At 41.7% G+C, this 72,089-nt stretch overlaps 2 protein-coding genes across 12 annotated transcripts; both read left to right on the plus strand.

Annotated features, from left to right (window-relative positions):
- The first annotated feature begins 6,263 nt into the window (after positions 1-6,263).
- LOC109922749 (polypyrimidine tract-binding protein 1) lies at positions 6,264-34,056 on the plus strand. Of its 11 annotated transcripts, none has more exons than XM_020522783.2 (16): positions 6,264-6,339; positions 8,272-8,302; positions 16,268-16,349; positions 16,597-16,772; positions 17,141-17,287; positions 19,715-19,882; positions 21,126-21,236; positions 21,767-21,962; positions 23,472-23,546; positions 23,971-23,997; positions 24,585-24,736; positions 28,018-28,051; positions 28,458-28,550; positions 29,646-29,862; positions 30,410-30,487; positions 30,609-34,056. In XM_020522783.2, exons 1-16 carry the CDS (start codon positions 6,332-6,334, stop codon positions 30,739-30,741), a joined length of 1,728 nt encoding a protein of 575 aa, XP_020378372.2. In that variant the 5' UTR covers positions 6,264-6,331; the 3' UTR covers positions 30,742-34,056. The 11 variants fall into 11 exon arrangements, with proteins under 11 accessions (XP_020378372.2, XP_020378374.2, XP_020378373.2 ...); XM_020522785.2 differs by having other exon boundaries at positions 21,767-21,941; XM_020522784.2 differs by having other exon boundaries at positions 16,268-16,340.
- Positions 34,057-48,794: 14,738 nt separating this feature from the next.
- Positions 48,795-52,936, plus strand: LOC125486515 (ubiquitin domain-containing protein TINCR-like). Its single transcript, XM_048614323.1, has 2 exons — positions 48,795-50,508; positions 51,741-52,936. Exons 1-2 carry the CDS (start codon positions 50,253-50,255, stop codon positions 51,743-51,745), a joined length of 261 nt encoding a protein of 86 aa, XP_048470280.1. The 5' UTR covers positions 48,795-50,252; the 3' UTR covers positions 51,746-52,936.
- The last annotated feature ends 19,153 nt before the right edge of the window (positions 52,937-72,089 follow it).

Raw genomic sequence — 72,089 nt, forward strand, 5'->3', positions numbered from 1 at the left:
CCAGTGTTGTAACCATACTGGAATAGCTTGGATAGGTCACGGCTAGTTCTAGAGTACAAGACTTTACTTGTATTACCAGAATGCAGGAAAGAGTCACCTGATGCTGCCAACTTGTATGGTGTGGAGTGATTCATCAGCATCATCAGCAGTCATCTTTATAGATTTGCTTTATTTCTTTCTTGCTGAACACTTAGGTGCAAAGTGATTCAAGTTCTTCCTGATAAAACACTGCTTTTGCTAAGCTAGACCTGCTTTCCTTTCTTTCTGTGATGTCCTCTGCAGTATTTACATCCTACTCTCTGGCCTTGATCTTACTGCTGGATCTTCTGCAAACATTTTTCCAAAATGTTTTTGTTCAACCTTTACTATCAACATAATGTTTTGCCTGTTCTCCTATTAACATGTTGTAGCTGATATCTGACATTTCAAGACCTTCTGCGCATGTCAATAGCATTCTAGAAAATGTTTCTCCTTTCTTAGCAGATGTGCTCCCATATTAGGACAATCCAGCTGATGCAAATTAATTCAGTTGTCCAAACTCTCAGGATTCAGCTAGATTATCACATACTAGTCAAAAGTCTCCCTCTCCCCTGAAATCTGATGTTGAATAAATACCATTCATAAATAATATTAAAACGGGATCCACAGTATGCCTTTAAAGCCTTCAAAATTCTATCAGTCTGGCTTCTCTGCTCCTCAGTGAGATCTAGGGTCCAATACACCCTGTACTGCTCTTTCTCCAGTGCTAAAACCAGTGCAGACACACTTCTTTTTTTTAAAAATTCAATTCTGCAGCTATCTCATAGCTTTGCCACTGAGTGGAAAAATTCCAAAAAAAAAAAGTTGCTGGAGAAACTCAGCAGGTCTGGCAGCATCTGTAGAGAGAAAACAAATTCTGAAGAAGTGTCACGGTTTTCAAGCTGGGCAATATATCCTGCTTCAATGAAGAATGCAGAAGGTACGTCAGGCGAAACACCATGCACACCTAAAATTGAGATGGTAACCTGAAGACAGGCGATACTGCAAAGACTAAGGGCCTGATGCATTCTGGTAATACAAAGAAAATCTTGTACTCTAGTACTAGCTGTGACCTACCCAAGCTATTCCAGTATAGTTACAACACTAGCATGTGGAAAATTGCTCAGATACATCCTGTGCACAAGAAGTAGATTAAAACCAACTCAGCTGATTACTGCCCTATCAGTTTGCTCTTGGTCGTCAGTAAAGTGATGGAAGAGTTTGTCAACAGTGCTACCATAAGCCCTTGTTCAGCAATAACCTGCTCACTGAGGCCTCGTTTGTGTTCTGCCCGAGCCCATCTTGCTCCTGCCTCAGTTAGCTCAAAAATGGATAATTCCAGAGGGTAGGTGAGTGACTGCCTTTGACATCAAGGCCATATTTAACTGCGCATGGAAGCAAGGAACTCTGGCAATATTGTTATTCTCATTATTCAAGAAGGGCACAGGGATAAACTAGCCAATCAAGTTAACCTCTGTGGTGGGGAAACTATTGGAAGCAATTCTGAGGGGCAGAACTAATTGCACTTGGCAAGACTTGGATTAATCAAGAACACTCCATTGTTTTGATAAGGCGAGGTCATGTCTGACCAACTTGATTGCATCTTTCAAAGAGGTAATCAGGTGTGTAGACAAGGACCATGCATTCAACATAGTCTACTTGGATTTCAGCAAGGATTTTGATAAGGTCCAGTATGGGAGACTGATAGTGAAGGCAAGAGGCTTTTAGAATCAAGGAGATTTGGCTAATTGGATCCAGAATTAGCTGAGTGGCAGGAAACCGAGGGTGATGGTCAAGGAGTGTTTCTGAGACTAGAAGCCTGTGTCCAGTAGAGTTCCTCAGGGATCTGTGTTGGGGCCCTTGCTGTTAATTGTAGACATAAATGAATTAGACCTAAATTTCGGAGGGTTGATTAGTAAGTTCACGGATGATATGAACATTGTTGTTGAGGTAAACAGTGAGGAGGATAGCCTTAGATTACAGGAGAATATGGATGGGTAGTGAGATGAACTTATCAGTGACAAATAGAATTCAATCTAGATGATGCACTTCGGCAGGACAAATAAGGCATGGTAATACATGATAAATGACAGAACCCTGGAAGCACTGAAGATCAGAGGGACCTTGGTGTGTGTATATACACTGGTCCCTTAAAGTAGTTTGTTTTTTATTTACTGTCACATATATTCAATATAAAATTATAGTGAAAAGTGTGTTCCATCACCATGCATTGACGCCATTCTCGTTAACTTAAAATAAAATAAAAAGAGAATCCGACTTTTCATTCTCCACTGCTACAGTCCCGCACGGACTACATCAGCCTATGCCATGCTGCTGCCAGAAATTTAAGGTAAAGGGCAGAAGGTTTAGAGGAGATGTGAGAAAAAACGCTTTTTACCAAGATGGTGATGGGAATCTGGAACTCACTGCCTGTAAGGATGATAGCAGAAACCGTCAAACATTTAAGAAGTATTTAGATGTACACCTGCGATACCAAGGCATACAAGGCTATGGGCCAAGCACTGGATTAGAATAGTTACGTGGTTGTTTTTGACCAGCACAGACTCAATAGGCTGAAAGGCCTTGTTCTGTGCTGTAGATCACCATGACTCTAGAGTCAATGGGAATTGGAGAAAGAGCTCTCCATCGGTTGGAGTCATACCTGGCACAAAAGAAGATGGCGTGGTTGTTGGAGGTCAATCATCTCAGTCTCTGACCAGCACTGCATCAGCTTCTCAATGTGATGTTCTAGGCCTTAATATTTTAAGCTGCCTCTTCAATGACCTTCCATCATAAATTCAGAAGTTTTCTGTTGATTGCCCAGTGTTCCAAATCATTCATATTCCTCATATACTGAAGAAACCTGTATCCATATGCAACAATAAATGGACAACATTAAGGCTTGGACTGACAAGTGGCAAGTAATATATCATACAAGTGACAGACAATGACTATCTCTAACAAGGGAGAATCTAGCCATCAACTTTTGACATTCAATGGCATTACCATTGCTGAACTCCCCCCACTAGCAACAACTTGGAGGTTACAATTAATCAGAAACTGAATTGGACCAGCCATATAAATACCATGGCTAAAAAAGGAGGCTAGACACTGGGAATTCTGTGGTGACTAACTTGCTGACTAACTTGCCTCCTAATTCCCCAAAGCATGTTCGCCATTTAACTGGCACAATTCAGGAATGTAATTGAATGAGTACAGTTCCAGCAACACTCAAGAAACCCAGCACCATAGCAGCCCGCTTGATCAGTATCACAGCTACAAACATTCACCCCATCCACCAATGATGCATATTGACAGCAGTGTGTACCATCTGCAAGAAGCACTGCAGCAACTCACAAAGGCTGCTTCCAAACCTGCAACATCTACCTCTTAGAAGGACAAGGACACCGGCTGCATGGGAACACAAGTACCTGTTAGCCTTGCATTAATAGTAGGATATATGTTAGAATCTATTATAAAGGATGTAATAAATAGAGATTTGGGTAATAATTATCTGATTGGGCATAGTCGGCATGAACCTATGAATGGGAAATCATGTTTGATGAAACTGTTTGAGTTTTTTGACGACATTACTAGCAATCCCATAACCGAGGGAGGAGCGCGAGGGGAGGGGGTGGTGAGGGGAGGGGGTGGCGAGGGGAGGAGGGATGAGGCGAGGGGGGAGGGGAGGGGATCAGATCTAAGCTCTGCAGCATTTCCACATCCAGTCCTGGATGGTGGTGGACAATTCAACAACTCAGCGGAGGAGGAGGTGGCTTCACAAATATCCTCATCCTCAATGATGGAAGAGCCTGGCACATCAGTGCAAAAGATAAGGCTGAAGTACTTGCAGCAATCTTCAGTCAGAAGTGCTGAGCAGATTATCTATCTCGACCTCCTCCAGTGGTCCCCAGTATTACAGATATGAATCTCCAGCCAATTCGACTCACTCCACATGATGTCAAGAAACAGTTGAATTCACTGGATACTGCAAAGGGCCCTGACAACATTCTGGAAATAGTATTGAAAACATGCGCTCCAGAACTGCCATTCCCCAGCCAAGCTATTCCAATAACAGTTACAATACTGGCATCTACCCGACAATGTAGAAAATTGTCCAGGTATGCCTTGTACGTAAAAAGCAGGATAAATCCAACCCATCCAATTACCACCAATCAGTCTACTCTCAATCATCAGTAAAGAGATGGAAAATGTCATCAAATACTGCTATCAAACAGCACCTGCTCAGCAATAACCTGCTCAGTGACGCCCAGTTTGGGTTCCGCCAGGGCCACTCACCTCCTGACCTCATTACAGCCTTGGTTGAAACATGGACAAAAGAGCTGAATTCCAGAGGTGAGGTGAGAGAGACAGCCCTTGATATCAAGGCCACATTTGACCGAGTGTGGCATCAAGGAGCCCGTGCAAAACTGGAATCAATAGATATTAGGGGGCAAACCATCTGCTAGTTGGAGTCATACTTGGCACTTAGGAAGATGGGGTCATGGTTTTTGGAGGTTAGTTCACTCAGATCCAGGACATCACTGCAGGAGTTCCTCAGGATAGTGTCATTGGCCCACCCAACTTCAGCTGCTTCACCAATGACCTTACATAGAATCATGGAATAGAATCCCTACAGTGTGGAAAAAGGCACTTCAGATGAACAAGTCCACACCGACTCTCCAAAGAGCAGCCCACCCAGACCTATCCCGCTACCCTTTACTGTAACCCTGCATTTCCCATGGTTAACATACCTAATCTATACATCCCTGAACACAATGGGCAGTTTAGCATAGCCAATCCACCAAGTCTGCATATCTTTGATCTGTGGGTGGAAACCGGAGCACCCGATGGAAACCCACGCAGACATGGGGAGAATATGCAAACTCCACACAGACAGTCACCTGAGGGTGAATTCAATCCCGGTTCCAGGCGCTGTGAAGCAGCAGTGCTAACCACTGAGCCGCCCCAACATGTTCACTGATGATTGCACAATATTCAGCACCATTCATGACTCCTCAGATACTGAAGAAGTCCATGTTCAAATGTAACAAGATCTGGACAATATCCAGGCTTGGGTTGACAAGTGGCAAGTAATATCTGTGCCACACAAATGCCAGGCTATGACCATCATCAATAAGATACAATTTAACCAAGGCCACTTGACATGCTGTTACCATCACTGACTCTCCCACGATCAACATCCTGGGGTTACCATTGACCAGAAACTCAACTGGTCTCACCACATTAACACTGTGGATACAAGAGCAGTTCAGAGGCTAGGAATACTGTGGCAACTCACCTCCTGATTGCCCAAAGCCATCAGCTACAAGGCACAAGTCAGGACTGTGATCGAATATTCCCCGCTTGCCTGGATGGCTGCAGCCCCAGCAACACTCAAGAAGCTTGACACCATCCTGGACAAAGCAGCCCACTTGATTGGCACTGCATTCACGAGCATCCAATCCCTCCACCACCTCGCCATCCTGACGTGGAAATATATCACCGTTCCTTCACTGTCGCTGGGTCAAAATCCTGGAATTTCCTCCCTAACGGTATTTTGGGTTAATCCACAGCAGGTGGACTGCAGGAATTTAAGAAGGCAGCTCACCACTACGTTCTTAAGGGCAACTAGGAATGGACAATAAATGTTGGCCCCGCTAGCACTGCCCACATCCACAAATGATCCTTTTTAAAAAAAAGCAAGTTGTGAGTCTTTGGAATTCACTCCTTGCCCTGTCCCGGCGTCCCGGCGCCCCGGCGTCCCGGCCTTCCCCCCGTACCCACACCCTCCCTCGTTTCCCCTTTCCCTCACCACGCCCCCTCCGCACGCCCCGCTGTCCCTCCTCCCCGCCCCCACACTCCCCTCACTGTCACGCCCCCTCTCCAACGGTTGATTATTGCCGTTAAAGTGGGTGGGTCCAATCGCATGCATTCGGTCCAATCACCGTCCGCATCCCGCTCATTGCTGAATGGCAGCTAGCGCGCGGACCCATCCGCAGCCGCTGTGACCTCCTGTCCATTCAATTGGGCAGACTGAGTTTGATTGATGGTTGTGGGGTTCTGTTTCCGGTTAGTAGTTTGATTGACAGACATTGGGGCCCTCTTCCGGCCGGTGGATTTGATTGACAGGATGCTCCACGTTTACGCTTTGGAGAGTCCAATCAGAAGGGCAATGAACACGCCTCTTGGTTACCGGCCCCCCAATGGGGAGCGGCGGCGGCCCGTGATTGACGTGGCGCCATTTTGTGTGGCTATATCTGAGACGGGACGCCACGGTCGCGGCTTTTCTTTTTGTGATCTCCGATCTGCAATGGACGGGTAAGGGGTCCTAAGTCCTTGACCATAGTGCGTCTTCGGGCTTCGTGACGCTTCGCAGAGGCTGTCGTGCCCCGAGCGGGAGTGAGAAATGGGGAATGTGGGAAGTCAAGATAAACCTAGACGTCGTGGGAAAAGTCTCGGAAAAGTTGGGCTCGAGCGGCGAACTCGGGCTGCTCGGGTGCGCAAGGCCCGGGGGGAGGGGGAGGGGTGGGGGTGAGAAGGAGTCTATTGAGCGGGGCCGGGGGGGTTGGTGGTGGTGTGAAGCGGTTAGAGGATCCTGGAGAGGGGTGTGTGAGAGCGCGAAGCTGGGAAAGAGACCCTGGAGTGGGCGGGGGGTGGTTATCTCTGCCCTGTGTCCGTCTTTACCCGATTCCCGGAATGGTTTGTTGGAGGTTTCGATTCGGAGCCCAGGCCTTGGTGGGTTTCCGAGACTGGGCAGCGCGAAATGGCGGCTGGCCCTGGGCTCAAGCCTGCTTTCCCCACCCCCGCTTCGGGGGCGAGGCTCCCTCCCGGGGTCTCCTGGTTTCCCACGCCCTCGGCCGATTTCCTTGTTGGGGCTGCGTCGCCTCATTGCGCCTGGGCCGGGCACGTGGCTGCTCATGCAGCCCGCGCACTTTCCACGCGGCGGGCCCCAGCTCTGGCCCCGCTTTTTGTGCCTCTTGGGTTGCCCGCGCAGGTTTCAGCCTTATCAAAACTTAGGTGTACGCTGCAAACTTTCTTAGATGTCACCGTCGTTGAATAGAAGATTACTGTCCCCCGGAGAGCCGGGTGCAATTTAAGCGCTGCATTGTTATTGGAGAATATGAAAGATAGTGGCGATTGGTGATTTGTTTTTAAAACTGCACTGCTGGAGTGCTTATATTCTTGGCTCCAGTTGCTTTTAATTTAGTTTAGTTTAATTCGGCCAGTTTCAGTGAGGTATAATAAGAGTTCCCTGTAGATGGAGCACGCTTCTAGAGTCTATCTGCGATCAGGGTTTCCCTTGAATCATCCATTGGTTGTATACTTCATGGTAGATTTCTTTTGCAGCTTTCCTACCTCTAGTCGTGCGACTGAGCAGTTTACGAATCAGGAAATTGGTCCATAAAAATGACTCCACCCTTCTGATATGGGTGCTTTTTTGAGACCAGTTGCACAACCCTTAAGCATTCCTATGTTGTGCACAGACATGGCGGTTAGTCTGTGTGGAGTGTAGGGAAAGAATGGAACTGTTTTCTGAATTCGTCGTGAGTTAAAGGGCATGATGCTAAAGCCCAGTAGGGGGAACGTAAGTGGGTGCTGCATTTTAAATTAGGCTGTTGCTCCTGTGTTTGCAGTCTTTGGTAATAGAGGGTGGGTGATTTAGTTCCTTTTTTGTAATATTCAGCTTGTTTCATAAAAAGCTGATTCCTTGTATCATGATGCCACACTTGTATCCAAAATCATTAATTTTGCTGAGTCTTAAGTACATCTAATCTGTATGACCTCAGCATAACCAACTTTTTTCACATTATCTAACCATTACTCAGCTTAGATCACCAGTGCTAAAGGACACACTGTTCTGAAATCTAGTCAAAGTTGCATTAAAGGAGGTGCAGTGAGTCCTGGGCAAATAAGACACTCAAGTGAAAGCTAGCACCTGTACAAGATGGGTTCTTAAATTTGGGTGCACTTTTTGAGTGTGATCTTTGTTTTACGTTGTAAATTGATTTTGTGTCTTAAAAATGTATTTTCAGGAGGTTTTGTAAGCCCTTTGATTAAACTCAGTTTTGTAAAAATAAAGCTTGTTGCAGTACTGGAGATGATGTAAATTTAAGTACTAGGCTCACTGGTTATGGCAATATCTGCTCCACCCCTTAACTTGAAGAAACTTTTATGGAATGCTTTGCTCTGTTCTTTTTGCTACTGTATGTAATGAGTTTGCTTTAAGAAATTTTCTGTTTTCTTCTACAGCATTGTCCAAGATATAACAGTTGGTACAAAGGTAGGCATTGTTGCTGTGGCTTTAATATCTGATGCTGTGAATGTTTTGTGCTTTCAGATATGATGACTCCTGTGTTTGGCTCCACTTCTGTGGATGTAATTATGTTTCCATTTCTTGTCAGCTTAGGTTTTAAATGGTTCAGTAGTCACAACTTTCAAAAGTGGGAGTATTGGATTTTCTAATGATTCAGCCCCAGCGAAAAATGATCACTTATGTGGAACTCTTGATTTACTCCCTCGTCTGAACTGAATTGATGTTGGCTGGATGTCAACTGAAGGTCTTCCAATTAGGTTTATGTCTGAAGTCAGAACTAGCTTTATATCCTTGGTATCACCTATCTTTCCTGCAGTGAGATGGGGATGCAATTCCACTTTTTGGTGAAACATCAAGAGCATGAGAAGACATAACTTAGGTTCTACTGGTATGATTGTTGACGTGTCTCCTTTTGACTTGAACTGAACAATTATTGATGTTGCAGACATTACATTGGAGAGAGGTGATCTTGATGGTTTATATTTTACTTGAGAAATCTCATTGGTTGATTCTCTTCTGGTTTGAGAAAGTGGGTTTGCACTGCTTTACAGACTAGAAATTCACAAGTGAACTGGTCTAAAATTCATTTTCAACCTGTCCAAGGTTTATTGATGCTTCTGTGATGTGCTGCAGCTGTGTCCTTGTATCTGGCTATATGGCACAAGGTCTTGGATATCTCTACTTGTGCATGTCTGTACAGGCTGGAAATGCAGCTGGAGAGTAAGTGGTGTTTTCTCTAAATGCCTCCAGAAGTGCCGGGGAGCTACTTTGTAGATTAACCTTGAGCTCTGCTATCATAGTGTAATTGTGTTGTAACATACTGCAAATGTTGGCTCTTTTCAGTCCTTGAATTTGTACCCAATTCTGTTCAAGTTTGAGTTTTTTGATTCAGAGCTTGGTGCTTGTTTGGAGGACTGATCCAATTTAGTGAGCATACCTTTTTGGAAAAACTGTATATACTCTGAAAATGTTTTTGATTTTCACACCCCCTCTGGTGTTGACTGCGTTGTCAACTCCATTGTTTTTAAAATGGTGCTGTAGAAACTCCGCAAGACTGGCAGCAGCATCTGCAATGAGGAAGTTGCTGCTTTCAGTCAGACATGACTCCTCTTTGCAACAATTCTGTTTTTCTCCTTTTATTTCAGATTTTTAACATCTGCACTATTTGCTTTTATTAGCCCATTAATCCATTCCATGTTGTATGAGTGATGTGGAGGTGTTGGGCTGGGGTGGACAAGGTCAGAAATCCCATGACACCATGTTATAGTCCAACAGGTTTATTCAAAAACAAACCTGTTAGACTATAACCTGGTGTTGTGATTTCTGATGTTGTATGGATGCAGCTCTTGAATTGTAGTTTACAGATCAGACCACATCTTGCTCTTCATTCTCCATTTTTACTTTCAAGTATTTGAGTTGTTTTGCTGTGTTGCACTGTTGCATTTATGGCTTTACTTTTAGTATATCAATTCTGGAGAGCTTGGGTGTAAAGTATTTTTAGAATTGTTTTAAGAATTGTTCTGTAGCCCTTTTGTGATGAAGTTTAGGTCCGATAAGGTAATGGAATAACAGTGATGTTATCATTTTCAAGCTGTCCTTAGTGTGGGATTTATAACGTAACAAGCCACTTAGAACGCAGTTTACCAGTGCTGATGCAGACCTTGATTAAGAACTTCAATTGTAGAGTGATGGGTTCAAAGTCATGTTAGCTGCTGTTTCATCTAATTAAATCTAGAGTTAGCAGCTTGATCTATTCATGATGTCTGATTTGATGTAAAGAGTTTAAAATGAAGTTGAAGTTGGGTGTTTCAATGGACTCTGGTTGTGTATGATCTCTCTTTGTAATTCATTTGTGCTTGTGGTGTCTGAAATTTGTGTAACTCTTTTGGTGTATGTTTGAAGAATAAAGCTATAAAAGTGAGACTGAGAAATGAAACTGAGCTGTTTTCTTGGGCTACCATTAATATTGAATATTACACTTGGTCGTCTGAGTAATTTGATTCCAATACTGAAGCAGGCATCAGCTCTAATTTCAGTGACATGTCTAAACTTCACAGGCAATACTTCTCCTATAATGCTGTTGATGGAGTTCAAATTGGCATCTGTGCTGGCTAATCCCCAAATAAGTGTTGTGTCCAAAATTTTAAACTTTAAGTGTGCATGGCATGGTGACTATTACTTCCACATTTCATTTTCCCTCTGGCCACAGGAAGTGGTCCCTGTTAAGATAGGGGTGGAGAGGGCCAGATATAGGCAAATTTCATAACAGTAAAAAGCAAAAAGTATGGAGAATTAATAAAAATGAGTATGATGCAGTTCATCTGCATGCTGGAAGGATTGGGTCAACTTTTTGAGAATAAAGTTGTGCAGATGGTGTGTAGTTCAGTGGCAGTATTAATTAGGTACAGTAAAGGGATTGTCAATGATGAAAATAATCAATTGGAAGAGAACCGAACTGATTATCTTATGACTGGAATTTTGATGCAGATGGACAGAACTGAAAAGATTGGCTAGAATAACCTTTCCTTTAGATTTGGCAGAAATTGTCTACAATACATGTGTTCTCCAGAGAGTAGTGAGGATGGTAATTGTGGAGGAAAAATGGTGTGGTTAATGCAAAATTATGAAGTCTATCTTTGAGCTTCCATTAAACGATCAATTAATGTGATTGATTCCCAACTTCCCTCTGGGCAATTAATGGTGGACAATAAATCTGACCTGGCCAATGATCTCCCCATCCTGTGAATTGGTATAAAGTTATAAATGGACATAATTCTGTTGAGACAAGAGAAGCATGTGGAATTGTGGATGATAACTGAGGATTGCAATTGGCTAAGGATTAACACAATCATCACTAAGTTTTTTTTTGTCTGGGAATGTGTGAATATGGATTATTGTGTATTTCTAAATTTACAGTTAATACATAATGTGGTACCAGATTGTACTATTTAGTTTGTCATCATGACAAATACTAAGATTGATGGCATGTAGTAGCTGTCATTCTGGGAAAGTGTGATGTGTTAGCGACAAATTGTATGGTGAGGCTAATTGATTGTGGTTTTTGGGGAGCAGCTAATTAGTGCTAGGGATGCAGCTTCACAGATTATTGAAGGTGGCAAGACCAGTTGGACATTATGACTCAAAGCATAGGGCACTTGGCTTTAAGTAGGGTGTTTTGAATATGTAATAAAAACCAAAAGAACTGCGGTTGCTGTAAATCAGAACAAAAACAAAGTTGCGGGAAAAGCTCAGCAGGTCTGGCAGCACTTGTGGAGGAGAAAACAGTTAAATGTTTTGAATACGTGACAGATGAATTTTGACTAATTCTGGGCTACTGATTTCCATTGCTGGTGAATGATACTATATTTCTGCTATTCAGAAGTCTGGTTTCAGTGACGAAACATTCACTGCTGCTGTTTGCTATGAAATTCCTTCATTCAACTTGCAATTACTGATTCTGTTTTATGGGCCTGAGGTTTTGACCATTCCAGGGAGCTATGTTTCATGTGCATCAGACTTAATGTAAAGAGGTCAATCCCTGGAGCTTGTAGTTTACAAGGTTCTGTCACAGCAACTTGCTGCGTAAAGTAAAAACAGCTTTGGTGCAGGAGAAGCTATTTATGACTATAGTATTGTTATTTGAAACACAGACACAAATACAATACAGAATTTGAGTCTCTAGTAACTAAAATGGTACAATTCCTGTTCCTTGGCACTATTACACTTAATTCTAAACCCTGTCCAGAGTTTTCTGGCAAAAATAAAACAAATGCCAATGCTAAAATCTGGAAAGATGAATTTAACATCCTTGCATGTAATCAGCCAAACATCTGTTTCCTCTTTCAGTGAGGAATTTTTGAAGTTTCAACTTTTCAGTAGTGTTTTGTATCCCTCTGTTTTCTGTAGAAGTTTTTTAGTACTAAGCATGTTTTGACAAGTTATGGATGCTCATTTTGTAGTGGAGCTTTGAAATTGGGAAGTTAACTTAATTCTGTCTTCTATTATTGTACGTGAACATAGTCACTCTCCTGTAGTTGTGCATGCTGTAGAAGTTATTTTAGACTGTTTGAAATGAATCTGGATTTAATTTGAAAGCCCCCTTCAGCATTGGTTTCCTAAGCTTTTTTAAATGGGGAAAAATTGGTCTCAGTGCCAGGCTGTGAATGCATTTGAGATTAAATGTTCAACTAGTGCTCTTGCTATGTCTTTGGTAAATATGTATATCTGCCTAATAGGGCAGAGTGTTTTGGTTAGAATTCAAAGAACTTGCGGAATTTTGAAGAGAAATATGCCAGCAGGGGTGTATTTAAGAGCTGTTCCATCTGATCTTGACTTGACGCATGCAAAAGTCTAATCTAGTGAGTTGCTGTGGAGATTATTGGGAAGACTGTAGGCTTTATAAATCCCCCAAAGCTACGTCTGATGTGCTTTGGGGTATTTGCATCCTGTTTTTGCTGCAAACTGGTTTGGTAGCCATTTCCTTTCATTATTCGGTCCTAGTACAGCTTTCCGCTGAGGAAGTGTATGGGCTGCCTGTTTAGCTTGAATTTTTGTAATGTTTCAAATAGGCATCAAATATCTGAAGTGAATCTTAGAAGCAACAATTCTATATTGGTGTAAATCAGATGCTGGGCAAACAAGGCAGTGACTTGTAGTCTTGTCTGTTTTCATTTGGCTCTTTTGTGGCGGAGTGTATTTAGCTGGGTTAATAGCTTCTATTCCTGACATGAATTACTTTTTTTAAAAGTATTAATTATGGTGATCCTTAAGCACAAACCATATGCATTTGGCACAATTCAATTCAATAGCAGGGTTCTAAGTTGGTCAGATTGTTTTTGTTTTTGTTTTATTGTGAGATTAAACTCAGTTTTTCCTGTAATTGGACTTTTACTGAAACTTTACAGCTTCAGTAAGCAATAGATTCAGTCTGTTGTCATAGCAACTCCCTTTTGTATGCTGCAGTTTGTCTGACTACGTACTGAAATAGTTTGAAGTGATAACAATTTTAAAAGCATACTAAGTTTAATATTTTGGATTGGTTTGCATTGGTTGTTCAAGCTTAAAATGATTCTAAATGTCCTGGCATGTAGAAGTGATGTCAGAAAGTTTCATATTAACATGTTTAAAGTGCTTCATTGGTTGTAAGGTGCTTTGAGACACCTGGATGTCATTAGTGTTATAAATTTTGGAAAAGCTCCTAACTTGGAGTAGAAGTTACCATGTGATTTCGCAGTAAACTCCATAAATCTCCCGTTTCAGCATTGTCAAGGTGCTTCAATTTTAAAATACAAATTTTAAAGTCCTGCATATGGGAGCATAACCAATGGCCCACAACAAACTAACTCAATTATTTGGGGATTTTTTTTAAGTGCAGAAATCTTCACAGTTCCTGTTTCATCTGGGTAGTTTCTTGTGCTGTGGGTTCACTTATGTTTATAGGACATTTCTGAAGCATCTCAATCAAGGCTGTCGTTGTCATGTAAAAAGGCCCATTAGTTTTCTCTTTAGATGTGAAGTTGGCATTGCACTCCATCTGGCCTTCAATTTTAGGTCACCAAACCAAAGAAAACCCAGCCTCACCATGCAGCAAATCCAGGATAGAGAGTTAATCTTGCTGCTCAATTCACCCAGATTATGTTATACTGTTTCTTCCTTTGTTCTTGGCTGGAATGTTTGGAGTACATATCACTGATTCTCCCTAAAATCCCAGGCATGTTTGTGTTGCAGCTAATTAACTTTGGCCAGCAGCTGACAAACATCTCTCTGATTAAGGAGATTTGAGCAGGAGTATTCATTCATCCATTTAAATTTTCAAACCCTGTTTTGAAATTACTGCATAATCAACTCAGCTTCAGTGAGTGGGAGCGAATAGGGAGAGTTTGGTAGGGTCATCTGAGATTCAGTGATTAGTACAATAGGTGTAGTGTGGTTGGTGTCTACAGTATCTTAGTGTAAATAATAGATGTTGACTATCACCGTGTTATGTGATCCTGCTATCAAATTTGAGACACTGCTAGTATGAAAGAGAACCCATTCAATGTTTATGATGCAGTTGCACTCTGCTGATATTTTCCATAGATTGCTTTATGCATCTTTGAAAGGAAAAATGTTCTGACCAGCTACATCGTAGCCACTCCCACATAACCATTTCAATTTAACTGTTCAATGTTCCTTCTGTAATATTTTGCATCAGAATGTTAGATATCCACCCAGTTGTGTGCACTATGACAATTTTCTGTGGAAATGTTGGCTTCTGTCCCGGACAAAGTATGAATTGTAGGGGCTCAAATTACCTGGAGTTGGAGGAGCCAGCCTGGCACTTATTCTTAACTGTTCTAGCTGACTGAATCATTACTATGTTGCTACTATCAATATAAGGAAATTGGCAGTGATGTTCTTTGTGGTCAAGTGGCTTGCTTCGTCATTTGCTTTACAGGTAGATGAAAAGTGTAGTGATGGGTAGAAATGTGATATGCTTTTACCTTGTACCACCTCCTTGCAACCCCTCAGATCTTCATTGTTAGATGGATTTCCCATTGTTGAAGTTATCAAATGTTTATATAATTTTTATTGCAATCTTCGTGGCTGAAGAAGGTTTGCTGTTAGCTTTGACGCCATGGTATAACTTCATATGAGGACTGACTGCATCTGCTGTGCTGAAGCCTGATGGTGTAATTTAAATGTTTGTTTTGAGCTGGGTGATTTCCTGAGGGCAGGCATGTTAGATGATCCCTTTGCAGCTCTGATTATGCAAAAAAAGCATTCCATTGCGATGAGTGCATTCTGTTTAGGCGAGTTTATAAACCCCATTTCTTTGAGCTGACACACAAATCTGTTACCACTTAACTTTTCTAGCTCTGAACAAAAGTTAAGATTAACGGCTGTTTCTTCCTGCTATAATCAAACATGGACCACTTTGTACCAAAAGAATTGATAGATCTGTGTGGACTGTAAACAGAAGTCTTGCAATGCTAAACTTGATATATTGCTTGTATCCCATTTGAGAGGTTGTGGGCTGACGGGCAGGTTACTGTTGGGGGATTCAGTTACAGGATGAGTCCAATCAGCCCAACAAGACTGGATGGGCCCTTCAGAACAGTCTAGTTACTGTCCTGCTGAACCCCTGTAGTCCTGTAGGGTTATTTTCTAATATGCTTTTGAAATTTGCTTCCGTTCGTCTCCAGGATCAGAGTGCATTATTTAACTGCATGTAAAATTGGCCCCTGATTGAAGAGAAGTCGAGAGATACCCCAACATAGGCAGGTTCTGTACTTATTTTCACCACCCCAAAGGTTCTAAGTTTTAATTAGAAGATCAATGCCTGCTAGCAGAAGTCTAATAGGGTGTCAATTTGAAATGCACTTTGTTCAAGTAGTATCTAATTGGATGCTGCAATAATTGAGACCAAGTCCTTGTTTCTGTTGTTGGCTGTTCTAACAGTTTGAGCTTCAAAACAGTTGTAGGCTAGTAAGTGGAAATAGCCCACACCTAATGCAGTACCTGGTTTACCACTTCATAACCTGTCAACTCCCTCCAGACATCTCTGCAGGGAGAATTTAACCACTGATCAATAACTGATGCTGGATATATCTTGGTGACTAAGGAATAGATAGGACAGTTCACTCTTAGCTATTGTATTGAGTAGTAAGCTGCTGTTCACACATGAACTGAAATAGGCTTGATGACAATGGTGAAATGGAGGGCATGCTGTGGTGTGGAACAATTAAAATCGAACTTACTGCAGATGCTGCTCAACTTGTAGAGGGGGGAAAAAAACAAGGGTTCTGGAGAAAAGTCATTAAGTGAGAAATTTCCACTTACCTTTCCACAGGTGCTACCTAATCGGAGCTTACAGCATTTTGGTTGTTTGTTTTTATGAAACACTGCTTGGGCAGATGGGAAAATTGGATTTATTTCTTTTTTTCTATGCAGCGGGGATCTGACGAGCTTCTATCTGCTTGTGCTACTAACGGTCCCTTTATCATGAGCAACTCTGCTCCCTCTGGTGAGTACAGTAAGTATCTTTTTATAGACTATACTTTTTTGAGCTATAGATTGAGGAAAAAATTGACGTGGGGTGGACCATGGAATCTGAATTTTGAGTTGAAATGCTCCTTTGCAGAATTTTGACTGGAACCCATTGCTGTAGTTTTAGCAGTAAACCTGTTTAGGCTGGTCTTTAATGAAAAAAAAAGTTACGTGCTTTAATATACCATGCCTGGAGAATGCTAGTGCCTTCACATTGTGTTAAACTTTTCCAGCCAATGGCAATGACAGCAAAAAGTTCAAAGCCGAGAATAGAACTTCAGGAATATTACCTTCCAGAGTCATTCATATCCGCAAACTTCCTAATGATGTCACGGAGGCAGAAGTCATCTCCTTGGGCCTGCCTTTTGGCAAAGTGACCAATCTTCTCATGTTAAAAGGCAAAAACCAGGTGTGTAACTCTTGACGACTCCACCTTAAGTTCTTCGAAGTGAAGAGAAACAAATGTTTCTTAGAAATGCCTAAAAGTTAACCTTTATCTGGCTTATTGTTTTGACGGGAGAGCCTTTCTTTGTGCAGTGATTGAACTATTTGTGAATCTCTGAAATATTAATGACCACTAAGCTAAATAAATAGCTTTTAAGTGTCTCCAAGCAGAAATCTTAAAATTTTAGACCCCTTTACACAATTGCTCCATTATGCTGTGCAATTTGGTGGCACTTGTGTGACCATTTATAGGATTGTTGTATCTCTAAATGAGCATTTGCTGTACTTTTCTGGCACTTCGACATTTGCATGGTGTGTGTTTCTAATTTTCAGGCTTTTATAGAAATGAATACTGAAGAAGCTGCTAACACAATGGTGAGCTATTATAGCACTGTGACTCCATACCTGAGAAGCCATCCTATCTACATTCAGTATTCTAACCACAAGGAACTGAAGACTGACTCCTCTCCTAATCAGGCTGTGAGTACTCTTTGTGGGATTAATAGTGTACTTCAGTTTACTAATAACCAACACAAACTTGCTGTTCTGAGTTTTGAGGAAGTTTGGACTGCAGCTGATTAATGTCATGACTTAAGTGGGAAGAGGATGTTAAAGTTGAGCCCACAAGCTGTTCAAATGTGTAAATACCCAATTTAAGCCAGAGAACCGTTCTGACTACAATTTGACATAAGCAATTCAAACCTGGTCTCATTGTTAATTGAAAGTAATGCAAATGAACTGCAGTAGGTCGAGAGGGTTGTTGTCAGGCCACTTTCTTCCTCAACTGTTTTCTAGTGCCCTCAAAAATCAGGCATTTGATGTTGAAGTAGTTTTAGTTTAATTGTGTGAATTGGGTAAATAGCTGAGGCAAGTGGCAGTTAATAGATCACCCGTCCTGGAGGAGTGGACTGATGCACAATAAGTATTGATCAGAGCTTTTCATTACAATGTCTTCTGCCTTCTAACCTTCCTATGTGATAAAGTATCAAGGCACAAAGGATCACTTGGAAAAGCTTGCCCACCTGTTTCTCTAGTCTGTTTTTTTTTAAACTAAGGTCGTGAAGTTGATCTTTTTTGAGAATGCCAGTCTGCTGGAATTGTCTGTGTAGCATAGCTAACAGTTTCCTTAAACCCTTTATTACTGGATAAAATCCCCATATTTCCAAGACTCTTTCTATGTTGCTTAACTGGACTTTTATGTAACATAAGGACAGGAATAGGCAATTTGCACTTACTCAACATAATCATGGCTGATCTTCTACCCCAGTACCGCATCTACTGTTTGGAGCCTTCAAAAATCTATTTGCTATTTAAATGTGCTTATAACTTGGCCTCTGTAGCTTTGTGGTATACTCCTTGGGTAATCACCCTGAATGACATTTCTCTTCCCTCATTCCAAAATGGCTTGTACCATATTTGGAGACTTTAACCCCTTATTCTGGAGCACCTCGTCATTCATTCTGGACAGCCCTATTAGAATTTTGAACATGTGAATCCATGCTTCCCTTTGTTCTCAAATGAATAAAAACCTGGTCAATACAATCTCTTTTTATATTACAAACTTCACCTCCCAGAAATCAGTCTCTTGATCCTTCACTGCATCAGTGTATGGCAAGTAGAATTTTTAAGGCATGGAGATAAGATGAGTAAGAGTTGCAACTCCTAACAGAAGTGTGGTTTCAGATGCTTTCCATAGGACCATCAGAGATAGGGACAGGAGTAGGCAGTTTGGCTCCTCTGAATGGCAGAGCAGTTTAATGGGATGTCAGCTGATCCAACATTCTCCTCCATCCACTTCTGTAACCCTTGATTTGCCTCCTGATTGAGAATTGTATCTCGGCCCTAAATATACACAAGGACTCTGGCACTGCATTTGCCTGTGGCAAGGAGTTCCAAACTCTTAGAATTGAGGCACCAGTTTAAGGCTGAGACTATGCCCTCTGGTTTTAGACCCTCCCATGAGGGAAAACATTTGGCATTTACCCTTTCAAGCCCCCTTAAGAATCTAGTATGTTCCAGTGAAATCGCCTCTCATTTTTCTAAACTTACATGAGTAGAGATCCAACCTTAACCCCTTGGCTAAGATAACAAGGCGTAGAGCTGGATGAACACAGCAGGCCGAGCAGGAAGGCTGATGTTTCGGGCCTAGACCCTTCATCAGAAATGGGGGAGGGGAAGGGGGTTCTGAAATAAATAGGGAGAGAGGGGGAGGCGGATAGAAGATGGATAGAGGAGAAGATTGGTGGAGAGGAAACAGACAGGTCAAAGAGGTGGGGATGGAGCCAGTAAAGGTGAGTGTAGGTGGGGAGGTAGGGAGAAGATAGGTCCGTCCAGGGAGGACGGACAAGTCAAGGGGGAGGGATAAGGTTAGTAGGTAGGAAATGGGGGTGTGGCTTGAGGCAGGAGGAGGGGATAGGTGGGAGGAAGAACAGGTTAGGGAGGCGGGGACGAGCTGGGCTGGTTTTGGGTTGTGCTGGGGGAGGGGAGATTTTGAAGCTTGTGAAATCCACCTTGATACCATTAGGCTGCAGTGTTCCCAAGCAGAATGAGTTGCTGTTCCTGCAAGCCTTAACCTCTTGGCCTTTGCTTACAGGATGAGTCTCTAGGTTTGAATGCAGGCCTGTTGTGTTTTTGCTACCTTTTGTTCCCCACTACCCCATACTTGATGGGTCTGCTTTTTCTCTGCTCACCTTTTTTTGGGTTGGGAGATGTGGAGCACCAGAACTTCCTTGAGTGGGAATTGTGAATTTAAGGCTGGTCAGTTTGAAAGGCCCACTGCTCTGCATAATGTGGGTTTACTGTAAACTGAAGACTGGCTGTGTCCATGCAGTAACTGAAGACTGTTGTACCTTGAGCAGCAATATACATGATATTGTTAGTCAATGGCTTAACTTTGTTTCTTTTCAGAGAGCACAAGCGGCTCTTCAAGCAGTAAATGCTGTGCAGACTGCTAACATGGCTATTGCTGGTGGTGGTGTATCAGACAGTGCAGCTGGTCTTGCTGGTCAGAGCCCTGTTCTTCGCATCATTGTGGAAAATCTCTTCTATCCTGTTACTCTAGATGTGCTTCACCAGGTAAATATTTATGTTCAAATTGTCAATGATAAATTGCCTCCGCTTAGGTTGCAGAGATGATGAGAAACATCTTTGCAGGACCCACCTGTATGAACTGTGACTGTCAGTTGATTGTATCTGAGGAGGGCATGTCTGGATGTCGAAGGCATTGAACATTGCCTGGAAAATAATGGAAAGTGAGTTGAGACCATCTGGGAATCTTGAAGAATTTGTGCAGTTCCATGCATTATTGAAGTTTTTTTTTGGAAGAAAACTTCCACTGAAGAAATAATTTGACTAGTCCCCTCTCCTGCGGCTTTGGGTTACAGCAGGAAATCTGGACTGGAAGATTTGGAAAGGAATGTTACTGATGCTGTAATAGAGGTTACACTTGCAAGATGTTGCTGGGAATGGATGGTTTGAGTTAAGGAGAGGCTGGAACTTCTTTCCACTGGAGCATATGATGTTGCGGGTTGACCTTTAGAGGTTTATAAATTCACGAGGGCCATTCATTAGGTGAATGGAAATGGCCTTTTTCATAAGGGGGAGTTCAAAACTAGGGAGTATATTTAAGGTGAGAGGAGAGATTTAAAAAGGACATAAGTGGCAACATTTTTTAGTCAGATAGTAAGAACTGCAGATGCTGGAGTCAGATAAGTATGGAGCTGGAGGAACACCGGCCAGGCAGCATCAGAGGAGCAGGAAAGTTGATGTTTAGGGTTGGGACCCTTCATTTTTTTTATTCAGTGTTTGGAGTGAACTGCTAGAGGAAGTGGTGGATGCAGCTATAGTTAAAATCTTTAAGAGACTTTAGGATAAGTACATGAATAGGAAAGGTTTAGTGGGATATGGGCCAAACACAGGCAGGTGGGGCTAGTTTAGTTTGGAACATGGTCGGCAGGGACTAGTTAGACTGAAGGGTCTTTTCCCATGCTGTATGACTGACTCTATATAATAGTTTTTGCTGTTCTTTGTAACTCGAGTTATATGGAAATTAATGGAAGGTTAATAAGTGTTTTTCATGTGAGTTGGAAAGCACAACCGTAGTCCTGATTCCTAAGGCCTTCAAATTAAGAACAGTGTAGTTCATTGTTAACAATGTTAATTGTCCAGCCTGGATTGCTTAAAGACAAAATGGTCTTTACACAGGCATTACACAGGTAGCTAGGACAGAGGATCTGCTTGGTTGTGTGCACAGTGACTTATTTTATGCAAGAGTTATGCAACTAATTTTTTTATATTTTGAATGCTATTTGGATTTCAGATTTTCTCCAAGTTTGGCACTGTACTGAAGATCATCACTTTTACAAAGAATAACCAGTTTCAGGCCTTGCTCCAATATGCTGATGGCTCGAGTGCACAGCATGCAAAACTGGTATGTTAATATTTGAGACTTTTAGCAATGCTTTCTGTGGGTGGAAATTCTGTGTGTTTGGGAACGAATGGAAAATATCTTCAGGTATTAACCTGTTAGGAAAAGGCAAGTCATTGTCGTTAAGTATTGTGAAAGTACACCTCTTTAAGTCATTGTGCAAGCTCTTATTTTACCCTTTTTACGCCTTTGTCCCCTTTCCTGCATTTAATGTTGCTGTCTGTTACTTGTGCATATCCATCAATCCTTGTTAGCATGCTATTTGCTGTAGGTTAACCAGTTCCAGTCTTCACTGGAATCCTTTGTCCTACAGAATAAAAGCTGTTGTAATTTGTGGTGAAAGAGAATGGATGTCTTTTACCCTCCCTCAACCTAGCCAAGAATAGTGATGACATTTGAAGGCAGTCATAAGTCTACAGGCCAGGACCTCCACTAGTAAATATTAAACATGGTATCTGTGCTTGACTTAACAAGTCTGACAATAACTTGAGCTCATTGAATAATTTTTTTAACCTCCACATGCCCCCTCCTAGGCCCTAGACGGACAGAACATCTATAACGCCTGCTGCACTCTGCGTATTGACTTCTCCAAATTGACTAGTCTTAACGTTAAGTACAATAATGACAAAAGCAGAGACTACACGCGTCCTGACCTACCATCTGGTGACAATCAGCCAACCTTAGACCAAACCATGGCAGCCGCTTTTGGTAAGGAAGCCTCCCTACTAGGTAAATACATTTTGTGATTTTGCTGTTTGTTAACATAGCAACAGTGGGTTGGTGTGAACTGAAGCAGCTTTCTGCAGTGCTTTTTAAAAATTGTAGCATTAATAACCCAACTAATGGGGATTTAATGTGCAGTTTTCAACATATTTGTAGCTGGAATACTGAACAACCTGGAGCAGTGAACAGCTTTTGAAGTTCATCCATTTATTGGGTGCAAAATCTAGAACTTTGAGTGAGGGAGTGGTAGATGCATTTGTCTGTTTTCTTGATGCTATGAGACACCACAATACTTTTTTAAGTTGCATTCTTATTGTGAAGGAGTGTGAAAGGATCTGGCTGAGCTGTCTTCCGTCCACAGGACTGGATTCTCCCTTGGTTTTGGTGAGGAAATAAGTATCCAAGGGATCTTTGTTTTGGCTTGTTTTTTGTGAGCCTTGGTTACTGCAGCCCTTAGCAACCCCCCCAACCACCACCACCACCACCTTGTAAAGCAGCATGCTACTTCCAGAAAGCCATACATTGCCAAGTTCTACTTTGCAGCTGAATTTCCATTTGTTTTTGGAAACAAATACCATTCTACCAGGTTACGTTTTAGTCTAGAAAGTTGACTATTGTAGGCCTGACTGGGCCTGTCCAGTGTGTTCTTTCTATCCAGCAAGAGCAGTCTTTCATCCTGTCCTTTAATGGAATTGTACTGATAACTAGGTAAGCTTGCTTCTGTTTTTAGTCACTTGAATCCTTGCAAAGTCAGTTTGAAAGGGCAAATGTGGAGATGACTTCACTAGTGGAAACAAATAGTATAACTATTGGAAATTCCCATTATGAAGACTGCTGTGTTGGCCATTATACTAGGTGTTTTGATTTAATCTTCATTCTTGGGCTACAAAACCAGTCATTGGGGAGTAGGTGGCACAGGTGAAATATGCTAGAATAAAGGCTGTGATCTGTCATACTACAATGAGAACGCAATTGTTAATGTTTAACCTCCTCAGTCCATTATCTGATTTGCTTTTACAGGTTGGAACTTTCCCAGCTTAATTTGCGCATATTGGTTTTAGTTCAATGCTACCCAGTAATACTAAGAGTTCAGTATAACTTGTCTGTTGCTTAGCTGTTTGGACTGTGGCCAAAAGACAGTATTGAATGGTGGTTTTCCCAGCTGAGTTTAATTTTCCACACTTTTTAGAATCTGTAACTCTCAATCTGTAACTGACATTTGGCTCTGTGCTATGAAATCCAAAACCTACCAATATGCACTTAACCAGAATTTTGTGCTAGAACTTTGACTGTGAGTTAATTGCATTGCTGGGGTATTTTGGCAATGCTTGTTTCAAAAGCTTGACTGAGCACTGCAAAACTGGCCTGATGGCAGCTTAAGATTTATCAGTGAATTTCTGCAGCATTCCTGAAACTTATTGACACTTGACAGGAGGCAGTGCAGGCAGAGAGATGGATTGTAAAAGCTATTTTTGTTACTCAAAGTGCTTACTGACAGACTTGTTCTCTCGTCAGGTGCACCAGGTATCATCTCCTCGCCTTACGGAGGGGGAGCTGGTTTCCCTCCTAGTATTGCCTTCCAGCAAGCTGGTGAGTTGCTAATGCAGGAATTTTATTTTTGAATGGCCTTGTGTATAAAAATCTTCTGTATTGGGGCCTAATGTTTTTGAGTAGTCTAAAGTGGAACTGGAGTGCTATGAAATGACCCTGAAAACTTTGGGCTCTAGTATTCCCTAGATAAACCCCTATGGACCAAGCTGCTTTGTGGCTTGTCATAGTAACTCACTTCTATTCTGAGTGGCTTGTTTCATCCGCCTGTAATGTATGAGCAAGTGGAGAGCTAAATCCAGACTTGGGAAAGCCACACATTCAGACTTGATCTTGCATTTTCCGCATTATTTTTGTTATTTCAGGAAGGTCTTTTTTTTTTTTTAAAAAGTGTAAACTTCAACAGCCAAGACACCTCTTCTACATTTTGAAGTTGCTTATTATTTGAAAACTTCTGTCTCTGCAGACTTCCTCCAACATCCATCAGATTACTGTATGTACATTACTCAGACTCAATTACTGTATGTATGCTGCTCATAGACTAAGCCTTATTGCCAATGTGTCCTCCAGCCATAGCATACTGTAACTTGATAAACATTTTAACTGCTTTGTTTACAATGGGATTTGTGCAGCTCAAATTTGGACTGACCTAAATTTTTACAAAAGTTTGTATACAATAGTAAAAAGGAAATGTGCAACCACATTTGTAAACGGGCAAAGTGTGGAGTACTGGGTGCAGTTTTCTGTGCTGGTGGGTAGCTTTTTTCTTTGGCGTCTAATTAGAATTTAATTATTTGTACATGGGTGTACCATTTCTCCATTGGGTTTCTCTCAGCTTGCTATAGTGAAGTTAAGATGTTGCCTCTTCCCGTTGCCACAACCGAAACAATGCTGCCCACTGCAATCAGGCTTCAGTCTACCTGTTGTTCAAGTGGGTAGATTTGGACAGCTTTAAGCACATTGCTAAATCTGAACACTCCACAGTTGTCTATCCAGTTACAGTGTGCATACAACAAAACTGAATTTGTTATCTAGTGAAATATTTGTTTTTTTCTAATGGCTTTAGTTTCTCATCTGTAGGGCTGTCCGTCCCAGGGGTTCACGGAGCCTTGGCTCCACTCGGCATGCCGTCAGCAGCAGCGGCTGCTGCAGCAGCAGCCAGTCGTATTGGCATTCCAGGATTTGCCTCTGCAGCCAATGCTGTCCTGCTTGTTAGCAATCTCAATCCTGAGGTTAGTGTGGTGTCCTAGTTTTGTACTAAATGTCTCCTTAAGTTCAGTTCCCTTTCCTGAATTTTGACTGCATAAATGGACTGAATGCTTTCTCTGACTATGAAAATATAACCTCCACACTTTCTTAGTAATACCATCATTGTCTTTTCTTCAGTTTTACCTAGAAGTCCCTCCGATGTAGATAACGCAGTGTGGAGCTGGAGGAACACAGCAAGCCAGGTAGCATCAGAGGAGCAGGAAAGTTGATGTTTCGGGTCAGGACCCTTTGACATTTTGGGACCCTCCTTCAGAAAAATAAGGGTCTTGACCCAAAGCATCAACTTTCCTGCTCCTCTGCTGCCTGGCCTGCTGTGTTCTTCCAATTCCACACTGTCATCTGACTCCAGCATCGGCAGTTTTTACTATCTCCAAGCTCCTCAAATGTGATGTTTTTAATAAGGAAATGTAATCTGACTAGTCGTGACTTCTTTCCTTTCTTGATCCCCACACACCACAAACCTCTGGTCTTTGTCAGTTTTTATTCAGTAGAAATTTGATTCTTTCGCATACATTACTTACTTTTTGCAGTCTTTTGCAGTTCTGTGCACTCCAGGTTTCCAATGATTTTTATGGTTTGCAGGTACAGGTACATCTGTGCTTTCCTGGCCAGTCTGGAATGTGGTGTCAGCTCCCCACTGGGTTTGACATCATTGTAATATCCTAGTGTAAACAGAACAGTAGGTGTCTCTTCAGTTAGATCATTTGGAGTGACCTTGCATGCCACTTCTAACTGAATTTCAGAAGCTTAGGAATGTAACAGGATGAAGCAAAGTTACCATTTGAATTTTTTTAGCCTGTTTACTTTGCTACCCTTCATGTGCTGCATGCATTAACATAACTAAGATTTGGCCTTGACCTTATTTTTTTTAGTATTTGGGTAGCTTTTAGTAAATCGACACAGCACCTGATTTGGGATCTGGACTTGTGCAAGACTGTTTTGCACCAGTCTTGTAACTCTGTTTAAATCACATTGCAGACCAGCAAAAACTAATTTAGTGCAATTTTTGTCTTGCACTTCTGCCTCATTTCCTTTCCTTTTGTAACTGTTTAATATTGTGCATAACTAGTGTCCATCATTGTCAAGTAATGTAGCTAGCTTGTATAGCTGTGACAGTACAGCCAGCAGAGGCAATTACAACTACCCTAAAGCTATAAACTTGAAGCATAGTTCACTTTAAAGCTAGCTCTTGAGGGCTTGAAATGAGGACATGCAAATATATCCTGTAATACTTGATGGTCCAGTCGATTGTGTGGATTTCCTTAGGCTCTGAAGGGTTTCCTGCTTAATTTCCCTTGCCTTTTTCCCTAGTTTGTCTCTTGATCGGTACTGGCCACTTGGTTGTACCTTTATCACACTTTTGCCATAATTGTCACCCATATAATTGTCAGCTGTATTACAGTAGAATACATAGTGAACTATTTCTTGCCACAGCTTTCCATGTGTTTATAACTGGTTTCTCTGAATGTGTTTGATTTGTCTTGCTTTATCCTATCAATTCTCAATAGTTAAATCTGCTGCTAACTTTAAATTGTTCTTAACTACTTGGCTTTACTGTATGTGAATGTATTAATTAGAACCATTCAGCCACTTGTCTTTAATCCTGCTCTGCAATTTAAGACGTGGCTGACTTGCTTGTGACTTCAATTCTACTTTTCCTGTCTAGCCCATACCTTGGACTTTTCATTTGACAAAGTCAAAGTCATCAATAAAAAGAAATCAGTGACCCCCGTCTCCGCACTCTGGGGAAGAGAATTGCATAGTCCACAATTTTCTCCCTCCCTGAAATGGAAGACCCCATTATTAAGCTGCCCCTAGTTCCACTGTCTCCCACAAGGGGAAGCATTCACCTTGTCAAGTTCCTTCAGGATCTTGTATTTCAATGAATCACCCTTCAATTTTGAGTTCTCGGTAAATATAGGCCCACCCTATGCAGCATTTCCTTTAACTCCCCTATTCCAATTTCATTTAAACTCTTTTCTAAGATAAAGAAATTTGCTTAGCACTGAGTCACAAATGAGCTTGAATAGGTCACTTGACTCTTCTAACCACAAATTGGTACAGTGGCAACTTCAGGACTTGGGATAGTGTTGAAAAGTAGGGCTATAGTACATTGCCAATTTGTTATTCGTAACTAACTTCTGATTTGTCTGTAAGTGAACATCTCACCACTGGTGGGGCAACAGTTTGAGCATTCACTTTGATACTGAAGTAAATACACCCCTTTTGTTTTCAGTAATCCCAGTATTGTGTTCCAGCTTTCTATCCAGTTTTTTTTTGTAGACTGAGTGCTGTGGACTAACTCATTAGAGGCACTATTATGCATGCCCGTGTGATGTTTCATGTTTATTTTGAGACTTGCATCATTTTGGTAACTCTAAGGTTGTTGATCTTTTAAGAGCTGCTGAACTACACTCTGCAGGAGTGAGACCCTGCTCTATGCTTAAGGGAGCCTTAACTTGTGAATGGACTTCTGAATAAGGATTCATGTTGTGGGATAAGATAGTAACACCTGGAACTTGGATTCAGCTCTAGATTGAGTCTTGCTGAATCTAACATAAATTGTAGGTTATTTTGATTCCCATTTTCGGAAGCTTCTAAATACTGGAAATTGGCACAAACAAGAATGGCAAATGTTTTGCTCTATTCAATATTGTACTTGTAATACAAACTACCATGTCTTGCGTAAAGCTGGATTTGAATGTGTGGGGGCAAGATTCATTTTAGTAGGTGCTTAATCTTGTGCACACTTTGGATTGAGATGTTATCTACAGCCTTTGAGCAGTAAAAGGATACAGTCTCTTTTTAACTTTCTGTACTACATTTTAAATCCTTTCCTTTAGCATGTGTTCCTCTAGGTGAAGCCGTACAGCTTTTTATTTTGTGAAGTAATGGAAGAGAATGCATTGATCAACCAGATGGAACACTACATATTTCTCATGTATACTGACTTGTTTTATGCTACTTTTTTCTTTCTTCCCTTCCCCATCCCTTTCACCCTTCCCCAAACTTGATGCGGATTCCTTTGTGAACTGACTGCACGGTCCCCATGCTTCCTGTGCTTCAACAATGCTCTTCGGACCAACCTGCCCCTCAATTAACCATCTTGAACCATGATCCATGAACCAATTCACCATTCTGTGGGAACCACCCTTCGTTGTGGATGACTCGTTCCATCTTCGTTCTCCTTCGATTCCTTTCCTCTTCCTGTCTTCCGCTGCCTTGCTCTGCTGTCCTTCTAAAGAGAGTTACGCCCCAATGCCTCTTTATTCTTTTCGGTATGTTATCTTTAGCACTTTATTATCTGTTTTATTATTTCTTGTTGAAAACTTTATATTTGAAGTTTGCTATTTCAATGCATAATTTCAGTTCAACTATAATTTGGCATTAGTTTTATTCTTTGATTTGCATACATTGCTCAGTAATGCATGTTTGGGTGCTTTGCATGCCTTTGTAAATCTTTAAACTTGTATTGATGACCTCAGTAATTTCTTTGGCTTTTAATTTAGCCTGACACTGAATTTCCTTCTCCTGAGTGCTATGATTTTCATAGCATCCTAATTCTGAATTTTATTAACTAGGATAAAATGGATACTTTTTTGAAACTTGGTTGTGATTGGGTTGCGTATTAGATATGGTATAAAGTAGAAGGACACTTGTTAACTTCCTTTATTTTCTGTTAAGGAGTGTATGGTGATGTGCAGCGTGTGAAGATACTTTTCAACAAGAAAGAAAATGCCTTGGTGCAAATGTTTGACTGTACACAAGCTCAACTGGGTAGGTCTCCTAGATCAGTCAAGACTCCCTAGTCCTATTGTTTTATAAAAATTTTATCAATTTTAATGAATTATTTCCATTGTTTATGCACCTGCTTTTTAAAGTTAATATTAATCAGTTCTGTTTGAACCAGTATTCAATGCTCTGCTTTTCTATTTCTAATTGAGTGGCAAGAATAGACTAAGTTGTAGGTTTTAGAGTAGAATATAATTAGGAGCTTGTCTGTTGGCTCTCTGCAAAAGTAACCATTAGCCCCACTCTACTATGTTACCCGTAACCTTGCAGTTGCTGTCTTTTCAGATGTATAACCTACTTTCTATGCAAGACATAGAATGGTGGCAGCACGTTAAATTATGTTCAAAATCCCAACTGTTGCTGCAATATTTGTTCCATTTTGCCATTCAAATTGATGTTCTGTGGTTCTAATATTCTGTCCCAATGGTGTTCACAGCTTACATGATTTTAAGCACTTCTGTTAAATATCCTACTAAAGAAACTTGGATCGTTCTCCTTTATTTCCATGAACTCCATCGAACCATTTTTGAATCCTTTCTGCACTACCTTTGACTGTTTCACGTGTTTCCTATTATGTTGTGCTCAGAACTGGATACAGTACAATACAGTTGAGCCTAAATCAGTGCTTCATAAACGTTTGTAATTACTTGATTCTGTTTCTGTCTTTACCTGGAATCTCTTGTTTCCAGTCCTACAACCCTCTTCATGGTGTTCTAGTCTCTAATCATTTCTCCATTGGTGTGGTTACTAAGCTGCCTGGATTCTCTCACCTTTGCTTTCCTCCTTTCCAATATTGCTTCAAAACCACCTGATTAATTAGCTTAGCCAGATGAGTTGTTTTATCGTATATTGCTCGTGTGAAGTGCCTTGGGGTTCATAGGAACTTTAATTTTTTCAATTCATTTTTGAACAGAGGTGATAAAATCTGAAAACCCACAAGTCAGCAGCCCATCTAGCATTTAGTTGTCTGGCAGCAAGGTTAAATTTTTTTTCAATTGTTTTAATGCTGGACTGTTTTGTCCTTTTTGACTTGTATTATACCCCTGTTGCTTCTAAGATTAACTTCTGTTCTTTCTGTAGCTATGAGCCATCTGAATGGTCAAAGGCTTCATGGGAAGGCAATGCGAGTGACTATGTCCAAACATCAAACAGTTCAGCTTCCCCGTGAGGGCCAGGAGGATCAGGGACTGACCAAGGATTACAGCAGCTCTCCGCTGCATCGCTTCAAGAAACCTGGGTCAAAAAACTTCCAGAACATCTTTCCTCCTTCTGCTACACTTCATCTCTCCAATATTCCGTAAGTGATCATGCTTTGCAAGTAGATACTGAATAATAGTATGAAGCTTAAATTTTTGTGCAACATTTCTGACATTGTTTGGCCTCCTGAAGGTAGACTACGTCAGTTTGGTGACAGTTTCACCTCTTGTGTATATCTGGGTTGTCGTGTCCTGCAGCTGTATAGCACTGGCAAGAGTTGCAGTGCACAGGCTGGGCCAGTCATGGGCAGATATGCCACATACAATGAAAAAGAATGAATTCATTTGAATTGAATTACCTCCTATTGGAATGAGAATTGAACTGATCCCAAATAATGACCAAAAGAACTGCAGATGCTGTAAATCGGGAACAAAAACAGAAGTTGCTGGGAAAGCTCAGCAGGTCTGGCAGCATCTGAAGAAAAAACAGTTAACGTTTTGGGTCCGGTGACCCTTCCTCAGAACTGAGGTAGTTAATGCTGATGTTTTTCTTCAGGCGCTGCCGTACCTGCTGAGCTTTTCCAGCAACTTCTGTTATTGAACTGATCTTATTTGGGTCGTCTTTAACTATTTGTCTTTTTATTCCAGACCTTCTATAACTGAAGAAGATTTGAAATTGCTTTTTTCAAGCACAACTGGCATGGTCAAAGCATTCAAGTTCTTTCAGTAAGCTTTCTGATTTGATTTCTATCACTGATATTATACACTTGTGACCACTTTTTTTCTGTTGGTCAATGTATGACTTTAGTGGATTCTTTAATATTGGAATCTCCCTTTGCTATTTTAGGAAGGATCGTAAAATGGCTCTTATCCAGATGAGTTCAGTGGAAGAAGCAATCCAGGCTCTCATTGACCTTCATAATCATGACCTTGGAGAAAACCATCACCTCAGAGTTTCTTTCTCCAAGTCAACTATCTAAAGCTCTGACATGGACTTCCAGCCATTACCTGGAGTCCTGTCTAGCCCATGGGCGCAATGATTATCCTTTTCCAGAGACACCACTAGACCTCAAAAGCAGCTACATAGCTGAAATTACCCAGAAGTGACCATGGTTCTTTTTTTTTTAAAACAAACTTTTTGAAGTTTACTGCAATGACATCCTGTTTTATGGTAGCAACGCTGCCAGTTTCAATCCGTTTATCACAGATTGGCTTTTGCTAGTGTTGCTCTTGATTCAGCCTTTGAAATTCTTCTAAAAGTTTACAGGTTGCAAATTTTCTTGGATCATCCAAGCCTGTGCATTTAATATCAGGTTGTGTAATAAGCCTTTTTAAGTCTTTTTTTCCCCTTTGGGTATCCATACCACTATAATACAGAAGTGTGGATAATTTAAACATATATTCTACTTTCATTTAAATGATTATCCTGTGCCTTATGTCTTTATACCGAACCAGGGGCCATTTTATAAATTAAGTCTGTTTCTGGTTATGTGCTTTATGGTTTGTTTTTGAGCAATGTTTTGCTGCTTGTTTGCTCATTGATGTTATTACTTACCCAAATAGCAGGAGGTGTATTGGGTGTCAGTGGAGGTGATGAACTGGATGGAATTGGCCTGTAGTAGCCTTGAATTAGCAAGACTATCCCAGCATTTGCAGCTTTGCCTATCTAATTTTACATTTTAGACATATTGGCCATTCTGCTACTACCTTTTGGGACAGCAAGTTTCCCAGACACCAGATTCTCTTCTTCCTTTCACCTCTTTTTTCCTTTCCAATCTCCCCATATCATCATTTGGGAGTGAATAATCACTTATCACCTGCCTGGTGGTCTTGCCTTTTAATCTACAAGTTTTTTTCAACCATAGCAGAGCTATGCTGTTGAATATTCATTTAGCCAATTGAAGCAGTGTAGATTTGAAGGTTGCTACAGCTTGAGCTGCTGTAATATTTGTAATGTGGTGGTGTTTAATTTCAGTTGGATAGCTTTAATAGAGTATTCATCTTATAAACAAAATGACCTAGCTCTGTGCCAGTTGTTAGGCTCCACTTGATCTAGTTTAATTCAGGCGCACAGCCAACAAATTGCATAGATTTGTGTGATGGTTCCTTTTGTCCACCCTACATGCGTCACAGTTGTTTGTGATGAAATGTGAATCTGTTCAGCCTCTATCCAGAAGGGCTGTAGATACCATTCTGGTCTTAGTGATGTGCAATACCCTCTGGTGGGAGCTATATCCATTATCCTGCCTTTACAAAAGAAAATAGTTGTCCACTAACCAGGAACAGTCCAATTTTAAATGACCTAGGCTTGTTGCCTCTATATTCAATATCTTGTATGTATCTTATAGTTGGGGTGCATTTTATTATCTTAGTTGATAGAATGTGCATTTTCTACTTGCATTTTGTTTAGTATGATTTTTGATTTTAATCAGTTTTTGAGCTGAACTTCTACTCTGTACACCTACATTAAGTGAGGTTGACAATGATGTCATTGTCCTGCCGTGTGCTTCATCAACTCTAACTTAAGTCAGCTGAAGTTCTGGCATGGTGTGCAATTTTTATGCTGTCATTGTTAATTTGCTTTTGTTTAATTTTGCTTTTGATTTGTATATTCCTTTGGGCTCAAATGAGAACAGATTTGTACTGTTGATCTGTCTTTGGCCACCTAATATTTCATTCCATTTTTACCCTGCCTTGTTCCCTTGCGCATGAGTACAGCATTGACAAAGAGGTTCCCACAGTATTAAGTGCTTATTGCAGTACTTTACTTTTCTGCTCATGTACATGTTGCCTATAATTTGGCTACTTCTGACCCTTTATCAAACATTTTGGCATTGGGCCCATGTACAAGTACTCCATTCATGTGCTTAGACATAAAGGCATTAGTTATGAGTACAATCAAACTTTTAGTTTCTTTGCAGTATGATTCAGCAGATAAACTAGCAGGAACACAGTGGGAGGAAAATGGTGGGTTTCCAGAAAGTTGGAAGTCTACAGTGGTGTAGGATGGATGAATAAATGTTCCCTTTGCAAAATGATTACCTAGGTAGCAAATGTCTCCTAACGATTTATTGTGCTACCTGTAAGATTTTTAGCACTATGGGGAAAGTTTATTTATAAATGTTTCCAGTCTGATTTACTAATGTCAGGTTGTACAGTTCTGCTACAGCATTTTTTAAAAAAAAAAAAAAATCAGCCCTATAGCATTTGATTGAGGTCACCCTTACTCAGTGTCTTAACTTTTTGGATAGATATGGGTTAGTTATTTAACTTACAAGTTGACATGGGGTGAATGGGTTTTGTAGCCTTCTCAAGCCCTTCTGGAATGTACTGAGTCTCAACACCACCTGGAAACTGCATCCACTCCTATAAAATCAGTAAGCATTTTACTTAAAACAAATGTTACTGATCAATTATTTCCCTTTTTATCTAAATGTGATGAATCCCTTTTTCTTCTGATTAGTGAAAATCCACTTCCCAAACATTCCACAGTTTGGGCTAAATGCTGGAGTTATGGTGGACATTGATATGCTTTTGCCTGATGTTGTGTATGGATGCTCATTAATGACCATGTTAGTGATCTTGTGCCTGAACTAATGAGCAATAGTTTACTCTAAGAACAGAATGTTCCGATTGATGCACGTCAACTGTTTAATGGGTTTTTAGATTTTTTTTCAGGGTTTTGTGGACCAAAGTTGTTGTGCCTTCTGAAGTCTTGGTTCTTCACGTTTTACTATTCCTCTTCAAGCCCTCAGATGTGGTGATTGTAATGCATTATGCACCTACACTGGTAGTTGTATGTTTAAGGGATTCACTGCTGGTCAATCTGTGTTCCTTTAAAATTGCTGGAGTAGCTGCCTGCTCAATGTATGCAGTTTTCAAACAAGAATACAACTCCACCTGTTTTGTCTTTGGTTTCTTGAAATATTCCCTCTTTTTCAGCTGTAAAGAATGTTTGAGAAAAAGGTGTAAATATTCATAACTTTTTTACCTAGAGAGGCTAAGGGGAACAAAACCGGTTTTTATATGGAAGCATTGTGTTGTATATTTTGATTAAAAAAAAAAACAGCTGTCAGGTTTCATATGTAAAGGGGTTTTTCAGAAAACAATGCCTCTTCTGTTGAATGTTTGTAATGCAAAGAGAAGATTAAAAGAGAATTTTCTAATGAATTTGTAGCTGTATGAATCCATTCACCAGTGTACCACCATTTCAGATTATGCCATTTTATTTTACAACCATTAACAGCTCTGGCCAATGTAGTACTTGCACCTTCAATAAACTGCTTCATTCTTTATTTTCTGATCTTTTTGTGTCTGATTGCTGTTCCTTTTTATCTAAATGTTTCAGCTTGACTATTTAAAACTATTGTCACAGCTACTAAGGGCTTATTTTAACTGCCCCACATTGGGAAGAAAATGCATTGCTGTTTCTGTTTGAATTTCCTTTTTTTTTAACTTCTCTAATTTAAACTGTAGTTCTCCTAAAGCAGCAATGAAGCACCTTGTTTGGCCTTCCTCTTTTTGTCCTGTGAGCTGAGAGTATCTCTATCTGTCTCTCTCTTCAGAAGTACCCCCTCCACCTTTTTCTTAAAAAAAAAAAAACCTCAACCTTGCTGACTATTTGAAAGTGAGTTCAGTGTGAATATTCTTGGTTGATTTAATAACTCAGCCTTACTGAATAGAAGTTTGGCAGATTTGCATTTTATACTGGAGTTTATTGACTACTTTCTGGTCCCATTTTGCAGTTTTAGATTAAGAATGTTGTCATTTGCACCTTTTTTGAGTTGAACCTAGCTGAAGTTTATTTGAAATATGACTGGGGCCATAATAATAATGGTGGTGGGGAGTGGAAGAACTATGTAGAAAATGTTGGAGAAACTCTGGCAGCATTTGTGACGAGATAATGTTTTGATTTTCCTGAATTCATGTCTGCAGTATTTTATTTTGACTTGCATCACTGTAGATCACATCTCTTTTGCGGACAGGGTTACTTCATGAATTCATCACCTAAATAACATTGTCTGTTTTGGCCCTCTTTGTTCAATGTTCTGAAAGGAGGTCAATTGATTGCCCACTCACTAGCAAAACCTTAATTTCAGTTTCTGGTGTTTGCACATGTTCCACATGCAGCCATCATGTTGAGTCTTAAATTTGAACTTAACATAGTAAAGGCATGTTGAATTTGACTTCCTCACTCTGCAATTGTATTTGAGGCCTCAGTGTAAAACTAATAAAATATGGGTAAAATATTTTCTGCATGAAAGAAAAACCAAGGTCACTTCTCCAAGTTGTTAGACAACCAGAAATGTATTGTACATGTTAAATATTGCTGCAACTAATTGAGAAAAATGCTAGAATCAGCTCTTACATGGAGTCAAGAATTGTCCTTCACATTCAATTGAATATCCACTTCAGTTTATTACAGGTGTTCAGTCTACTATCTATCACAACTTGGTACAATTCCTGCAGACCACTATAAACCAAAAGGGCTAAACTTAATAAATGACTCCTCAAATGAAGAAAATTGCCATAGGTTTATTTTTATGTAACCTAATACTGATAGAATCTGCATAAAAACAAATTATTGGGGCAAATTAGTAAAACTAAATTTCATGGAATAGCAGAATGAAGACTCAATGCAGCAATCATATCACTTCCTGTAAAGTGTTGCACCACACAATCTTGTCTTTTCAACATTGCCTTTGGAATCCAGATTTCACTTTTGGAAGTGCTTCTTGGCTCACCCTGAATAGCTGTGCTCCATTGTAGATAATTTTAAATCCATAAGTGAATTTTTACATTAGTCTAGCATCAGTTGCTGCCAAATTTTCACATACTTGAGTAGATTATTTCCTAATTTCACTCAATGATTATCTTAACTTTTGGGCTTCTAGTTCTAGACTCCCTAACTTGTGAATCTAGGTTTGAGAAACATGAGAAATTAGGTCAACCCTTAACCTTTGGATTCAAGTACAGCCTGAACTTGTAATGATACTTGATTGTTAAATGGAACATTTTTTTGTCCTGGTCCTCTAGTCACTTTCAAGTGTGTTTACAGGTGTCAATTCCTGCTGCCCTTGAACTGAAATTTCAAACTTTTTAATTTCTGCACTGCCCTTCATATACAGTTACCTCTAGACACCTATTCCTACTGAATGTTTGTCCTAAGCCTCTTGCACTGCTATAGTGTAACACCATTGTATGCTTGATTAATAGTACTTGTTAAATTAGCCACTTTCAGACTCTATATTTCTGATGGAACTTAATTTCTCTTGGCTATGCTGAGCATTTTCAAGACCAGTGAACTGAGAACCCAGCTCCTTGCAGGTAAAACTCAACAACAAAAGGTGGAACCAAGGTCAGAGCACTGGATCATAGAATCCTTACAATGTGGAAGCAGGCCATTCAGCCCATCGAGTCCACCCAGACTCGCTACCTACTGTATCCTTGTAACCCTGTATTTCCTGTAGCTAATCCATCTAGCCTGCACATCCTGGGACACTGTGCAATTTAGCATGGCCAGTCCACCCAACTTGTGCATCTTTGGACTGTGGGAGGAAGCTAGAGCACCTGCAGAAACCCACACAGGCATGCACAGAATGTGCAAACTCCACAGTGACCTAAGGCTGGAATCAAACATGGGTCCCTAGTGCTGAGGCAAGACAGCACAACAGTTGTCAAGAGACGTCAAGTTTTTGAGGGGGGAGAAAAGGAACTGGTAGAGAGTTCACTACAAATGTCCCTATAGGGTATAAAAAGTATTTGTGGGGGGAACTTGAATTTAGCAAGCAGAGAAAATGGCAGATAAAATAAAGGAAATGCTGACAAGCTCTTAAATATATAAAGAGCACTGGATAACGAGGGAAAGGGAGGTTCCATTAAAGAGCACAGTAATTGAAATGATGCTGGTCAAACTAAGCATATCTGGTAGAATCTGTGGAGAGAGTTAATGTTTCAAGTTGGCATGACACTTGGTATTGAGGGCTGTGCCCACAGTAACTTTCAGTTTTCACAACGGAAAGGACTGAAATATTAGAAATTAACAAACAGAAAGAAGGTACTGGCTGGCTTAGCAGCATTAAGTGGCTAAATACAGGTTCAGATGAGATTGACCTCAAGTGAACTGCCAGAAGACTGAGACTTGACATTAAACTTAAGCAGGCTGGGAGAGGTTATTCAATGGTATCAAGAAATACTAGTAATACTTAATGTCTCCGGTGTTGACGACATAACACTTTCTGCAGTGTTTAACTGAAAGTATTTCTAGGTGTATCTGTTAAGGCTATCAATGCAAGTTTCAGGCAATTAAGGAATGTACCATAAGCAAAAGTGAAATTGTGTAAGTGTCCATTTTTTACATTGTTCAATTGTTTCCTGGTAATTTAAATGCAGTGCATTATGACTTAGGCTGCAGGTTTCGAGATTCACGCAGCTTCTGCACAATGTTCCTACTGTTAAGTGATCAGAATTCTATTACATTAATTTGAAAAGTGGTGAGGGAATTATAACTGAAGCCAAGACCACCTATAAAACAGGTTTACAGCAGAAATTTGAAATAGGTAAGTCTAGAAGGGCATAGAGCAAATTGGCTTGAAGTGAGATCATTCTGCACTCCTAGTGCCCCTGAGAAAGTTGATGCACTCTACAGACTAAGAATGTAGAATATGTAGCAGCAAAAGTAATCAGTTGTAAAATGCTGTATAGCATGGTGGGGTGCAGTAAAGGGAGAGGGTCCAGACAGCCATATTGCCTGCTCAGTGCCAGGGTTTGGCATATCTGCTAAGGCTGGAGAGGACCTGGGGGGGTGGACTGGTTTACACAGTCCATGTAGGTACCTTTGTCCTGCCTATGTCTTTGGTATGTCAGCAGTATGAGGAACAAGACAACACATTAAAAGCAGAGCCTTAGATGATTTGAATCTGTTTTGTTGGCCTACATCTGAAACATGTTGGGACCTGTTTTCTAGCAAGGTGCTTACTAGGGAAGTGCAGGTGACTTTAAACTCCATGTAGCAAATCTAAGATGCGATAAATCAGTCAAGAGTAAAGCATTATCTGGGAAATGATAACCTAGGAGGAAGGGATAGGTGGTACAAATGAATAAAACAGAAGGCTAGAGGTTACAAAAAATAGCAAATGGACAGAACCAAAGGCTCTATCTGAATCCACAGAGCACTCAGGATATAAGTGAATAAGCATGATCTTACAACCACTGCAGAAACATGGCTGCAAGATGTCATAGATTTGTACCTGAGTATTGAAGGATGCATCACATTGTAGTGAGCAAGAAGGCAGGGAAGGTTGGTGTGATATTTATGCAGAGGGATGACTGAACTGCAGGGAACCAAGAATTAAGCAGTTTGGGTCAAGATTAGAAATTATAAAAGGAAGCAGTCACTTGTGGGATTGTACAATCCTACTGGACAAGTAATCATGTGATCAGATGCAGTACAAAAAGTGTGTTGTGAAAGCAAAGTACTCTGGAAATTTGAACAAAAAGAGCAAGTCTGGCAGAATCTGTGGAGAAAGTCATTGTTATAAGTAAATCAACAAAAGTAGCTTAGACTTCTTAGAATGTTTTCAGGGTAGTTTTTAGAACAGTACATGCTGCAAATGACCATCACATTAGCTGTTCAGGCTCTTCTAGGTCAGTATTATGCAATGAGACAGGCTTGTTTAATCTCGGTGAAATCACCCTTGGGTTACAGCAATCATATGGTTAAATTTTGTATTCAGCTCAAGGTAGAAAAGAATAGGTCAAAGGCTAGTATTATGAGGACAAAAAGCAGCTAGCAAAATGAACTGACAATTTAGGATAGATGAAGAGTTGCCGGCATCTGAATGAGAAATTCCATAGGGAGGACTCACCAGTGACTAGTTTTAAAGATACAAGTGTAGCTCCAGGAATAGCTGTAAATGGAAGTGAGGGAGGAATTAGAGAAAATTGATCACTGGGGAAGCAAAACAGCCAACTGATGGAGCTTCTGACTAACAAGTCCAAGTCCTGGTGGGCTTCCTAAGACCACAAGATAATAGAGCAGAATTGGACTGTTTGGCACTTTCCTATTCAATCCTAGCTGATGTGTCTCTCAACTCCATTCTTCTGCCTTCTACCTGTAATCATTGATCCATTTACTGATCAAGAACCTATTTGTCTCAAATACACAATGATGGTCTCCAGCCTTCTATAGGATTGAGTTCCCCAAATTCACCACCCTCTACCTGAAGAAATTCTTCCTCCTCTTAATTCTAAAGGGTTCACTCTGAGGCTGTGCCCTCAGTTCTAGTCTCTTCTATTAGTGAAAACATCTAGTGCACACTCTCCAGGCCTCCGTTCTGGAAGTTTCAGAAGATCTCCCCTCATTCTAAACTGAGTACAGACCCAGAGTCCCCTACGGCTCTTCACATGACAAGCCCTTCATTCCCAAGAGATAACAAGGTGTAGAGCTGGATGAACACAGCAGGCCAAGCAGCATCTTCCTACTCCTATGATGCTGCTTGGCCTGCTGTGTTCATCCAGCTCTACACCTGGTTATCTCAGATTTTCCAGCATCTGCAGTTCCTACTACCCCTTCATTCCCAAGATCATTCTTGTGGGCCACCTCCAAAGGCACGGATGCACTGGCCAATACAGGCCCCCCCATGTGGTTTTAATGGTTGGTGAAATAGTTGATGCCGTGGTTCTAATTTTTCAAAATTCCCTAGGTTCTGAGAAGGTTCCATTAGATTGGGGGACATTGAATTATTCAAAGGTGGAAGAAACCAGAAAACTGCAGGCCTGTTAGCTTAAGTCATTGGAGAAGCCTAATATCGATACTTCCCAATTTTATTTTGTTGAAGTCAATTAACCAATTTATTAGATGACTTTTTAAGGAATTAACATACTGTGGATAAAGGGCATATGTATTGTACTTAAGATTTTCAGAAGGCATTTGAGAAGGTCACAAAGATCACAATCTAAAGGCTGATATGGGGGTAATGTTATCATAAAACAAAGATTGATTAGTTAAAATGGTAGCATAAATGTGCTTCAGGGATCCGTGCTGGAGCCTCAACCTTTGCAAATTTATACAAGTGAAAAGGTCTGGTGTGTGGAATAAATGTAGGAAGATATGACACCCATTTTCACAGCAAGAATAAAACCTATCTAAAAGGTGTGATTGCAGAACTGAGATGCATGTATTGTACAAGATTATGCAGGTATATCAAGTAATCCAAAGAATTATTGGAAAATCATAGCAAACTTTTTTTTCGCCTCTGCATCTAAATCCTTTAGGATACTGCTGTGCAGGCCATTAAATGTCAGAGTTTAGTCCCTTGTGTTTCTCTAATACTTAATTCTCTGGCACTAATTTCCTCAATTTTCTCACTCCTAGGTAGCCCCTAGATTATCATTTACTTCTAGAACGAATTTTCTTTTGCCTTAACATTGAAGACTCTTTGTCCAGTGTCTCTGCTGTTTCTTCATTTGGCCATACTTTTTCCCGGTCCCTCTTTCCAGAAAGATCAGTATTTCTGTTAGCTATGCTTTTTCTTTTTAAATACCTAATAATTAGTTTTACATTTAAGTTTTTATGCCCCCTTTTTTTTCAACTTGGTAATCCTGGTAGTATTTTGATTCCCAAAAATTCCCAATGCTGATTTTTTTTTTTAAGCTGTTCATTACAACAAGCATCTGCCTATCTTTACTTGTCGTGAGCTCCCTCACTCCCTCCTGCTTGAATGGTCTCATCCTGGCAACACTGAAGCAAAGGTTATGTATTTCCAAGTCTGCATCAATGTTTCCTTTGACTTTCTTAGCAGCAGAAGTTGGTAACAATATAAAACTTTGGGGTTCTGGATAATAGCATGGGCTAGAAATGGAGTTGCACTGTAGATCGCAACTTAGTATTTTTTTATAATTGTAAAAGTATTTTTACAAGCAGATCAAACACCATTTCAACAATGTTTCTTTCAAAGCATGGTATAAACAACAAATTGCAAAATTAAGGTGACTTCATTAATTCTTCCTATCCTTGGGCAAACTTAAATTTTTAATTAGTAAATATTTTACATTCAGGGACAATGCATCCACAATTGTATTCTTGTCTATAATGAGTGTAATAATAAATGGTTATAACAAAAGACTCCATCTAAAGTGTTGCATTCCAATTTTTAATATTTTCAATGAGGGCCAGTTGACTATGATTGACAAGGAAATGCTAATTTATACCAGATATGTGGACTTCAAAGTGTTGAAGAGCCAATTATAATCCTAACACTTTTACTATGGTAGAGTAATTGAGTGGTTTAGTTTCTTTGAGAAGTTCCCTTCTAGATTCTTCATTTTCAGCTCCTCATCCCCTAGCAAGATAGCATCCACCCCCAAATCACTAGTATCAATTGCTGTTTTGATAGGACTGGATAAATTAGGGGCAGCCAAGGATTACCTTCAACTTCTCAAATGTTGCTGAGCATTCTGCAGACAAAGGCACTTTTACTTGTTTCTTAACAGATTTGCTATCATTTTGCAATTATGCACAAATTTCCAATAAAACCAGTGTTCCTAAAACATCATGATTTCTCTTAAGAACAGGGAATTCCATTAGAACTTTCACTTTCTTTGGCAACACTTGTCCTTGCCATACAATATTTCCCCCTACTCTTGCTTTTCCACATCAGTTTAAATTTTAATCAAAAATTTATTACTAGCCAGCAATAATTGCTTAAACACCTCTTCAACTCTTCTGAAGCAGGGTCATGACCTGAAATGTCAACTTTCCTGCTTCTCTGTTGCCTGGCCTGCTGTGTTCCTCTAGCTCCACTCTGTTATCTTCAACTTGTCTCATATGCTTTGCCCGTATATAAACTGCAGCATTACAAATTTCAGCTGTGACTTGATTCTAAAGCCTCTGGAATGTAGCTGGGGCATTCTTTAACCCATATGGTATCACTTGTCATTTGGTGTAACAAAGGGTTATACCAAAATAGATACATACTTGTTAATGGTACAATAGATCAACCTTGGGATTGGCAGTGCCTCATTCCTTTCTATCAATGCAGTCTTTCAATGATGGACTTTGGTATGAATCAGTCTTTGTGACCACATTCACCTTTCTATAACCTATAGAGCCTCTAGTTGATTCATCCAGTTTAGGGACCAGTTCTATTGCTGAACTCCAGTTGCTTTGACTAGGTTCAACCAGATGGTTTCCTGGCATATCCTGAATTTTTGTTTTCACTTCAACCTGTTTTCCCGGGCTCAACCGATAACGATACTGTTGTATTGGTCCTGACTTCTATATCCATGTCATGTCTTGTTAATGTGGTCCATCCACGTGTACCTTTACAAATTAGTTCTGTGGTCTTACCTCATTGTCCTTTCTCTCAATATGAAAACACAGAATTACTGCGTGGCTAGTAAAGCCAAGAGAAGTTCACTTTAAGAATTATCTACATCTATCTCACTCACATTATCTCTGTTCCCCCTTGCCATCTGACACTCATTCTTCCTTGTCCTCTTCCTGACAATGATACCTTTTTCAACATGTTTAGGTGACAACTGGTTCCTCTTCCCAATGATTAGCATATCCTCAGGATCATGGACATGACAACTTGATTCCCAGAAGCTGTTTCTTTAAGATGATTACAGCTAGGAAGATAGTGGAAAAGCTAATGAATGACTGATTATGATACAGATTATGGAAAAAGGGATCTGCAGAGAGAGTTAAACTTAAAAACTGGAATTCCAAAGATAAGAGAGGGAAAGGGAAGAAAGAAAAGAGAAAATAAATTTAATTTTAAAAAAAAAAAGCAGAGGTTTGGGGAAACTCAGAGGCTAGTTCTTGTCATAATCCACAGTTCACTCAGGAGAAGCTTAATATAGAATAGGCTTTGCCAAAATTTGGAGGGAAGGATGTGGAAGCACTTTTTGTCCTTTGAGATGATAGAAACACACATGAAGTAGCCAGAAGCAGATTAGATCTTGCCCATGCAAAGTAAGTTAACTGGTAAAACACAAAAGATCTGACATCCCTGTCAGGGAAATATTCTAGGAATTACGAGAACGTGAAAGGGGCTAATCTGAGTATGTGAGTTGGTCCCAGAAGTATATAGGCACAGACTTCAGAAACTCGAGGAAATAGCCTGGATAAACTTGTGCCAAGTTTGAAAGAGTTAAACAGCTTAATTTTGATAGGTGTAAAAGAATGTTAAAGGTTGAGAATACTCAATGTTCTCAGAAATATTATTCTTGCAGAAGAACTTTAAATTCCCCTACGTTATGTAATCAGAACTTGTGTAGAAGACACAAAGCGATGGCAAGACAAGCAGCTATAATGGCTGATGTTCCATAAACCTCCTTCCCATCACCCCCAGAAGTTTGAGAAAAATAATAAGTGGGGTGAGTGATAGGGAGGCAGGTAGCCAGAGTAGGAAATGGACAATAGGGAGTGTCCCAAGAAATCATCCTCATATTAGGAAGGAAATTGCTGAGGGTGGAGGTGATGTCCAGAAGCTTAAATGTTTTCATTGGAATAAGTTGGGCTATGTGCATGCAGAATGTCAGCCTAAGTTGCAAGGTAAATCCATGAGGCTTATAGGAGTTAGTAAAACTGAGTCAGAGACAGGAATGCAAAAAGATGATACCATGGACTAAATTGTGGCTTTGACTGTAATAAAAAGGCCAGAAGTGAATTTTGTACTTGGTAAAGGAAATTGTAGGTTGACGAGAGGTATGCAGGATTTTTATTAAAAGGAATGGTGACTTTTTTTCCTTCTGGTGAGATAGTTAAACCTACAACCAAACAGGGAGACTCTGTTTGGTTATATGTTTAACTATCTCACCAGAAAGAATTGATTTTCCAGATAAAGTATTAATGGGATTGGTGGAAAATATATTGAAGTTCCCTTGTAAGTACAACTTCTATTATTTAGATGACATTGCAATATGTAGTACTACATGGAAGGAACATGTAGAACAGTTAAGAAACTTTTGTTTACATAATTACAATCAAATCTAACAAAAAGTGAATTTGCAAAAAGTGACTTGCTTAGGACATGTTGTAGGACAAGGACCAGCGCCATCCAGAACAACAAAAGAAAAAGCTATAAATTGACTTTCCCTTCGCTAAAGGAAATGAGAGATAGAGGTTCTCAGATTATGTGGATGGATTTTATTGCAAGTTTGTACCTCATTTTAGTACAGTAGCCTCGCCTTTGATTAATTTGCTAAATAAACAAATGAAGATGATATAGTCTACAGATTGCCATGCAGCCTTTGAAAAGCTGAAAGCAATTTTAATGAATGAACCTGTATTAACTGCACCTAACTTTAACAAATCATTCAAATTAGCAATAGATATTAGTCACTTTGGAATTGGATCAGTACTCACAGGATGATGAGACTGGAAGGGAGAAGCCGGTGGTTTATTTTTTGAAGAAATTGAATGGATAGCAACAGAAATATTCAATGATCAAAAGAGAAGCATTGGTGATCTTAAGAGCTCTGAAACATTGTTTATATGTGAAATAGAATCTTTAAAACTGACATTTTTACAGACCATATAATCCACTGAGATTCATGGAATGCTTTAGAAATAAGCTTACGTCTTCAGATGTTCAAAGTGAAAATTGTACATATTTCTGGAAATAAAATGTAATTGATATCTTATCCTGAAAGTAAACTGCTGTAAATTTAAGAATGTGACCAAAAAAGTTGAATAGTGAGTAAGAATCCAGTATGGGGAGAGGAATGAATGGTTCAGAGTTTTGTATCTTGTTTGCAATTGAAGTGTCGCTAACCTTGTGAAACATATTTTAAAAGCAGTGTTTCATGTTTTGAGGGTAGAGGCATGTTAGAACCTTTACTGATTTTTCATTATTTTTATTTTTATTCTTTTATAAATTCTTATTTGGAGATGAGAACTGGGAATTTTGAGTTGAAGATGACCTTTCGGCTTTGGGAAACAGTTTGTGGTAAAGGAAAAGAACAGTCCAAACAGTTTTATGGAAAACACACAATCATCAAGCTATTATTGTTGACAGTCTCTCAAGTCTTCAGCCCTTATTACAGGAAGGTAGTGAGTTTCCAAATTCCCCCAAGAGAATAATCTCTCTAAGAACTTCATGCATGATTTCAGCTTCTAATACTCGTGAAAATTACCTTGTTTAACCCTCTCAAATTCAGCATAGTTTCACCCAGGCTGTTTCTTTAGATCCCGGAACCTCTGCCTCTATGCCTCAGGCTGCACTCATATGCAGCCAATATCATTTTCATTACAGTTTTATAATCCTGAAAAACATCCTCTGATAGTGAAGCATAATTTCCAGTACTTTACCTGTGAACTACTGTATGTAATCTATGTCGAGTCCTCCTTTGCCCACTTCATTTGTCTAGCCATTTTCTCAATGACATGAAGAATGCCTTCTACATTCTTTTCTTCAAATTTCAGTAGGGCCTGTACAAAATTAAACATTTTCTTACTGGACCTCAAATAATGACTCAGATTCTCCCCAGCAGGGTCTGTCCATATCTGGTGTTTCCTGTTTCACGTTAAGTTTATATTCATGGTCTCTCACTTTCTCTTGTACTTTGAATTCTATGTTTCTCATTTCCATTTCCTGTCTCTTGCATTGACACCTTCCTTTCCTTATCTTTCTCTTCCTTTTGCAATTCCAGCTCCAGCTTTTCATTCTCTCCTTATGCTCCAGCTTTTTTAATTGTATCCGATATCACCTGATTCTGACCTTTCAATGTACTCAGCCTCCTCTATATTTCACAGAATCACTGAATTATTAAGGCCACATTAAGTAAACCTAAGTCACATAAGCTCAAGTTCTGTGCTAGAACTTCAGTTATTGTTGCCTTTCTCACTCTGACAGGCAATGCTACCTCCAGTTTACTTGTCAAGTCGATCAATCTGGGATTTGATAGTTCCCTTCAAAGTACTAGGAGCAACTCTGCCACCTGCAGGGAATCCTTTGCCATTTCCAATGCCATGTCTTAAGCACAGTACAGAACCTGCTGTTTTCCTTCACCCGTGTTAGTTATTAATACCAACTCCCATAATCCTCCTTTCCTCCATTCCCAATCCAATCCTAGCTGAGAGCCCCTGCATTCACGTAATGCACTGGAAATCAAGCCCTGTTATTTCCGGAGACATCACAAATGTAAAAGTTTTTAGAAGAAATATAAACTACCTTATTTTCAGGTGCAGATTAATCAAAAGCATAGACCAGGTTTCTGTATGTAACAAGAAATCACTATCACAGGTCAATAGATTCTAGCTATAGGCAAACAATTAATCTATATTAATTAATGCTACAAATTAAACTGTAATATCCCTTAACTCAACATTTACGCAGACAATAGACAAATATAAACTGGGAATAATATATATGGGCAGATGGAAAACTGGGAAAACCGTTCTGTAGTTCTTGCTCACGAGATCTGTTGGCCTCGTTCTTACTAATCCAAAGGTTTTTCCTACACCTTCCTTTTTTCTGAATACTTCCACTAGGTTGCAAGAGGCACAGGGTGGCTGGTTGACTTATGAAAGATCTGTGTCCAATTTAATGTCACGACTTGTAACATTCTGCTGAAGGAAAGGTAAGCTGATTTTCTCAGGTTGAAGATGACTTACTGCAGAGGATAGCAATAGAGGTTTGTTTTTGGCTGTTGCAGACCTGCAGCTCTCTGTTTTGTTCACAATCCAAGCTGTTCAGCTACGAAATCAGAAATTGCTGGAAAAACTCAGCAGCGTCAGTGGAGAGAAAGCAGACTTAGCATTTTAGGTCCAGTGACCTTTTTTCAGAACTGATTGTAGCTGGGAAAAGACTGGTATATATGCTGAAGATGGGGTGGGGTGGGGGTGTTGGAAGTGGTAAATGATGGGTGGAGATGGAGCCCAGAGACAGAGAATAACAGTTGGATAGAAAATGAAATAGGTAAAGGTCAGCCTGAGTGAATCAATAGCCGCTAATGGGAACTATTAGTAGTTGACAATGGGATGGTTGTAGTAGCAGCCTATGTGATGACAAGGCCTTGTGAGTGTGTGGGGGGTTGGGGGGTGTTGAGGTAAAGACATGGGGAAAGGTGCTCAGGCCCTAAAATTACTGAACTCACTATTGAGTCCAGAAGGTTGCAGGTTTCCCAAGTGGAAAATGAGGTGTTGTTCTTCCAACTAGGGCTTCACTGGAATGTTGCAGCAAGCCCAGACAGAAATGTTAGCCACAGTGGTGTGTTGAAATGGGAAGTAACTGGAAGCTCAGGGTCATTTTTGCCACATTGTGTGCAGCAAATATGATAGACCTAGATTGAATGATTTGTAGGTAAATCACTGCTTCATCTGGAAGGTATGCCTGGGGCCTTGGATAGTGAGGAGGGAAGAAGTAAACAGATAGGTGCTGCACCTGCTGCAATTGCCACGGAAGGTGCTGTGGGGTGTAGAGAGGTGCTCAGAGTGAAGGAGGAGTGAACCAGGGTATCCCAGAGGCAACGGTCCCGTGGAAGGCTGACAAGGGAGGGGAGGGGAATATGGGTTTAGTGGTGGCATCCCTCTGGAGGTGGAGGAACTGAGAGGTTGGAATAGTCTATACAGGAAGTGGGTGTGAGGATTTGTAGGCAAGGTAACTGGAAGTCTGTGGGTCTTTAATGGATATTAGTGGCCAGCCTAATCGCAGACATAGAAACAAATATCGAGGAAGGGAAGGGAGGAATCAGAGATGGACCAGGTGAAGGTGAGAGCAGGGTGAAAATTGGAAGCAAAATTGATGAATTTTTCCAATTCTGGATGAGAGAGGGAAGAAGCACCGATGATGTCATTGATGTACTGGAAAAATAGTTGTGGGTGGGGCCTGGAGTAGGACTGGAACAAGGATTATTCCACATACTCCACAAAGGAACAGGCATAACTAGGGTCCATGTGGGTACCCATGGCCACACTTTGACCTGAAGAAAGTGAGAGGAGTTAAAAGAGAAGTTGTTCAGAATGAGGACAAGCTCAGCCAGGCAGAGGAGGCCAGTGGTAGATGGGGACGGTTCCGGCATTTGTTTCAGGAAGAAGCAGATAGCCCTGAGACCATCCCGATGGGGGATGTACATGTAAAGGGATTGCACATCCATGGCAAAGAGAAGGTGGCTGGAGCCTGCAAACTTGAAATTCTGAAACTGATGTAAAGTGTCAAAGGAGTCATAGAACATAGAACAGTAGAGTACAGTACAGGCCCTTCAGCCCACGATGTTGTGCCGACCTATTTATCCTACAAAGATCAATCTACCCTGCATATCCTACATTTTACTATCCTCCATGTGCCTATCCAAGTGTCGCTTAAAAGTCTGTAAGGTATCTGACTCCACTACCACTGCCGGCAGCGCATTCCACACACCCACCAATCTCTGTGTGAAGAACCTACCTCTGACATCTCCCCTATACCTTCCTCCAATCACCTTCAAGTTATGCCCCCTCGTAATAGTCATTTCCGCCCTGGGGAAATCTCTCTGACTATCCACTCTATCTATGCCTCTCATCATCTTGTAAACCTCCATCAAGTCACCTCTCATCCTTCTTCGCTACAATGAAAAAAACCCTAGCTCCCTCAACCTTTCCTCATAAGACCTGCCCTCCAGTCCAGGCAGCATCCTGGTAAATCTCCTCTGCACCCTCTCTAAAGCTTCCACATCTTTCCTATAATGAGGTGACCCGAACTGAACACAATATTCCAAGTGTGGTCTAACCAGGGCTTTATACAGCTGCAGCATAACCTCACGGCTCTTAAACTCAATTCCCCTGCCAATGAAAGCCAACACACCATACACCTTCTTTACACCCTACCAACTTGGGTACCAACTTTGAGGGATCTATGGATGTGGACCCCAAGATCTCTCTGTTCCTCCACACTGCTGAAAATCCTGCCATTAACCCTGTATTCTGCATTCAAATTTGACCTTCTAAAATTAATCACTTCACACTTTTCTGGGTTGAATTCCATCTGCCACTTCTTTGCCCAGCTCTGCATCCTGTCAATGTGCCGTTGTCACCCACAACAGCCCTCCACACTGTCCACAAATCCACCAACCTTCATGTCACTTTTCAATTGTGAGGCTATTTTCTGCACATAATGCAGTTTTGGGACCAGGGCATTGCTGGTGGTAGTGAGCGAGTCTGGGGTGAAGGGGGGAACATGAGGACTATATACACACAGGTCCTTCTTGTCGTGCACCCTCTTCAGAATTGTAACCCCTATCTTACAATAATGAATCACCTCACACATCTTTGCATTGATTCTCATCTTCCACCTATCCATCCACTCCACCAACTTAACATCCTTTTGGAGTTCTACAGTGGAGTCCTCCTCACAGTTTACAATTCATGGATGTAAGTGGGAAGGGACTGGACAAGAGTAGAAAAACTTGAGTTGAGGTCAGAAGAAATGAGTTCTGTGGGGCAGGAGCAGGCTGAAACAATAGGTCTGCCCATGCAGTCCTGCTGTGGATTTTGGCAAGGAGACAAAAGCAGGCTGTGCGGGTTTGGAGGTAGTGAGGGGGAGATTATCAGATGAAATGAGATTAGTGATCATTATAGATGCAATGCCCTGGTGTTCCATGGTGGGGTCATGGTCCAGGTGGAGATAGGAGGAGGTATCTGAGGGCTGGCACTCAACCTCTGCAATGTAGAGATCAGTCTGCCAGACAACAACAGAACCAACCTTACTGACGGGGTTAATTACAAAGTCAGGGTTGGATCTGAGAGCACAAACTGCAGTCAGCTCAGAGGGAGGTAGGTTCAAATGGGTGAAGTGGGGTGCAGAGAATTTGAGGTGCACAACGTCACGTCGTTAGTTCTAGATGAACAGGCCAAGTGCGGGTAAAAGGCCAGAGGGAGGGGTCCATGCAGAAGGTGAGTGTGGGAGGTAGGTGAATGGGTCTGTGGGATGGGGAGCAGACTCTTGCCCAAAGAAATGGGCGTGGAGGCGAAGGCAACAGAAGAGTTCAACGTCATGTTGTGCCCTAAATTCATTAAAGTGGGGGTGCAGAGTGATAAAATTAAGACCTTTGCTATGTGCAGCATTGGTTGTTCAGCTCAATGAAAACCAATCACCTTGTTGTTGGCAGCATAGGATTCTCATTGATTCTCATTGATAACCTAGATTTTAAATGGGAAAACCTAGAAAATAGGACCAAAAAAATAGATCTAGTTGTAAAAAACATGGGAGTGGCAGCACTGGCTGTATATATTGTTGGGAAATTCCAAATGTGGTGTTATTTACTCCCCAGCATTGTGCAGTGCTGGGGCAGTCGCACTGACCCAGCAGGTTTCTGTGCTGCCAGTAAATGTTTTGCTGAGTTCAGGCCTATGCTGGTAAGTGAGTAAAGGAATGTTGGAGAACCGGTTGTTGGGTGTAGACTGAAAGGGCGGGGAATTGCACGCCTTCTTGACACAGTTAGCTAGCTCTCAGTCAGTCAGTGTGTCTGGTCAGGACTTGCAGGGACACTGGTACCACACTGACCCACAATGAATACAATGCAGAGGCTGATGGCTCACTGGATGCGCTGTGATGTCTGTGTCCAGCTTCCTGATGGTCACCGGATGGTCACCCTCCGAGTCAGGCCAAATGACACCATCAAACGTCTCCGGCTACGCCTGGTAAGGCAGGGAGTCACATCCTGGAAGATGGATTTCACGTACAGAGGCAATCAACTGGGAGAAAACGAGACCCTGGAAGAAAACCACATCACAACTGGAGCAGTGCTTGTGTTAGTCAGGAATGGTGAGTGTGCCTCAACAATCCTATCCTGCCTTCCTCATTAATGAAGGAGCTCCTTCATTCCTGTCCTGTTACCATGGTACTCAGCTACCAAGTCATCTGTGGTCAATCTGTACGGTCCAGTTTAAAAAGAGATTTGACTCTTTTGTTCCTATTTCACTCCCAGCCCCAGCTGGGGTGGCACTGCTGTGGCTCAGTGGTTAGCACTGCTGCCTCACAGCACCAGGAACATTCAATTCCACTCTCAGACGAATGTTCGCACATTTGCCCTATGTCTTCGTGGCTTTCTTTTAAAAGCTCCGGTTTCCTTCCATAGTCCAAAGATGTGCACATTATGTGGATTAGCCATGCTAAATTGCCAATAGTGTCCAGAGATGTATATGTTAGGTGGGTTAGCCATGGGAAATGCAGGGTTACAGGGATAGGGTAGGGGGCTGGTTGAGATGCTCTTCCGAGGGTGGGTGTGGACTCAATGGGCCAAATGACCTGTTTCCATACTGTTGAGATTCTATGATCTATAACTGATCATTACCTTTGCCTGGAATCCCAGCTTCACAAAACACACAACAATGTCCTGGTGCCCAGGCTACTGTGGGTGCTCTGAGCCAGACCCTCTGCTTTTCCTCTACCACCGGTTGTGGGCAGGCAGCTGGTAATAGGAACACCACGTCACCACTGGAGTGGTCAGGGCTAGCCAGGAAAGTTTGCATTTTTATAGTGTCTTTTACAATCACCACATATCTCAAGGCACTTTACAACTAACAGATTGAAGTGTAGTCGCTTGTAATGTAGAAAAAACAGCAGGCAGTTTGCACAATGCATGGTCCCACAAACAGCAATGTGACAATGACTAGATGGATGTTTTTATGATGTTGATATTGGCCAGGGAACCGGAGGTAACTTCACTGTTCTTCCTCAAATGATGCCAAGGAATTTTACATGTTCCTCTGAAAAGGCGGATAGCTCCTCAGTTTAAGATCAAGTCTGAACGGTCTTGTCCCTGTTTGGTCATTAGTCACGTGAGGGGAGTAAGACCCCTACCTTCAAAAAAAAGCAGGAGAGATAATTGTAATATCCAATCTAAAATACAAGTGGGACAGAATTGTCTTCTGATAAAGATATGTTTCTGGGACTGAGCTCGTAACCTCTGTGCAGTTTCTTAGATTGTAAATCTGAAATGGGAACTTTTAACAACTACTAAGAGACGTCTTCGTTTTTCTTTTGGTACTGTCTAGAATGAGAGAAAATCCAATTAGTCTGTCAAAGCGACAATGGTGAGAAAAGTCCACGTTGATTTCATAGACTCTGGGAGCTCTGAGCAGCGGATATTCTTCCAGAGGCTCCTCTGTCCACTGCTACTGACCAAGCCGCCTGAGCTGATCAATCACCAGAATGTTGCAGAAACAAGTGGCCAAGCGGTGACAAAGAATCAAGTGGGAAAAGGATGAATCTCAAACGGAATTCCTCAGAGGGCGGCTGTTTATGTGATGGTGACTCTAAAGGAACTAACTGTTAGTTACCTGTGTCTGGTCAGGAGATGCCCCATTCCAAACTGTCGCAATGAAGAGAGATTGGATGGACATGGGTTGTTTTCCTTAGGGCAGAGGAGACTGAAATGAGGACGTGATTAAGATGCATAACATTATGAGGGGCATTGATAGGAAGGAAATTTCCCCTTGGTGGAGGCATCATTGACCAAGTGGCATATATTCAAGGTTAGGGACTGGAGGTTTAGAGGGTACTTGAGGAAAAGCTTTTTTCATCCAGAAGGTGGTGGGAATCTGGAACTCGTTGCCTGTAAAGGTGGTAGAGGCAGAAACCCTCACATTATTTAATAAATATTTAGATGTGCACTTGTTATGGGCCAAGTGCTGGAAAATGTGATTAGAAAAGTTATCTGGTTGTTTTATGACTGGTGCGTTGGGCCAAACCCCTCTTTCAGTGCTTTAAACCACTAAGATTCTGTGACAGTGGCACACTGAGTTGGAATTCCAGGTTAAAATTCAGTGGAATTCTCATGTTTAGGAAGTGTGGCTGTTTCCCCATGAAACCGTATTACACATACCAGCAGTGTAAAGCACCAAACTCATTGATTACTGGAATAGAGGTGGCTATGGCCAGAGGGAGGACTGTCCATGCTGTGAATTCTGACACCAATTCATATCATTCTTGCGGGGAAGACTGGGAAGTTATGAGCCACATTAAAGCCCTCCAACATGTTTGTGTCACTGAGGTTTCTGTAAAAAGCTGTATGGACACAAGAGTGCTATGTGGAGTGAATAATCTCAGTTCCCAATGAGTCTCAAAAACACCTTGTTCCAAGTCCTTGTCCTGGTCAGGCATCTCTAACCAGAGAGCAGTGAATATTCACAGTGAGCCACTGGTCAGTTCCCTCATTATATGTCAGCCATGTGCCTGGATAGGAAATAAAGAAAATAAGAAATAAACAAAAACAAAAATTGCTGGAGAAACTCAGCAAGTCTGGCAGCATCTGTGTGGAGAGAAAGCAGAGTTAGTGTTTCAAGTCCAGTGACTCTTGATCAGAAGGTGTTTCTCTCTCCACAGATGCTGCCAGACCTGCTGAGTTTCTCCAGCAATTTCTGTTTCTGTTTGTTTCACACCTCCAGCATCCACAGTTCTTTATTTTATTTTAATTGAAAGTAAGATCTGTTTCTCTGCAGGCCAGAGCAACTGTATAACTCTGTATCAATCTTTATGCTCTTGTAAATATTGAAATAATGTTAAATAAATTTGCTGAAATGAAATGGTTTTAGATTTTCTTGGGTTTTTTGGGTTGATTTTAAAGTACTGAGCAGGTGACCACTCTCTCAACTAACACTAGACACTTTATTCACGGACGCTCTGTAGCTGAGTGGTTTACTTCCACACTGGCATCACTGTAATACACTGTAATCACTGTGACACACTGGAATTGCTGTAATACACTGGCATCACAGGATTTCATTGACATCACTGTGACATACTGGAATCACAGTAATACACTGAAATCATTGAAACACTGGCATCAATGTAAAAGAATAGCACTATTTTTTAAATTCACTCATGAGATATGAACAACGCTGGCTCAGCCACCATTTATTGCCTATCTCTGGCTGCTATAACACACATCACTGCAACACACTGGCATCACTGCAGAACACTGGCTTCACTGTAACAGTGATAGCACTATAACATGCTGGCATCACTGTAACACACGGCATCACTGTAACACCATCATCACAGTAACACACTGGCATCATGGTAACATTCTCATCATTACTTTTTGCACTGGCATCACTGAAACATAGAACAATGGAAGCCCGACTAGGCCATTTGACACCCCTTGAGCCTGCTCTGCCATTCAATGTGATCAGGATTATATTTCTAATCCCACCCTCCCGCCGTATCCCTTGGCCCCTTTAGCACCAAGAGCCATAATTACCTCCTTCTTATTTTCAATGTTCTGGCCTCAACCACTTTCTGTGGCAGTGAATTCCATAGGCTCACCACTCTCTGGGTGAAGAAATTTCTCCTTATCTCAGCTCCACTCCTTATCCTTAAACTGTGACCCCTGGTCTGGACTCCCCACCATCAGGAACGGTCTTCCAGCATCTAAAGTATTAGAATTTTATAGGTTTCTATAAGAACCTCCCCTTATACTTCTAAACTCCAATGAATACAATCTAACTGATTCAATCTCTCCTCATAGGCCTGTTGCTGCACTTTCTCTACAGCAAGAACATCCTTCCTCAGAAAAATTCAGTAATCACATGACACCAGGTTATAGTCCAACAGATTTATTTGAAAGCACAAATTTTTGGAGCATAGCCACTTCAACAGTGAGAAAGAAGCACACATAACACAGAACTTATTCGTAAAATATGTATTAAACAAACCTAAGATGCTGTTAAATCTCTAATCAGTTAGAAAGTTTTAATTGATTACTATGTATATGTAAATCCCCGAATTTCTTTCAAGTGACTGTCCTGAGAGTTTTATCATTGTAAAGAAGAGGTGACATTTTAGCTCAGGCAATGCATGTTAGATGTGAGGCCTTGTTTAGAATCTGTTTGTGTTTTGGTTTGGAGTCAGACTGGTTTTATTTCTAAAGTAGGAATTTATAAAACTCCACATTGATTGTCAATAAATTGTGTCCTTTTTGAACAAAGTAGAATGTATCTGCAAATAGAAATTCAGCCCATAGATTCACGTGTGTGTGTTTGCGTGTGTGTGCGCATGTGTACGCGGGGGAGTGAGAGAGTTTGTGTGTGTGTATGTGTGTGTGTGAGTATGTGTTGTAGTTGTGGGGTGGGAGAGAGAGAGAACGAGTATACGGCTGGTGTGTTTGTGCTGTGTTTGGGAGACAGTTTGTGTGTGTGTGGGAGAGAGAGCGTTCATGTGTGTGAGCGTGTGCGCGTGTGCTTGTGAGACAGTGTGAGTATGAGAGAGGATCTGTGTGAGAGTCAAGGACATTCGGCCTTGGATCTTCGGGCAAACGTTCTCCAAGGTGGACTTCGAGATTCACAACAACGCAGAGCTGCCGAGCAGAGGCTGATAGCCAAGTTCAGTACCCATGAGGATGGCCTCAACCGGGATCTTGGGTTTGTGTTGCACTACGTGTGACCCCATCACACTACACACACATACACACATACATACACACACACACACACACACACACACACACACTCTCACTCAATCTTCTCATGCACACAAAAACATACTTTTTCCCTTAGACAAACACAGTCTCTCGCTCACACATACACTCTTTCTCTGTCACACACGTACACACACACACAGATCCTCTCTCATAAACAGTCTCTTAAGCACAAATACACACACACTCTCTTTCTCTCTCCCACACACAAACACACACACACTCTCTTACCCCCCTGTCTCACACATACACAAACACACACTCTCTCTCCCCCCTCTCTCATACTTACACACACACACTCTCTCCCCACTCTCTCACACATACACTCTCTTCCCCCTCTCTCTCACACACACGCACACTCACTTTCCCTCTTTCTCACAGACACACACACACACGCACACGCACACACACACTCTCTCTCACACATACACACTCACACACTCTCCCCCGTATCTCATGCATACACATACACACTCTCTCCCCTCTCTCTCACACATACACACACACGCTCTCTCTCCCCCTCTCTCACACACACACACACACACTCTCCCCTCTCTCTCTCTCACAAACACACGCTCTCTCTCTCCCTCTTTCTCACTCACACACATACACATGCTCTCTCTCTCCCCCTCTCTCTCTCTCACACACACACAGTCTCTCTCTTTCTCCCCCTCTCTCACATATACACACACACTCTCCCCCCCCTCTCACGCATTCACACACACACTCTCTCCCCTCTCTGTCACACATACACACACAAACACATACATACACTCTCCCCCCTCTCACACACACACATACACACAAACATACTCTCCCCCCCTCAAACACAAACTCTCTCTCCCCCCTCTCTCACATACAAACTCTCTCTCCCCACCTCACACACACACACACACACACACTCCCCCCTTTCTCTCTCACACACAAACACTCACACACTCTCTCCCCCCTCACACATACACACACACTCTCTCTCCACCCTGACTCACACACCCACACACACATGCACACACGCACACACGCATGCATGAGTCTATGGGGTGAATTTGTATTTGCAGATATATTCTATTCTGTTCAAAAAGCACACAATTTATGGACAGTCAGTCAATGTGGAGTTTTATAAATTCCTACTTTAGAAATAAAACCAGTCTGACTCCAAACCAAAACACAAACAGATTCTAAACAAGGCCTTACACCTAACATGCATTTTCTCACCTAAATTGTCACCCTTCTTTACAGTGATAAAACATTTGATTCTCTCAAGACAGTGACTTGAAAGAAATTTGGTCATTTACATATATATATAAATCAATTAAAACCTTCTAACTGATTAAAGATTTACACAGAGAGCCTCTTAGGTTTGTTTAATACATCCTCATCAGTTGTGTGATCTTTTACAAATAAGTTCTGTGTTTTTATATTTTTTAATAGAATCCCTACAGTGTGGAAACAGGCCCTTCGGCCCAACAAGTCCACACCAACCCTCAGAGCATCCCACCCAATCTACACATCCCTGAACATTATGGGACAATTTAACATGGCCAATCCATCTAACATGCACATCTTTGGACATGTGGGAGGAAACCAGAGCACCCGGAGGAAAACCATGCAGACACGGGGAGAATGTGCAAACTCCACACAGACAGTCACCCGTGGGTGGAATCAAACCTGGGTCTCTGGCGCTGTGAGGTAGCAGTGCTAACCACTGAGCCACCATGTGTGTTTCTTTCTCACTGGACTTGATGAAGGGGCTATGCTCCAAAAGCTTGTGTTTTCAAATAAACCTGTTGGACTATAACCTGGTGTCGTGTGATTTATGTCCCTGTCCACCCCAGTCCAACACTGGCACGTACACATCGTTCCTCAGATAAGGAGACCAAAATTGCACACAATACTCCAGGTGTGGCTTTACTAATGCCCTTTATAATTGCAGCAAGATATCTTTGTTCCTGTACTCAAATCTTCTCACTATGAAGGTGAACGCACAGTTTTCCTTCTTTACAGCCTGCTACCCATACCTAGTTGCTGTAACACACATCACTGCAACACACTGGCATCACTGAAACAGTGGTGTCACTGCAATACATCGCCATCACTGCACACTTACTGTCGTGAATGATGCATGAGGACACCCAGATCTTGTTGAAAACTTGGCATCGCTGTACCACAGGCATCCATTTTTACTCAAACACCACTGTTATATACTGGCATAACTGCAACACACTGGTATCACTGTAGTACTCACCACTGTAACATTGGCATCATTCTACCACTGGCATCTCTGAAAGACTGACACAACATTTTCAGGGGGCAATAAGGAAGGCAAATGGAATCCTGGCCTTACTTCAAAGGGAATTGAATATAAAACCACAGAGGTTTTGCTAAAACTATACAAGATGCTAGTCAGACCACAGCTGGAATGCTATGAACAGTTTTGGTTCCCATATCTAAGGAACGATATAACAGCGCTGGAGGGAGTCCAGAGAAGGCTCACTAAGAGGGCTGTCTTATTGGAAGAGATTGAGTAGGTTTGGTCTGCATGTTTCCAAATTTAGAAGAATGAGAGGAATGACCTTAGTGAAACATAGATGACAGGGTTGATACCGAAAGGTTTTTTTCCCCTCATGGAAGAGTCCAGGAGCAGGGGGCATAATGTCAGAGTAAGGAGTCGCACATTTAAGACAGATGAGGAGGAATTTCTTCTCTCAGACGGTAGTGAATCTGTGGAATTCTTTAAATTAGAGGCTACGTCATTAAGTATATTCAAAGCTGAAGTAGACAGATTTTTAATCAGTCATGGAATGAAGAGTTATGGGAATGAATCGGGAATAGTGGAGTTGATGATCTTTTGGTTTTATTTCAATGTAGATCTGTGACTGTTTCCTTTGGTAGCCTGTTCCATTGTGGGATTGTCATTGGGAGGAAAATTTGTGACAGATTGTTGTGGAATTAAATGGTTACCTATAGTTTGTGTGGATTGCTAACATATATATTGCCAGTGCTGAAAGGCAGTTAGTTTCTGTCAATTCTCACCAGTTCATCCACATTTTAGGATCCGTGAATTATCCCCCTCCCCAGCTGGAGCAACTCCTGTTCCAAGTTTTCAATGAGGATGTGACACTGGTGTATTTCCCAGACTGATTCATACAGAATGGTGCAATGCATCTTTGGCTCACTTCATTCTTGTATATATCTCTCATCAAACGGATCCCAGGCACAACTTGTACTCCAGGATCAGTCTAACAAATGTTAGAATGACTGTTTTTTAAATGCCATGACATAAATAATGTGAGTCAAAGGCATTGGAATTGCTGATCAGCCATTATTGTACTGAGTGACACAGCAGGCTCCTGTGTATTGTATTCACGGTACCCAATGCGGCCTACTCTACATTGGAGAAACCAAATGCAGACTGTGTGACGACTTTGCAGAACATCTCTGGTCCATGCGCAAGCAGGATCCTGACCTTCCTGTAGCTGATCATTTAACACAGCGTCCTGCTTGCATGCCCAAATGTCTGTCCTCGGCATGCTGCAGTGCTCCAGTGAACCACAGCGCAAACTGGAGAAACAACATCTCATCTTCAGACTAGACACTTTACAACCTCCTGGATTTAATATTGAGTTCAACACCTTCAAACTGTGAACCCACTCCCATTTCTTCCCTTTCTTTTAGCTTTGCTTGTTACATTCTCTGTTACCATATTCCCTCTCCCCTCCCCACACACCACCCAGTGGGACCGTCTGTTCTTTCTGGTCTAGCAGTTGGACACACCACTGTTCTACCATTCTCAACATTCTGATCACTTAATCTGAACTCTCAGTTGCCTTTGTCCCCCAGCACTCCACACACAGCCCCCCCAATGTCCCCACCATCGCATAAATGCTGCCCCCTCCACAATTCACCTCAGCTCTGATAAAAAGTCATCTAGACTTGAAACGTTAGCTTGTTCTTTATTCATGGATGCTGTCTGACCCACTGTGACCTCCAGCACTTGTTGCTTTAGACAAAGTAGGCTCCTTGGGCGGAATGGGCGACTCCTGTTACTACACTCACAAAGGGAGAGAAAAACAAACAACACAGTACTTAGGGAAAAGAAGGAGGTGGAAGAAATAAAAACATTTGGAGGAGGGGCAGAAGAGAGAAAAGTGAGAGAATGAAATGAGTGAAGTAGGTAATGAATGGACGGCAGCATTGAGCTCAGGTTGGACCTCAGAGCATGTGAGCTAAGGGAAATAGAGAGGGTTCTAAGAGGAATGTGATCCAGTCACTGTGTGGAGACATTTCGTGTGGAACTTAATATTACCAATTACAACATTCCAGGAAATGTGTGGAAGGAAAGGGTGGGGGGGGATGGTATGGCAGAGTTAGTGGGGATTTCATTCAATGTTCTACAAGGAATTATCGTTGGAGTTTGTGATATATCAGAATCCGTACAGGAGAGGTCAGTGCAGTTCTTGCTGCTGGTGAGAGGTCAGCAACAGGGAGATGCAGGTAGAGATGTGGACACAGACAAGTATTGAAGAACAAACAAGGGATTACTAGAACAGTGAGAGACATAATTAAAATGTTGAAAATGAATGAGGGATTGTTTTAATATGGAGAAACTATTGCGACAGGAAGGAGGGTGTGGGGGTGGGGGCAGTACAGATTGATGTTAAATGGCAAAAGAAGGGACGGGGAGCTGTTGGGGTTTTTTTTAAGACGGTGAGTTGCTGTAATTTGAATGTGCTGCTGAAAGGGCAGTGACAGTTACAGCCATAACTTTCAAAAAGGAATGGGGCGTATACTTAAAAAAGGAAAACATTGTCAACTGGAGACACGAAATCAATTTTTTTAAACCTTGTACTCAAAAAGGACGTCATTTTCGACAAGATCCTTCTCATGCTGTCGAAGTTCCTGCCCTCTTTTTCAGTTTTCTGGTCTTGCATGCTCGCCCTGATATGTGCAAGTTGAAAAACTTTGACTTTGTATCTTATTTTAGCAACATTGACGTCTCGTATGACCAAGCAATAATTAAAAAGGAAAGCATTGCAGGTCCAGTGGGGAAACAGCAAGGGAGTGGAACAAACATACTGCTTTTAAAGAGCTAGCACAGTCTGATGGGCCGAACAGCTTCCTTCCGTGCTGCCTGAGTCTGAGATTCTACAATATTAGATAAACCAAACTAGACAAAAATAATATTCTGGAGAAATGCCCTTGATCGGAAACATTAACTGCGTTTCTCGTTTTAGAGACAGTCTGATCTGCTGACACTTCCCAGCAGTTTTATTTCAGACTCCAGGAGCTACAAAATTTTGCATTTCTGTAAATAATGCATGTGATTGGAGTGGGTAATCCAACTCTAAACCCAGCCCTGCTTCTCATTATAATCTGTATTCAGTTGAATGAACATTGTTTGAATTCATGTTTGGGAACAGAATCGGGAAATGAAGTGATTTCAAAGGAGAACAAAAGAAGATGTCACTAAACCCCATGGCCACATGCTGAAAGAATTTAGACAGGTGAATGCCTGGAGATTGTAGAGATTGGGTTCACTGCAAAACATCTGATCTAAGCTGTGACCTCAGTAAAACGCTCCAGGATTCTGCTAAGAGGTTGGAATCTGTACAGCTCAGAGCATGGTGCTCTGTTGACTTACCATCCTGTACTGACTGTTAACATATAGATCATAGAACAGTACAGCTCAGGAACAGGCCCTTTGGCCCACCATGTCTGTGCCAACCATGATGCCATTCTAAACTAATTCCACCTGCCTGCACATGGTCAGTCCCCCTCTATTCCCTCCCCCATCTAAGTGTCCAAATGCCTGTTAAACATTGCTATTGTATTCGCTTCCCCTTCAGCCTCCAATGTTTTAGTGACACTCCAATCCAGGCAACATCCTGGTAAATCTCTTTTGCAACCTCTCCAAAACCTCCACATCCCTTCCTATTGTGTGGTGATCAGAGCTTTATGTAAGGTTGTAGACATGCTCACCAAGCCGGTGTGTTTGATTGCAGACATTTTGTTACCCTGCTAGGAAACATCATCAGTGCGCCTCCAGTGAAGCGTTGGTGTTCTGTCCCGTTTGTTATTTATATGTCTCAGTTTGCTGGGGTGGTTGGCATCACTTCCAGTTCTGGTTTTCAGTGGTTTGTATATCAGGTCCAGTTCAATGTATTTGTTGATGGAGTTCCAGTTGGAATGCCAGGCCTCCAGGAATTCCTTGGCATGTCTCTGTTTGGCTTGTGCTACTATGGATGTGTTGTCCCAGTCGAATTTGTGTCCTCCTTTGTCCGTGTGTATTGAGACCAGTGAGAATTGATTGTGTCTCTTGGTGGCTAGTTGGTGTTCATGTATCCTTATTGTCGATTTTCTTCCTATTCGGTTTATGTAATGTTTCTCACCGTCCTTGCGTGGTATTTTGTATATTACGTTAGTTTATTGGTTGTAGGCATGGGATCCTTTATGTTTGTCAGTAGCTGTCGCAGGTGGGTTGTTAATTTGTGGTCTGCCCTGATACCTGGTGGCCTGAGTAATCTTGTGGTCATCTCTGATATGTCTCTAATGTACGGTAGGGTGACTAGTGTGCCTGGCCGTGTTGTGTCGTCTTGTTGTGAGCTGTCGCGGAGGTAATGGCAGATTGTGCTTTTTGCGTATCTGTTCCTTTTAAAAACTCAGTATAAGCTCTCCAGTTCTGCTTTGCGCAATTCTAGGTTGCTGCAGTGTGTTGTGGCTCATTTGAATAATGTCCTGATGCAGCTCCATTTATGGTGTTGGGTTGGTTGCTGGTGTAATTAAGTATCTTTGACTGGGACAATACATCCATAATAACATGAGCCAAACAGAGACATGCCAGGGAATTCTTATAGGCCTCGTATTCCAACCGGAACTCCATTAACAAACACATTGAACAGGACCCGATACATAAACCACTGAAAGACAGAATTGGAAGTAATGCCAACCACCCCAACAAACCGAGGCATATAAATAACCATCAGGACAGAACACCAATGCTTCACTGGAGGTGCACTGATGATGTTACCCAGCAGGGTTACGAGACATCTGCAATCAAACACAATGGCTCAGCGAGCAAGTCTGCAACCTCATCCACAACCCGAGCTACAAATCTTCTCAAAAATTTTGAACTTTACGTAATAGTCCAAATGTAACCTAACAAAAGTTTTACACAACTGCAGCGTGCCTTTGTTAACTTTTATACTCAACACCCACCTAATGGAGGCTAGCATGCCGTACACCTTCTTTACCACCCTATCGACTTGTGTTGCCACTTTCAGGGAGCTATGGACTTGGACCCCAAATCCTCTGTATATCAATACTCCTCAGGGTCCTGCCATTTACTGTATGCTTTCCTCTTGCATTTGACCTCCCAAAATGCATCACCTCACCCTTGTCCAATTTAAACTCTGTATCATTTCTCCACCCAATTTTCCAACTGATATATATCCTGCTATATCCTTTGACAACCTTTCTCACTATCCACAACTTCACCAATTTTTGTGTCATCTGCAAACGTACTGATCAGACCACCTACATTTTCATCCAAATTATTGATATACATGTTCCAAACAACAGAGGTTTCAACACTGATCCTTGGAGAACATCACAGTCACAAACTTCACAAATACTGATGACACCACCATGGTTGGACAGATATCAAACAATGCCGAGTCAGAATACAGAAAGGAGATAGAGGGCTTGATGTCTTGGTGCAATGAGAACAACCTCTCTCTCAACATTAGCAAAACAAAAGAACTGATCATTGACTTCAAGAAGAAAGGAGGAGAACAAGCCCCCATCTATATCAACGGAGCAGAGGTTGAGAGCGTCAAATTCTTAGGAGTGGCGATAACTGACAACCTGTCCCGGACTCCTCTCACATACATGCGACGATCAAGGGGCACAACAATGCCGGTTCTTCCTCAGGTGGCTTAGGAAATTTGACATGTCCATAAGGACCCTCTCCAACATTTACAAATGCACCATAGTAAGCATAATATCCAAGTGAATACAGCCTGGTACAACAAATGCCCTGCCCAGGACTGTAAGAAATGACAGAAGGTTGTGTGCATAGCACAGACCATCATGGAAGCTAACCTCCCATTCATGGTCTTCATTTACACTTCTTGTTGCTGCAGAAATGCTGCCAACATCATCAATGTCCCATCCCACCCTGGTAATGCTCTCCTACAACCTCTTCAATCAGGCAGAAGATACAGAAGCTTGAACGCATGTACCAGCAGGTTCAAGAACAGCTTCTCCCCTGCTGTTATTAGTCTGATGAATGGAGCAGCCTACTATGCTTTAGGAAACTCCATATAGACAACATCCACTGTTCTACCCTCATCAATCATCTCTGTCACTTCCTCAAAAAACTTAATCAAATTTGTGAGACAACACCTCCCTGTACAAAGTTTGTGACTGTGATGTTCTGCAATGATCTTGGGTTCGTGTTATGCTACAGGTGTTCTGTATCTGTACACCACACTGTTTTGACAGCATCACCTTGATAAATTGTTATGATCTCTCTACCTTAGTTAGTTTGTACAGTCACGCTGATTATCCTTAACAAATCCATTCTTTTCCAAAAGCTAGTAAAGCCTATTCCTAAGAATCTTCTCCAATTACTTCCCTATCACTGATATGAGGCTCACCGGCCTATAATTTCCTGGATTATCCCTTTTCCTTCTTAAGCAAAGGAAAAACATTGGGTATTCTCCAATCTTCTGGCACCTTGCCTTTGGATAAAGAAGATACAATTTATTCAAACAGTACAGGCAGTACTGCTATAACATGGTAGTTGCATTCTTGTGCGACTTCGCGCTGTAGGAAATCACTATGCCTGTACAGCAAAAAGTTCACATGATCCAAACAGCGTCCACCATTCACCAATCATATTACAGCCAATGTGTGTTAACGAAAATATGTTATAGCAGAACTACCTGTAAAGTTAAAATACAACAAAAGAAAGAAGAGCTTAGAATAACTTAGCTCTATTGGTAAACTAAATAGAGTACTAGATACAGTAACTATCATTAATTAACTGTTCCAGTATAGTAACATCCCATAAACAGACCCCTTAGCAAAATTCAGAAAGTATATTTATCTCACAGGTAACTCCAGCATCCCAGAAGGAATAAAAAAACGTCAACAGAAAATTCAGAGAGAGTAGCAGCCAGGAAAGATTTACTGCAGCTTCAAACCCTGTTGTACTCCAATAGCATCTGCTGCTGAATCTTAAAGCTAAAAAACTAAAAACTAGACATCCTGGTCTGTGAGAGCTGGCCATACCCTTCCAGGTTGCTTCTATTATTCCAACTTTAAAAAAATACCCAAGGCTCCCTCACATCATCAGAGGCTGCTCTTCACTTCACATTTAATCTCTCTCTTAAAAGAAATTAGGACAAAATACACCTCTTAAAGCCACAGTATTGTCACACACTCTCCCAGTTTCTCCCAACTACCCCACCGCAAATAACCAGAAAGGAGCAGCTGTCCCTATCCATGTCCCTGCATGTGCAAGTGTGAATAATGGGATGGGAAGTGTCAAATGATGCTGTTGGAAATAAATTTGATGCCCTGTGACCTTCATTTTTGTAGACCAGGCCTTCAGGTTGCCTGTCATTCACTCTAACATCTGCCCTTCTAGTTCATGCGAGTGGGAATGGGTTGGGTTGATGTAGGTGAATCCCTGAATCTTGAATATCTGCTGGGAATAGCCCTGGAGATTTTATTCCCTCCTGAAGTGGTTATTAAATTCAAGCAGCAAGTTATTCAATGCTGCATTAAGGCTCCCCTCCCATGATTATCACTGTACCTTCTGATCACCAAGATAATGGGAAATGCCTCACAATTGATGGAAGAGTTTAACAAATGGACTGAGACACACAAGTGTGGAGGTGCTGGTGTTGGACTGGGGTGGATAAAGTCAGAAATCACACAACACCAGGTTATAGTCCAACAGGTTTATTTGAAATCACAAGCTTTCATAGCGCTGCCCCTTCGTGTGTAAGCGTCCTCCGAGGCGGACACAGCAACCTAGAGTCGCTGAGCAGAGACTGGTAGTCAAGTTCTGTACCAATAAAAATGGCCTCAACCGTGATCTTGAGTTCATGTTATGCTACAGGTGTTCTGTATCTGTACACCACACTGTTCTGTATCTGTAAACTCTTCCTTACTGTCCTGTTTTGACAGCATCACCTTGATAAATTGTTATGATCTCTCTACCTTAGTTAATTTGTACAGTTTTGGATTACTTATTACACTCTCTCACAAACACACTCTCACATACACATACACTCACACTCTCTCACACAAAACACTCACACATACACACACACACGCGCGCGCGCACACACACACACAAACACACTCTCTCTAACATACACTCTCAAACTCACACACACACACTATCACACACGCATTCTCACATACAAACATACACTCTCTCTATCTCTCTGCTACACACACACACCCACATGCGCGCGCACACTCGCACCCACGCACGCATGAACACACACACACACACGCATATATAAACTTATGGGGTAAATCATTTCATCCAAGATGTTTGTTTATTTGCAGATACATTCTGTTTTGTTCAAAAAACACACAATTTGTAGTCACAGTATTTCAGTGTGGAATTTTATAAATTTCTGCTTTTGGAATAAAACCAACCTGATTCCAGGTTAAATCTCTGAGACAGACTCTGGACAAGGCCTCACACCTACAATTAAGTGTCTGACCTGAGATGAATGATGTATATTCTTATTGCTCTGCCTGTTTGAAGTTTGGAAAGTAAGGCAGACACTGATGAAACCTTTAATTATTTCGGGACAATGATGTGAAACAGATTCTGGAATTTGCATCTTAAAGGAAACTAACAGTTTGAACAGCAACTCATATTCTGCTTGGGAACCCTGCAGCCCAATGGTATCAATGTGGACTTCACAAGCTTCAAAATCTCCCCTTCCCCTACCGCATCCCAAAACCAGCCCAGCTCATCCCTGCCTCCCTAACCTGTCCTTTCTCCCACCTATCCCCTCCTCCCACCTCAAGCCCCACCCCCATCTCCTACCTACTAACCTGATCCTGCACCCTTGACCTGTCTGTCCTCCCTGGACTGACCTATTTCCTCGCTACCTCCCCACCTACACTCACCTTTACTGGATCCATCCCCGCCTCTTTGACCTGTCTGTCTCCTCTCCACCTATCCTTTCCTCTATCCCTCTTCTATCCGCCTCCCCCTCTCTCCCTATTTATTTCAGAGCCCCCTTCCCCTCCGCCATTTCTGAAGAAGGGTCTAGGCCCGAAACGTCAGCCTTCCTGCTCCTCTGATGCTGCTTGGCCTGCTGTGTTCATCCAGCTCTACACCTTGTTATCTCAAGTTCTCCAAACCCTGCTTCTGCAATTTCTAGAATGCAGGAATGTATGAATGATTAAAGATTCAACAGGAGCAGTCAGTCAGCCATTCTCAGTTTGTTCACTCCACTCAACACCAGTTGTATTTTCCTTTGATCTCTCTGCCTATAAACTCTGTGTCTGTGTGCTCTCCTCTCACTGCACCTGACAAAGGGCCTGCGCTCCGAAAGCTTGTGATTTCAAATAAACCTGTTGGACTATAACCTGGTGGTGTTGTGTGATTTCTGACTTTACTGAGATGCACACAGCAGTGTGAGATATTTAATGTAGAAATCAATCTTGCTCAGTGTTAAAAATAAAGCTAAAGTTCAGCCCAGTGTGGGTGAACCATTGGCTTTAGCTATTGACTTTAACACTGCAGTAGACTTAGGCCCCTTGGGTAGTCATGTGACTCACCCATTTGCTGACTCACCTGTGGCACTGCTCCTTCCACTCGTCTGTCTGAAAACCTGGTCAATTGGCAAGGCAGTCAACTAAAGCACCATGATAACCACATCTGAATATGATCAAAATATTGTGACTGAAGCAAACAAACCATTTGTGAATCAGTTTATCCCAAGACAACTTTAAGTGTTCAACCTGACAGGAGCTCTGGCTAAGGTTCATGTGGCAGAACAAGAAGAGCCAAATGATGGTTCTTTTGCAAATGGTGGCATGAAAAGATTGTTTTTATGCAGCAAGTTGTTTGGGATCTGGAACATGCTCCCTGAGACACAGATTCTATCTTGGCTTTCATACTGAAATTTGATAAGTATCAGTAAACAGAATATTTACAGGTCTATAGGGTAAGAGAGTAGGATTGGCTGAGTGACTCTTAAAAGAGACAGTACTGATTACCACATGATCAGAACAGAATCACTACCTGATCAATGCCTGATCACCACCTGATTACCAGATGATCATCACACTATCACCACATGATACCACACAATCGCCACTGGATTACTACAATTCGCACACTACTTGATCATTACAGGATTATCACAAGATCACCACCCAACCCCGAACCACCACCCAATCACCGGCTGATTTCTGCCACATGATTGCCACACTATCGTTATATGATGATCGTACAATTGCCTCATTATCGCCACTGGATCATCAACTGATTGCCACACAATCAGCACATATTTGTTGCACGATCACATCTTCACCAACGGATCACCACCACATCCTTCCCATCCTCATTTATCCAGTTGCAAAGCCTCCGTCTCCTTCCCTGTAGTTTGGGGAAAGAGTGTTCTGGCCCAGCAGTGACCTTTCACTTCAGATCAACCTGCCTGCCTGGCCCTGACTATGCTGCGCCTCAGAGCTATTGAGTAAGGCACTTACTGTGGAATTCAAGACCTCTCACGCACAAGAACATCTGGCTCCTAGCTCACTGCTCGTGGTTTAGATTTGCAGCCAAGAGAAACTCTTCACAATTGTCCAACTTGAGGGCAAGGTCCTATTAACATCCCCCAGAGTCAGGCCCGACTGTACTGTGATTGATAAATACATAGCTGGGTACAGTTATATATAGCAGAGTGTTTTCTGTTCTGGGGAATCTGTTTCAGGAGGAGGGACTTCAGGCATAGTCTGTGACTCCAGGGAATTGGTTCAAAATGAGGCTGAGGGAAAATTACTGGAAAAATTCCTGACACATTGGCTGATTCTCCTAGCTGATCTCTTGGGACTGTGAAATAGCCAGCGATTTGGAGCTTCTCTGTTAGTTGTTTGTGTTAGTGGGTGGGGAAACGAACTGGGTCCAGAACCTATGGCCACACAAGAGGATTAACCAGGCAATGCCATCCCAATAATGCACCTTTTCCCAGCAACACGGGTTAAACCTTCCTACTCTAGGGCAATTTTGGCAACATCAGAGGATGCTGCAAGCAGAAATTCCAGAAGGTTCCGTTAGCATTGATATAATCACTCATCCTCTTTCCATTTTACTGATCAGAAATTAATTGAAAGATACTCTTTCTTAAAATTAAAAATATTATTGCATAAAACCACGAAACTTGTTCAGAAGATTATGGAGAGACAGTATTGGGGACAGAGTGGTAATAGATCTCAAACAACTCGAAGGCTGAGATGATGGGCTTTAATAAGTCAAACGCTGAGCTCCCATGCACTAACCAATTATAGAAGCATGCTGCTAATCATGAGCAATATATCTTTACTGTAACTCCATGCTTCCCATTCTCACTCTTGAGAGAGTGAGGTCAAGTCCCTCTAAGCATTTGGTCTCGGTTGATGCTGCCAGTATAGGTCTGAGGCAGTGCTACACTGTTGGAGGGGCATTCCTTCTCTCAGATGTCAAACTGAGACCCTTTACATTCTCAGCTGACAGAGGTGTCTCGGAAGATGTGAGGGGAGACCCCAAGCAGGGTCACAAAATACGAGACTGCAATGTCTCCCACAGAGCTGTGCCACTCACCACCAGCGCACACTTTGGGAAGTCACACTTAGGGTAGCACAGCAAATTCCAGGAAGATCAGGTGAGTTCTGCCTGGTATCCCGGTCAATATTCATCCCTCAAGCAACATCATATTGACAGATGATGTGATTCTCATCTGCTTGCTGCTTGTGGAATCTTACTGTGTTTGAATTGGCTGCAGTGTTTTCCTTACTACAACAGCGACTACACATCAAAACACACTCACACACACAGACACACACACACACTCACACTCACACACACACACACGCACATACACACACACACACTCACACACACTCACACACACACGCACTCACACACACACATACACACACACGCACTCACACACACACACACACACTCATACACTCACACACACACACTCACACACACACACACATACACACACACACGCACTCTCACACACATACGCACTCTCACACACACACACATACACACACACACACACACACAAACAATATTTTCAGGGTCTGATGTTCTGTCACTGTAGTTACACACCATCCTAATACCCCTCCACTCACTGTAAGCCAGCGGCACAAGGGGATGCTGTGCCTACCCAGAGGAGGATGTGACCCCCACTCCCCTCTTCAGCACTGTCTCACCAGGGGATCTATTCAGGGTTAGGGTTGGCATTAAGAACAAAGAGAGGCTCCTGTTTGTCAGAAACAGCAAAAGGATTCTCTTCCAGGGCAGACTGATGGTTGCACTAAAGGACCCACAACTGATGCAGGAGGAGGAGGAACAGAGCTTGTGCTCTGCTAAGGGCCATGACACCATCCTCTCACAGATTCTGGCACTCAGAAGGACATCATGCAGCCAAACACTGCCACACAGGCACATCACCAGGAGAAAGTCAGAAGACTCAACATCCTACCCATGACAATGAGCTGTTATACTGTTCATGTTGTAACATTTCTGAGACACTGCACTTCCTACTCACTCACAGGGAGGAATCAACTCCTGGCAGGACCATACTAGTTTGAACCAGTGCTGATACACATATTGCTATCACTCAATCTGCCTCTTTCTCTCACAAGCAGCTACTTGTAGGGAAATCTACTTGGAGTCTTTCATAAATCAAGTAGTGAAAATGCAGGGCCAACATGTTCCCATTAGGGGAAAAATGGGATCAATAGATCCTGGATTTTGCGGACTGTGCAGGATTGGATAAGCAGAAACAGGAAAGGCTATGGAACTGAGGGCTCAGAATCCCAGAAGCCCCAGAGTCGAACAGAAAGTGCAGGGGTTACTTAAAAAAGGAAATTAGGAAAGTGAAGCGGGGGACATGATAAAACAGCGCCAGATAAAATAAAATACAAAGGCACTTTGTAAGTATATTAGGGGCAAGAAGATAATGAGGGAAAGAGTGGGGCCAGTTAGGGACCCAAGTGGCAATATGTGGGTGGAACATAAAGATATACCTGACGTTTTATATCTGTATTCATAGTAGATAAGGGTGATGTAGTTGCAGAAATCAGGGAATGGGTCTGTGGTACACGACCAATTAGAATCATATAGTACCTCAGTGGAGGTACCAGTAGGGTCAAACAAGGAAACTACAGATCAGTGAGTTAAGGGAAGGTGATAGCCCAGTGGTATTATCACTGGACTGTTAATCCAGAGATCCAGATAATGGTCTGGGAACTTCGATTCAAATCCCACCATGGCAGATGATGGAATTTGAATTCAATAAACATTTGTAATTAAGAGTTTAACGATGACCATGAAACCATTGTCAATTGTCAGAAAAACCCATATGGGTCACTAATCCCCTTCAGGGAAGGAAACTGCCATCCTTACTTGTCTGGCCTCCATGTGACTCCTAACTGATCCCTGGGTAATAAATGCTGGCTCAGCCAGCGATGGCTTATCCTGTAAATGAATAAAAAAAGAGTCTAAATGGTAGGGAAACTTAGGAAAAAAGTCTATGGAACAGAATGAATCTTAACTTAGAGGGGCAAGGATTAGTCAAAGACAGTCTACAGGGCTTTGCCGTGGGAAATCATATCCGACAACAGGTTTGATTGAGTTTTTCAAGGGGGTGACTGGAAGTGTGGATGAGGGTTGTGCAGCAGATGTAATCCACATTGACTTCAGTAAGACTTTTGACAAGGTCTCACATGGCAGACTGGACAAGGGGGTAAGAGCCCATGGAGTCCAGGGCAATTTGGCAAAGTGAATCCAAAGTAGGCTTAGTGGCAGGAAGCAGAAGGCGATCGTCAAAGGATGTTTTTGTCACTGGAAGTTGTGACCGGTGGTATACTGGTGTTAGCTCCCTTGTTGTTTGTTGTGTCCATTAATGATTTAGACATGAATATAGGAAGTGTAATCAGTAAGGATGTGGATGATACAAATGTTTGTGGTGTGTTAAATAGAGAGGAAGAAAGCATTACACTGCAGGATGATATCAGCAGGCCTGGCAAATAGAAAGAGCAATGGCAATTGGAATTTAATTCTGAAAAATGTATAGTGATTTTGGGAGAGCTAACAAGGCAAGCTTAAATGGTAGGACTCTTGGAAGTAGAAAGGATCAGAGGGACCTTGGTGTTCATGGCCATTGATCACTGAAGGCACCAAGACAGGAGGGATGGTGTTGAAGAGGCACACGGGATATTTGCGTGTATTAGCCAAGGCATTGAATACAAGAGCAAGGAGGTTATGATTGAACTGTCTAAGATGTTAGTTAGGCTGCAGCTGGAGTACTGTGTGACATTCATGTTGTCACATTGTTAGGAAAGAAATGATTGCACTTGAGAGGATGTAGAGGAGATTCACCAGGATAATGCTTGGGCTGGACTGATTCATCTGTGAAGAGAAACTAAATAGGCTGGGCTTGGTTCTCCCTAGAGCAGAGAAGGTTTGGCGGGGATCTAATTGAGGTATACACATGAGGGACATAGATACAGTGGATAGGGAGGAACCTTTCCACTTATTAGAGGGATGTGTAACTGAGGAATAGATTTAAGGTAAAGGGCAGGAGGTTTAGGCACATTTGAGGAAGCATTTCTTACCCAGAGAGTGGTGGGTATCTGGAATTGACATGATGGGCGGAAGGGC

Source organism: Rhincodon typus, chromosome 29 (genome assembly GCF_021869965.1).
Source record: "Rhincodon typus isolate 14 chromosome 29, sRhiTyp1.1, whole genome shotgun sequence".
NCBI lineage: Eukaryota > Metazoa > Chordata > Chondrichthyes > Orectolobiformes > Rhincodontidae > Rhincodon > Rhincodon typus.

What these genes read in the sequence shown, in the direction of transcription:
- LOC109922749 (XM_020522783.2), top strand. An exon ending in GTGCACAGCATGCAAAACTG is followed by an intron (nt 21,237 to 21,766) that starts GTATGTTAATAT and finishes GCCCCCTCCTAG; the next exon opens with GCCCTAGACGGACAGAACAT. An exon ending in AAAGCATTCAAGTTCTTTCA is followed by an intron (nt 30,488 to 30,608) that starts GTAAGCTTTCTG and finishes TTGCTATTTTAG; the next exon opens with GAAGGATCGTAAAATGGCTC.
- LOC125486515 (XM_048614323.1), top strand. Translation starts at nt 50,253, where the DNA reads ATGAATACAATGCAGAGGCTGATGGCTCACTGGATGCGCTGTGATGTC.